The 72,089-nt window shown below is 33.1% G+C and overlaps 6 protein-coding genes across 7 annotated transcripts in view; all 6 read right to left on the bottom strand.

The window, feature by feature from the left end:
* The window catches only part of LOC146913333 (uncharacterized), a 10,015-nt gene extending 5,713 nt beyond the window's left edge, over positions 1-4,302 (bottom strand). The window contains exon 1 of the mRNA XM_085720912.1: positions 4,254-4,302. Within this exon, the coding sequence (XP_085577038.1) occupies positions 4,254-4,302 (49 nt within the window). The remainder of the gene's footprint in view (positions 1-4,253) is intronic.
* A 6,252-nt stretch (positions 4,303-10,554) lies between these two features.
* LOC146913332 (uncharacterized) lies at positions 10,555-12,387 on the bottom strand. Its single transcript, XM_085716525.1, has one exon. It carries the CDS (start codon positions 12,282-12,284, stop codon positions 11,400-11,402), a length of 885 nt encoding a protein of 294 aa, XP_085572651.1. The 5' UTR covers positions 12,285-12,387; the 3' UTR covers positions 10,555-11,399.
* An 18,625-nt stretch (positions 12,388-31,012) lies between these two features.
* LOC146913331 (lysine histidine transporter 1-like) lies at positions 31,013-34,740 on the bottom strand. Of its 2 annotated transcripts, none has more exons than XM_085719296.1 (8): positions 34,513-34,740; positions 33,599-33,756; positions 32,733-33,116; positions 32,167-32,560; positions 31,771-31,879; positions 31,589-31,680; positions 31,431-31,499; positions 31,013-31,320 (listed from the first exon to the last, which is right to left on the bottom strand). In XM_085719296.1, the coding sequence occupies exons 2-8, from the start codon at positions 33,736-33,738 to the stop codon at positions 31,222-31,224; spliced, it is 1,287 nt and encodes a 428-aa protein (XP_085575422.1). In that variant the 5' UTR covers positions 33,739-33,756; positions 34,513-34,740; the 3' UTR covers positions 31,013-31,221. The 2 variants fall into 2 exon arrangements, with proteins under 2 accessions (XP_085575422.1, XP_085575423.1); XM_085719297.1 differs by having other exon boundaries at positions 34,518-34,740.
* Positions 34,741-43,705: 8,965 nt separating this feature from the next.
* On the bottom strand, positions 43,706-47,848 carry LOC146913330 (lysine histidine transporter 1-like). The gene is made up of 8 exons (XM_085719284.1): positions 47,687-47,848; positions 45,976-46,163; positions 45,430-45,813; positions 44,912-45,305; positions 44,577-44,682; positions 44,334-44,425; positions 44,177-44,245; positions 43,706-44,072 (listed from the first exon to the last, which is right to left on the bottom strand). Exons 1-8 carry the CDS (start codon positions 47,744-47,746, stop codon positions 43,974-43,976), a joined length of 1,392 nt encoding a protein of 463 aa, XP_085575410.1. The 5' UTR covers positions 47,747-47,848; the 3' UTR covers positions 43,706-43,973.
* Positions 47,849-56,572: 8,724 nt separating this feature from the next.
* On the bottom strand, positions 56,573-61,585 carry LOC146913329 (lysine histidine transporter 1-like). The gene is made up of 8 exons (XM_085716524.1): positions 61,454-61,585; positions 58,991-59,175; positions 58,260-58,643; positions 57,758-58,151; positions 57,345-57,450; positions 57,130-57,221; positions 56,973-57,041; positions 56,573-56,884 (listed from the first exon to the last, which is right to left on the bottom strand). The coding sequence occupies exons 1-8, from the start codon at positions 61,511-61,513 to the stop codon at positions 56,786-56,788; spliced, it is 1,389 nt and encodes a 462-aa protein (XP_085572650.1). The 5' UTR covers positions 61,514-61,585; the 3' UTR covers positions 56,573-56,785.
* Positions 61,586-64,084: 2,499 nt separating this feature from the next.
* Positions 64,085-68,717, bottom strand: LOC146913328 (lysine histidine transporter 1-like). The gene is made up of 8 exons (XM_085716523.1): positions 68,574-68,717; positions 66,689-66,846; positions 65,791-66,174; positions 65,188-65,581; positions 64,921-65,026; positions 64,671-64,762; positions 64,514-64,582; positions 64,085-64,414 (listed from the first exon to the last, which is right to left on the bottom strand). The coding sequence occupies exons 1-8, from the start codon at positions 68,631-68,633 to the stop codon at positions 64,316-64,318; spliced, it is 1,362 nt and encodes a 453-aa protein (XP_085572649.1). The 5' UTR covers positions 68,634-68,717; the 3' UTR covers positions 64,085-64,315.
* Positions 68,718-72,089: the final 3,372 nt, after the last annotated feature.

The following is a 72,089-nucleotide window of genomic DNA, read 5'->3' as shown; positions in this document are numbered from 1 at the left end:
TTTCCTGCTTTTTGTGGGTAAAACCCGCATTTTTACACCAAACCCAGTTAGAATCTCTCACTATAAATACCAATCTTCCTCATTCAGAATTTCTTATTGAGAACTTGAGCAGTTCAAGAGGAAGGCAATTCTAGAGCTTTGGAGGAGTATCCATCTTCTCCTTGATTTTCTAGTTTCTAGGGTATGTTTTTATCTTTAGTAATTTGTTTTTAGTTACCATGTGTAAGTAATTCTTTTTAGGTTTGAGTTCTAATATGAACCTCTATTTATTTTTGTTTGATATTTATTTAATTTAATGTCGTTTATATTTTATTTATCTTTTGTTCGCTATTAAGTCTTATTAGGAATTTAGTTTATTTCTGTAGTAACGCAACCTTAGATTAGATACTTAGGTTGTGACAAGGCCCAATATTGATATTACTATCATGATGCTTATATCTTGATACTAATATCTATCTGTCTAGGAAGTAATTAGTTATAACTAGCGAAAGATACAGAAAACAAGTTGACCCTAGTAGTAAGTACTTAGGAGGTGGCATTACTAATATTGAGTAAAATCTGCTGATCCTAGGAGGTAACTAGTTAATAATTAAGAAAACAAGTGTCTGCTTGAAGGAAATAAGTCGTAGCCTAGTGGAACCATTCTCTTGAACCCTGGGTAAGGTAGACGCCGATAGGGCTGCCCGTTTGTAAAACTACTAAGTGCGAGAAGAGAGAGAGAGAGAGAGAGAGAGAGAGAGAGAGAGAGAGAGAGAGAGAGAGAGAGAGAGAGAGAGAGAGTGAGAGAGAGAGAGATGAGTGTCCTAATATGCATATGGATTATTATGTAGGCTGATGAACATATTTCACGGGTCATGGATATGAGATATCAAGTCTCCAAATATGAATAAATATTAGGAAGAATATTTACTCATACTGAGCTGACCTACCATGAGAATACTATATAATGAGTTATGTAAATTGTCATATTGTATTCTCATAGCAACAATGGTGTATGCCATCCTTCAACCTGAAGCCACTATGATCCTTAGATGTGGAGTCAAGTGCTTTGTTTATGTTGAAATGTTGTCCGTAACAAGATGATTATAAAATCAATTTATGGACATCTATCAAATCATGTTGAGGGACATGAGTGATATAGATGATATTTATCCATTCCATATAACTAGAGAAATATCTATGAGCCCAATATTGAACTAGCAAAGTGACACATTCTATGACTTGTATTCAATATAGACATGAAGGCAAATGGAAATTATACAGATGACATTCTCGTCACTTGGTTAGCAGTGATGTGTTATTATATATTGCTCATTGTTTAAAAAATTAAATGTATCATTCAATATTATCGCCAATGTTACGAGAACCTACGTGACCACACATATAAGGACATATATATGAGAGGTTAAACAAAAAGGTTGGACTTATTTAAGATTCAATGGTGTGATCTTATGACTCACTAACACTAATTTGAGAAATGCAATATACAATGTTTAAGTGAAAATGAGGTACACCGTTAGATACAATGTACTTCAGTGGTATTGCGTTTCACCATAAGGTAAAGAGCTCGCAATTGATTCTACAAGTAGAAGTTTGTGTTGAAGCAAAAGGTTACTTTCATAAACCATACCCTTTTGATCCACATTCATAATGGTTCGGCTAAGGGAAATTTCATTCCGCTATGTTTATTACTCTCTCCGTTTCAAAATGAGTGTCGCTTTAGTCAAAAAAATTTGTTTCAAAATGAATGTCACTTTCAGTTTCCAATGCAGTAATAACTTTTTCTTTTCAATTGTACCCTACAATTAATACTCAGCACACTACTTCCAAAGTATTACTTTTGAAACTAACCAATAGTTAATAACGATAATTTGGTAAAATAACTATTCTCTTTCTGTTAATCATTGCATTTCTTAATATGTGTGTAAATACCTAAAACGACACTCATTTTAAAATTGAGGGAGTAATTTCTTTTATTCACGATTTCCCTTCATACAATAATATACATGCATCCAAATCATCAAATACTTCACAATGTGGATCCACTTAGCTGCAAATTGAAGAATCTTTGCATGTGACTTAGTATTCAACGATAATGTCACCGAGGTGCCCCTATTTTACAATAGACCAACCTACCAATGTCTCCCCCAAGCTTCATCAACTTTATAATTTAATTCTTTTTTTTTTTTTGGTGAACACTTTATAATTTAATTCTATTATGAAACATCTAAAATATCTTACTTGTATGAATGCATATACATAAATATCAACAAATTATCATAATCTACATCAGAAAATACTGTTTATAGCGAAACATCACCTAGCGAAAGTTTCACGACTAAGAGCAATACAATTTACAATATTATCATCATCAATAATGAATTACTAATAATCAATTTCTTATTATTTACTAACTCTTATCATTAACAATTACATCTAATTATTCATTACATTTCTTTAATTAAAAATCACTACACTTCTCTCACAAAACATCCGTATTTAAATTAAAAACTCATCATAACCATTTCACTAATGACTCAAACACACTTTGTATCTTAAGTTGAAAAAAAACCACAAATTGAATAAAAGGTTAAAATAAAGATATCATTATTGTCCTAAAATATCAAGATTCAAATAATAACAAGGATTTATAAACAAAGTTGTATTTCTAATAAATAGAATTAGAAGCATAATTGAAAATGTGCTGAATGGAATTAAAATTTTACTGCTATCAAATGATTACTATATGATTTCTGTTGTTTTTCGATTTAAAAATTATACCGAACGAAATTATTGGGTGAGTCACGACCAGGTCGCTTTCTTTAAGACGTTTCGCGGCACTACCCTAGTTTGTGCAAGGTAGACTATCAACCACGCCGTCTCCAGGATAAAACAGCCCAGATCACTGTTACGAGTATATACTGCACATTATATAGTCGCTCGAGAATTACACCTCAAAGTATGGTTCAATCGTTTGATCGAAGCCACTCGATACGGTACGTAACCGCTCTATTCGAAACCGATGGGACAGAAAGGAGTAGAAGAAGAAGAACGATTTGTTAAAATCGAAGGGAGAAGAGAGAAAACCGCACAGGAAGCATCAACTGTGAGATTTTGGTGTGAAGAATGAGTGGGACGAGCTCTCCTTTTATAGGCAGAGTTCGTGAGAATTACTTGGGGATTAAGTTTGCTTAATCCTTAAGCAAAGCAAACGCGTTTTCTTAATTGGAAATATCCGGAAGTTTCTTGGATCGGGTCGGAATGTAACACATCAATTTGTTACGTGTAACGCTTTCGTATAATGAAAAATTAATTAATTAATTTAACATTTTCAAGAGACAAAAAAAATATATCAATTTTCTGACCCACGACCCAAGCCCAAGCCCGGCCGGTCGGACGGACAGCGACGTCGTCGTCGCGCGTGATATATATATTTTGTAAGCGTTCACCCGTTCACAAAAATGGGTACCCCAAGGGCACACCCTTGGAGGTCACCCCACCCTTATATAAACACTTACTAGTTGGGGTGACTCTCCAATGTGGGACATTTTTAAGTCACATACCCACACACTAGTTTCTCATAGTGTTTTTCTTTCTTTCCAATTTTCTCACTAGACTTTAACTAGTGTTCCAACAATCCCCCACTTGACTTCAAAATGGTTTCGAGAAATAACGTAAAACGTTTCCATAAGATTTGCTAATATACAAAGGTGTCGCCAACAACTTGAACCTTTGCATAGTGGAAGGTATTCTGATTTAACAAGAGTTGCTTACAGCATTGAACTCTATCTCAGACATAGAATCCACACACAAACCTTTTCATAGGTGTATTCTAAAAGCCCGTGCGTTTTAAGGCCCTGCACGTGTATCCCGGTTTTAACGAATGCTCTAGGAATTCTGCCTCAAAATTCCATAGGACCGGCCTAAGTTCCACATTCGTATAGGTGAGTCTATCAAGGGTACTCCTGTAGCTGTGTACCCCACTCAACATAGAGTATAGATCTCATTAAGAGTTACTATTACCTCATCCTTCTTTCGCTGCAGGATCATGCTTTCTATATTCTTTCTCTCATAGCATGTTCTACCACTTCATGACTTGTTTTTACATTTGCAAATGTTTTTATCATACTTGTAGTAGATACATTTGTCACTTTCATTCACTTTGAACTCATTCGTAATCATTAAGTTGTCAAACTTTTCATGCCATTGCTTAGGGGCTTGTTTTAGACCATACAGAGATTTGTCTAACTTACAGACTTTGCTTTCCTGTCCATGGACTACAAAACCTTCAGGTTGTTCCATATAGATTTCTTCTTCCAACTCACCATTCAAAAAGGCAGTTTTCACATCCATTTGGTGTACTATCAAGTTATAAACAGCAGCCAAAGAAATTAGTACCCTTATGGATGTGATTCGAGTAACTGGTGAGTAGGTATCGAAAAAATCTATATTTTCTCTTTGTCTGAAACCTTTGGCTACAAGGCGTGCTTGTATTTATCAACAGTTCCATCAGGTTTCAGTTTCTTTTTCAAAATCCATTTACAACCTATTGGTTTGCAGCATGGAGGCAGTTCAGTCAAGTGCCAAGTTTCGTTAGACAGTAGAGAATCCATTTCATCATTTATGGCTTCTTGCCATAAGTCTGCATCCAAGGAAGACAAAGCTTCTTTGAGATTTGATGGATCCTCTTCTAATGTATTGACCACATATTCAGGTCCATACTCTTTAGCAGTTCTTGCTCTCTTACTTCTTCGAAGTTCTGTAACATCAATTATGATGTTTTCATCACTATTTCTGATTACTGGATTGTGATCAGGTGTAGTGTTCATGTTTGCGCCCCCACTATTACCCCCACTATCTCTTGATAGAAAGGGAAATTTCGTTTCGTAGAAATCGGTGTCATTTGATTCTATGATCACCTTAGCCTTTAGGTCATAAAACCTATATGCTTTACTGTTCAAGGCATAGCCAATGAATACACATTCATAGGCTCTACTTGCAAGTTTGACTCTCTTGGGATTAGGAATCCTTACATAGGCTAAACAGCCCCATGTTCGAATGTAAGACAAATTTGGTTGTCTTTTCTTCAAAATTTCATAAGGAGAAATTTTGTTCTTAGTTTTAGGTACTCTATTTAGCACGTAGCTAACAGTTAATAAAATTTCCCCCCACCAATGAGGCGCTGCACCAGAATTAAGCATAATGGCAACTATTAATTCGGTAAAGGTTCTATTTTTTCTTTCCGCTTTACCGTTCATCTCAGGAGAGTAAGGTGCAGTTGTTTCATGAATGATTCCGTGCTCTTTATAATACTCATTGGATGTGTGTGATAAATATTCAGTGCCTCTGTCACTACGATAACGCTTGATTCTTTTATTGAATTGAGTTTCAATTTCTTTGACAAAAATTTTAAACATATCAAGCGCATCACTTTTGTTTTTCATTAAATACACATAAGTGTAATCAGAGCAATCATCGATAAAAGTTATAAAGTATCTTTGCCCGTTTCTAGTCAAGTTACCATCAAGTTCGCATATATCAGAATGTACTAATTCAAATGGTTCGATTTCTCTTATTACAGATTTATGAGATCCTTTTGTTATTTTTGCTTGACTACAAAACTGACATTTTTCAAATTCATTCAAAGATAACTTAGGAATTAAACCGAGATTGCTCATATTAGAAATGATTCGTTTATTAACGTGACAGAGTCGTGCATGCCAAATATTAAAATCACACAACATATAAGCAGAAGGAGAAATTTTATTCATAAGATTCAACTTAAACATACCATCAGTAGCATACCCTTTCCCAACAAAAACCCCATCCTTAGTAATAGAGTACATATCACATGCTATGATTTGTTCAAAACCAGCCTTATTCAATAAAAAACCAGAAACTAAATTCTTCCTAATCCTAGGAGTGTGCATCACATCCTTCAATATGAGAGTCTTCCCGGAGGTGAATTTCAGCTCCACATCTCCGGTTCCAGCAACTTCAGTGGTGTGAGAATCTCCCAACAGCACCTTCTGATCTTCAGCAGCAGCGTATGTCTTAAACATAGCACGTTCATAACAGACATGGCGAGATGCACCAGTGTCTATCCACCAACCATCATATCCACCCACCATGTTGATTTCAGTTATCATTGCCATATACGGCTGCTCCTCATTTGTTGTCAAGTGAGCCTGAGCTTGAGCCGGTCTAGTGGATGGGTTTCTACACTTTCGTGCCATATGACCTGGTTGTCCGTAATTGTAGCAATTAAACGGTTGAGCAGGGTCATTCTTCGATGGTTGAGCTCTTGGGACCTTTTGAGGGTTCCCATTCTTATTCCGATTGGAATTCTTATTTGCAGGACGGTTCTGATTCTTAAATTGTTTGCCAGCAGGCTTCAGAACAGCACCCACAGATTTCTTTTTAGTGTTGTAGTTCGAGACAGCAAACACCTCTTCATTCAGTTCTTGTTTTCTTGCCTCTTCTTCAATACGAAGTCGAGTAATCAGACTTTCAAGAGAAAACTCCTTAGTCTTATGCCTAAGGGCATTCTTGAAGTCCTTCCAAGCAGGGGGCAGTTTATCAATTATCACAGCAATCTGAAACTGCTCAGGTAATTGAATCCCTTCAACAAAAATCTCATGAGCTATATTCTGAAGCTCCTGAGATTGTTCTTCGACAGATTTCTCGTCGTTCATCTTATAGTTTAGGTACCGGCTCACAGCAAATTTCTTTGAGCCAGCCTCTTCAGTATTATATTTATTCTGAAGAGCATCCCAAACATCCTTAGCTGTCTTATGAATCAGATGCAGATCATATAGATGATCCGCAAGACAGTTCAATATGTAATTCTTGCACAGGTAATCCTCTTCTTTCCAGAGGAGTATATCCTTTTCAGCCTGTTTCACCTTTTCAGCATGTTCGGCAGTAAGCCTTTCCAACTCAGCATTTGTTGCAGATATAGAAGCATCTGTAGCCACTGTTGTCTTACTGTTACTAGTCGTTTCCATAGGAACCGACATCGATGGTATCACAGGTACGTTGTCCTTCAAGACGTGGGCAACCTTTTTCGTAGTTAGAAAAAACATCATCTTTGTTTGCCAACGCTTAAAGTTACTACCGTGAAACTTAAACGGTTTGTTGAAGTCGACAGCTGTTCCAGAGACAGTAATTTCGTTGTTGGTATTCATGGTTTCAGAAACGTCTTAAATTTGTTGTTTTTCGATTTAAAAATTATACCGAACGAAATTACTGGGTGAGCCACGACCAGGTCGCTTTCTTTAAGACATTTCGCGGCACTACCCTAGTTTGTGCAAGGTAGACTATCAACCACGCCGTCTCCAGGATAAAACAGCCCAGATCACTGTTACGAGTATATACTGCACAGTATATAGTCGCTTGAGAATTACACCTCAAAGTATGGTTCAATCGTTTGATCGAAGCCACTCGATACGGTACGTAACCGCTCTATTCGAAACCGATGGGACAGAAAGGAGTAGAAGAAGAAGAACGATTTGTTAAAATTGAAGGGAGAAGAGAGAAAACCGCACAGGAAGCATAAACTGTGAGATTTTGGTGTGAAGAATGAGTGGGGCGAGCTCTCCTTTTATAGGCAGAGTTCGTGAGAATTACTTGGGGATTAAGTTTGCTTAATCCTTAAGCAAACGCGTTTTACGCGTGACTTGGGGATTAAGTTTGCTTAATCCTTAAGCAAAGCAAACGCGTTTTCTTAATTGGAAATATCCGGAAGTTTCTTGGATCGGGTCGGAATGTAACACATCAATTTGTTACGAGTAACGCTTTCGTATAATGAAAAATTAATTAATTAATTTAACATTTTCAAGTGACAAAAAAAATATATCAATTTTCTGACCCACGACCCAAGCCCGGTCCGGCCGGTCGGACGGCGGCGTCGCGCGTGATATATATATTTTGTAAGCGTTCACCCGTTCACAAAAATGGGTACCCCAAGGGCACACCATTGGAGGTCACCCCACCCTTATATAAACACTTACTAGTTGGGGTGACTCTCCAATGTGGGACATTTTTAAGTCACATACCCACACACTAGTTTCTCATAGTGTTTTTCTTTCTTTCCAATTTTCTCACTAGACTTTAACTAGTGTTCCAACAATTTCCCACGTTTCTAAAATTCCAAAGAAATAAATAGATCAAAATGTGTTATGTTTACAATAAGTTATAGTGGTTTGATTGCTCTCAATGTTTTGTGAAAGAATGATAAGTCTCAATGACATAAAGGTATACTAATGACTCACACACACACACACTAGGTTTGCTAACTTAATTAGATCAAAAAAACATGAAGGTCCAAGTTAACAAGTGTGCACCTTTTTTATTTGGACAAAAATATCCACCTACTACTATTATAAACCATTATTAAGTGAATGATAATTATGTAATTAACGGTTTATGCGCTTTTACTAAACATTGTTGTGCTTGATGAGTATAAATAACATATCAAATTATTTTAGATTTGTGTATAATATTATCCAACATTCAAATTTAAAAAAATATGTATCGAGTAAAATAATATTGAGCGATGTAGTATTAATTAAACATTACATCAGTGTAATTTGTCCCCTTCTTGATTATGCTATATATAGACTATGGTTTTTGAATTCAAATTCAAGCCCAAAATAGTTTTAATTATGATATTATTTTGTTTAACTAAGTAAAGAGATGAGTTAATCAATTAACAAAAGATAAAACAAAATAACTACACATAGACCCACACCATACTATTATTAGAGTAACAATTAATTGATTAGGTATAATTAAATATGAATTAGAGGATTCCCGTGAGCTTAGCTAAGTTGGTAGGGATATTGCATATTATATGCAGGAGTCGGGGTTCGAACTCCGAACACTCCACTTCTCCACAATTAAATTGTGTGAGTTCTATCCACTAGACTACTTGACAAAAAAAATGAATTAGAGGATTTCTAATTAAAATATTAATTTTTTTAGAGCAATTAAATATTAATTATTGTTCCTCTTTGTTCCATCATATAGGCTCTCAACAACTTCTCTAAAGATTGATTAGTTCACTCAGTTGGCTATTGATTTTTGGATGATAAGTTGAATTCATCCCAAATCTTCTCCCAAAAGCACATTGAAAACTTTCCCAACACACATAAGTGAATCTAGGGTCTCTATATGAAACTATACTAGAAGGTATTCCATGTTATCAAACCAAAATAGGTTAAAGATGAATATCCTTAAACATTGATGTTAACAAAGTGTTTGAAAACAATTAGATATTTTGATGTTTGTTCAAGTGCGCAGGAAAATAATTGAAGATCTTATATAGCTTACATTCTAAACTGAAAGGCAACCTTATAGATTATAAAGTCAACACTATATAGACTTAAAATCATCATCTATGGACAAATATGAACACACATTTATAATCAAGGAAAGAGTCAACGCTTTGTGGTCAACCCTATGTGAATCATGCGATCTTATAGACCAAAGTGATGCTCTTCTATACTTCAAACGTTTTTTAGAATTACAAATGTTTTGTTGATATGGACAAAAAAATTGCCAATGCAAAGCAATTAAGGTAACATTATCCGTTGAAGTTGACATTTAGCCATATGACAACAATAGAACAAATTAAAATGTAGCCAAGTAAGGACGACAAAGAGTTGTTGATGCGTGTCAATAAAGCAAGAAGAAAAAAACATAACATGAAGTTATATATATATTTTGTCAAAAAAAAATGAAGCTATACACATAGTGATTAAACAAACACATTTTCAAAACAATTATCTTTGGAATTGACTTTATATAAAACTATGTTGGTGAAATGACATTTACATATATAAATAGCCTTTTAAAAAAATATATAGCCTTTTTAAAAAAATCAATAATAAAAAAATTAATAATATATTTAAATTAATTATAGGAAATAATATTTTTTGGTGGTGGTCGGGGTTTGAACCCCGTACCTTGCATATATTATGCATTGTATTATGCATTGTCCTTACCAACTGTGCTAAACTCACGATGACTAATTATAGACAATATATTGAAAGTAAAAAAGTTCATAAAATATTGGGAAAAAGGTTTCATTTATATTCCCATAACTATACCACTTAAAGTAACGTTACTAATATTTATTTGCTTCTTTTTTTTATAATAAAATATAATAATACAATGATTACCCTTCTAAAAAATTATATAATATAAGAACTCATAAAAGATAAATATATTTTTCATATGCATACTAACCCTTACTTAAAAAAATATATGCATACTAACCTATATCAATGTCTATATTTATCAATGACTAAGGTACCATTCAAAGAGAGAGAGAGAGAGAGAGAGAGAGAGAGAGAGAGAGAGAGAGAGAGAGAGAGAGAGAGAAAATTGGTAAATGTTAAGGTTCCTTTTGTAGCTTTACCTAACTAATGCATATATCCCCATTTAAATAAATAGAAACATAAACAAAGTAAGGCACAAATATTAATGCCTTGCTGCTCTCTACTCTAGCTAGTTCAGCAATTCTTCTCTCTAACTCATGTATTGTATATATTCAGTTATAATACATACATTTATAAGCTAAGTGAGTCCTTATCATGCAATATCATACAATTAACTATTTTGTTATAGTCGCAAAGTCTTAGGGCGACAATTATAGTTACACTTACACACTTTAAACTTAGCCATGGTCACATAGACATATGGCATATAGCAATAGCAATAGAAGTACCTTTTAAGTTTCATCCCTTTGTATGTTATGCTAACTTCCAATCCCATTTGATTACTTTTTCAACCTTCCCATCTTCATGTTTTCAAACCACTCTTCCTTCCTTAATTCATGGTCCCATTTAGTACATGACACATATCCTCTACAAAGATATGAATTTAGATCTTCTGCGATAGTTGTACCAGTGCAGTCAATATAGAGTCACTGAATTTAAGAGAAAAATAAATATTAAATAATTTATATTCTCTAAACTCAAAATCAACAACTCTACAATGTCTGCAATAATATAACTATTAGAGAAGATCTAAACACTTACGTTCGTTGAATCTATCTTTATAAATTCAACGTTGCGTTCAGTTCTAATAACTCTGCAACGACTCTGCATCGTGCACTTTATAATAAAAACACACTCATAACACATTCACATTCTCACACATCTTTTTAGAAATTCTAATAAAGTTTCTTCAAACAATAGTAGAAAACTCTAACTTCAATAATACCTACACCCATGAGTGTTGAGAGAGAGAAAGTGTGGTGGAATTGCTCCTTCCTCAATCCATGGAACACCAACTAGATAATAGCTATCATCTATATATCGATATAGATATAGATATATCTGTTATATATGAGTATTGATATTATTCTTATGTGTCTGTGATCATGTAAATTCTCAAAGTCCCAAACTAAGAGCAGCTTTAACATCTAACCTCCATGCAAACCCACCACCACACTCTAATCTCCAAACATCACAAGGAACCATTTTCAAACACTTCTCATTCCGCCACGTGTACTGTAACCTAACACCACAAGTAAAAGCTGGGTAAGAATAACACCATGCAACACTTTCTTTCACCTTCAACCAAACCATAACTTCAACTTCTTCACTTTCTTCGTTCACCACCATCTTCTTATACGCATCGTTAACCCTCAAAACTTTACCGTTACCGTCCGTAATAAAACATGGACACGTGTCAGTTTCAAGATTTTTCACTTTTTCTACCACCATGCACATGCCTGTCACGCTCTCCACCGTTATCCATGACTCCACCACCGTCTTCTCCGCCGCTGGAATCAGATCTAAAAGTTTCCCGGTGTTCAGAGTTTCGAGATCTGGATTATTCTGACTCCGGTTCAGATTATCCAAGATCTGAATATTTTCAACTGTTAGATTAAGATTAAGATTAAGATTAAGATCAACGTTCGAAGTAGTAGTTGCTGCTTTCTCCGGCATCAACTGTAACGTAACAACTGCAAGATTCCTTTTCATTTCATCATTTGAATGGTGAACAATTTCTTCTTCTTCCGGTGAAGATTTCTTACAACTATTCTTTCTGATATAACCGTTGTTTCTTCGAATTCTAACGTACTTTCTCTTAGTTCTTTTACCTGGAAGTGAAGCTGCGGTGCTCTGGTTCGCCGGAGTTTGTTCTCCGGTGACTGGCTTCGGTGCGATTGGTCGGAAACGGAGCATTATTCCGTTGAAGATATTGTTCTCGTTGTGAAGAGAAGGGTTTCTGTTGCACGCTCCCACGCGCCACACGTGTTCAGATTCCATCACGTTGTTTTTGTTGGAGAAGCTAGAAACGTTTTTTCTGTTTTTCTCTTTCTCTTTTGTTTCTCTCTCTAGATTTGTTTAGTTTGCTATACTGACTGTGGTTGCTAGAGATGGAAGCAGAAACGATAATGATAACGGAAGCACGGTGGCTGGCTCATCAATCACCACGTGTCTAGGGCAACTCTTGATCAACAGTACTATATATATTTTTTTTTTAACTTTGCATGCTTTTTTTCTGCACTACTTTTATTCTTCACGTTGTGAAAAATAACCTCTTTTCATCAGTAAACATCATTATAACATATATACTTACAAATACAAAATGAATGATCTTGGATATAGGATTATGTGTAGATTGGTTTATTTTTTGAGTTTATGATTAGCTTACGTAAATAAATAAATTTTTATATTAATTTAAAGTTTATATAACAAAAGTCGTTCTTTATCGACTGTTTTTTAATAAACTATTTTAACAAACTTATGAATAATATAAAAAATCTTATTTATTTACATAAATTATTTTGCATAAAAGAACTAAGAGAAAGTAGTTTATTTAACTAATCTTATTTATTTAACTAATCAATCTCTAGACAAATGTTAATAAGTAGGTCATGTTAGTTTATATTGTTATTTTGAATTTTAATATATTTCTTTTTAACTCTTTTAATGGGTTTTAATTCATCAAATGACTTAGCTATATGGATCTAAGGAATTTGATAGTGGCTATAATGCTTTAGAATGAGGATTAGTACCAAAGTTGGCTCAAAGAGTCAAAGACATGCCGATTGGTGTCTATTTAAAATCTTTATGTCTAGCTAAATACTATAACTAGTTAACTAACTACTATGATGGGTAACAAAAAAATATTAATGTATTTATGAGGATGAAACATAATTTTATTATTTTGTACATTTCTACCATCAATTTACAAAGTCAATATTCAACGAAATAAATAAATCAATACATAGCTAATAAAATACTACATCAAAACTTTTATATTAAACTCTATTGATATTTATGTGTGTACCATATGATATTATTAGATAGGGTATTGCTAACACATGTCAAAAACATGTAAAAGTCATAGTCATACAATTTTTAATATAAAAGTTACTATTTTAAGATGCTTAAACAATGTTTTAAGGATGTTTGTTAGCATTTTTCTATTAGAAATATATACCATGTGTACTTTTTTCTTTTCGACAATATATATATATATATATATATATATATATATATATTTTGTTTACTTTGTTTTTATATAATTTTATTATACACATCATAGTATGCATACATAACAAAATTAAAAAAGCATAGGATTGAAATTTTCTCAAGAAAAATAATAAAGACTTTTTTTTTGACAGAGAAAAATAATAAAGACTCTTGAGTGCTTGTGTTGTTTAAAAATAGAGGTTGAGAGTGATTGACAAGATTATAAAGGACACGTGTTAGATATAGTGCCTTAGTGCATCCTGAAAAGTTAAGTTTAAAACGTGATTGGTCAAAAATATTTCAATTCGGTTGGTATAGGTCCCATAGGGAAAGTGGCGTATCTGGATTTAGGGCATTGTGATTGGTCCCACGATTGAAGGGTATAACCAATGAAAATGAAGAAGGTGTTAAGCATTTGCTGGAAAGAGAGGGGTACGTGGCTTCTTTGTAGGGAACAGCACTGCCTATAATATTCTCTCTCCCTTCCTTTGATGTGATTGATAATCACTTTTGTATTGCTGCAATTTCGAGAAGGTGTACACGTTCTTGAATTTTATTTGTGACAAAACAACGTTGCATTTAATAATATGATTGATTTTTTTTGAAGAGATGTTTTATTGTGCTTCCCAATTTAAGAGTGTTCCCATGCTCTCTAGTTTGGTTTGCTTGCCTAACTACTTTAGGTATACTCTTTTTTAATTAGTCATGTACACATACTAATAAGAGTTACCGTTGCTAGTCTCATTGACTATTTGTATACAATATTTGTAGAGTACTTTCTATTGGTCTCAAAAAGAAAATGTTAAATTTGTCAACAAAAAAAAAGAAAATGTTAAAGAATGTTTTTAAAATATTATTTATAAACCTTAAAAAAAACATTATTTATAAAGAAATAAATATAAAAATTTGCATAATGTATTTACCTTTTGGGAAATGTTAACCAGTGCCCCGGAGTCACTGGTTAAGAAGCAAATATAGTATGTATTGCATTGGAAATTGTGTTGTTAATTCCTTAAAAGTCAACAAAGTTAATTTTTCAATTTAAAACTTTCTTTTTTTGGTTTCCTTAACCTGTGCCCCGGGGGCACCGGTTAACATGACCCTTAACTTTTTTAAGTTTAAATGTTGTTTTCAATGCAAAATATCTTCTTTGGACACAAATATAAACCTATTTTTTGTCCTTTTTTTATTATAAAATATTAGATATTTTTCATTAATTTAAATTGTTAAAAAGTCATTGAAATTACATAAGGCGTAGGCAGATAACTACTATAAAATATTTGATATTTTTCATTCATTTAAATTGTTAAGAAGTCGCTGCAATTACAGAAGGTGTAGGCAGATAACTACTACTCCCTCCGTCCCATTTTAATTGAGTCCTTGGCTCATTTCACACTTATTAAGAAAAATGTATAAATAAAAGGGAAAGTGGAATATATTGAATTGGGAATGATGAAAGTAGTATTAATTATAGTTATATTGAGTTGGGAATGATGAAAGTTGTATTGAAAATTGAAATAACTCAGTTATTTTGGAACATTTTTTTTAGTAAATGGGTCAGTTAATTCGGGACGGAGGGGGTATAAAATATTTGGTATTTTTCATTCATTTAAATTGTTAAAAAGTTGCTGAATTGTTGGCAGATAACTACTCATTATCGGAGTAAAGTACAAGATAAATGCACAGTAAAAAATGTCAACTATTTTAATCACCAGATCTGCTCTTGATCTATAGAAGATCTATATATCATACTCACATTATGTTTTTATTATCTCTCTTTCTTTTTCTCTCTCTATTATTTTTGACTAATAAGAAGAGAGAACAACAAAGTTGTCTCAAAAGTTATACAAAATGGTTGTTAAAATATCACTACTCTACCAAATAATGGCTCTCACATTATCTTTATATTTTAGGTGTCTATTTGGTTTTGATTTTTTTATTCATTGGTGAAGCGGATGAGCAGAGAAAAAAGCCTATACAAAGGCAACTACAATGGACACATGCATACACCAACATACAACAATGGACACATGCATACACCAACATACACCTAAATTTAAAGATAAAAAATAAATCTAGTATGAGAAATGATATTTGTACAACCACTTTATTATAATTTTTTGACAACTTTCTCTCTCATACTCATATTATATTCTTATTCTCTCTCTTTCTTTTTTTTCTCTTTATTGTTTTGGACCAATGAGAAGAGAAAAAATGAAAGTTGTCATCAAAATTGTCCCAAATGGTTGTACATATATCACTACTCTGTAAAGGTCATGTGAGCCACATCTGAAGGTTGGAAAGCAAGATATATCGATTGCTGGTGGAGGGATGGGTGGTGGTGCACTAGACACAACATATGGCAGATCAGGCACAAACAACATATGTCTGATTTTTTTTTCCTTTATCATTTAAAATGTGTAACAAACTAGACGAGTATAAAAAAAGAATTTAGATTATATTTTTTTTATATTGTTGGTGTTATTGAAATAGATAATCATGTTTAATTTGGTTTGTTATAACTAGAAAGAAATAAACATTTATATTTTTAGTTTTAATCAAAATCAAAATTTCATAAGAAAAACATAGTTCATAATTTTCAAATTTTAGCGCATTAAAAGAGCGGAAATACAGGCACGTGAGTGCCCGTATTTTTGCTAGTCATTGATAAAAAATAGTCATGTTAACCAGCTCCTTTGGTACGCTAGTTAACTGAAAAATCTAACGGTTCTATGCGGATGTCCATTTTCACTCTTTTTTTGTAGCCTGGTTTCGCGCCCGTACGCGGGTTCGCTGGGTTGCGCACGTGATTAGTGGATTTTTGTTAAGATAGTTTAGAGTTGTTCCACTTGGACTCTATTATCATGTTGTATTCCCATTTGGGTTATTCCTGGGTTAGGTCTAATGTCCCCCAGTCTTTGTACTTGTTCCTTTTTATTTATTATATGTTCTATTTTGCCTAAAAAAAAAAAGTTAACTGAAAAATCTTCATTGAAAACAATAAATTATTCACTTTCAAAAAGTTAAATATACAACTTTCTTACATTTTTCTATACGGTATTTATTTCCTTAACTAGTGTCACATAAACCTTAGTTAACATTTTAAATAAGAAAAACACTACAATTTAATACTTTCTCTGGTCACATTTAGAAAAAAAATAATTTAAATACATTGAATAATTAATGTATCTGATCACATTTATAAGTCAGATACATTAATTACTTAATGTATCTAATAATTACTTAATGTATTTAAAAAGTTATTTTTTACTTATATAAATGTGACCAGAGTAAGGACAGATCACTACACATGTCTTTTGAAAAGTAGTAGATGCATCAATTTTGTTTTTGAAAGCGAAAGTAGATGCATCAATTGAATTTCATTGGTTAGCAATTTTTAACTTTGATGTTGTCTGGGGACCCTAGCACTAAAGTGAAGTTACGTTTTCGACACGTGTATGAAATTGAGAAATTTAAAAGTCAAGAAAACAAATATAAATTAAATAAATAAGGGTAAATTTTTTTTTTAATGAATAAATAAGGGTAAAATGTATTTAGTTCTTTTAAATATTTTAACTTTCATTTTCAATCTTTTTATAAAAAAATTCAAACATTTATCTTCAAATTTTTTAGTTATCAATTTTAGTCCTTGCATTTAACAAAAGTCCATGTCACGTGTTCCAATTTACCTTTTCCTTTTATGATATTTCGTTGTTGATAATTAAAAATATCATTAATTTAATAAATTTAACTATTTAATCTTTAATGTCAAATTATAGATAAATTTAAAAAAATTAAAGATTACATAATTAAACTAATAGAATTTTAATGTCTTATTAATGAAATGTCATAAAAGAAAGTCACGTCCAACATGCTAGCTATGTGAATTTATCTTAGAAAGAAAGGAGTGCAATCGATAATAGAAAATTTAAAGAGACCAAAGTTTGAAAAAGTTTAAAAAAAATTAAAATAAAAGTTATTAGATGAAAAGAAAATTATATTAAATAAATACAAAGAGAAGTGGTATAAGAATTGACCGAGTTACAATCCAAACGGAAATACAAAGTGAAAAATCAAACCAGGTAGATCATCCCTAATCTATCCTAACAAACAACACTTCTCACGAGCGCAATGCAACGAATCTGCATATGACCGCAAAACCAGGTTAGAACAAAAAAAGATTAAGAGTGAACATCCGCAAAGAACATTTAGGATTCATAATTGGTTAACACGCAATAAAGGGGTGAACGACGTTGCAGAGGAGGGCCCTCGTTGTACCATCCAACCACGAGTCTACATCGGAGCAAGCGAAGATTGAATTTACGGGGGAGAGGGCACATTGATGCTAGGTTTTTGGAGAGAGGTTGGAGAGTTTTTTAGAGAGAGAACACAATCCATTTTTCCACTGGTCGATAGTTTATATATTTAAAGAAATAAAAAATATATTAAACTTGTTATAAAAAAACATATTTAACTCATATAATAATATTATTTTTTTTTAACGAATCGACAACAATGAGTGGTCATCCTCCTTTAGAAAAAACAACATGGTCATCCTCTAAAAAGGAAACGAATTTGGTGCTGTAACAAATGCACGCAGTAATATCAAAATACTTTTGTTTCACTCTAAAAATGAGAACTAATAATATCAAAATACTTCTGTTTTTCAAACGAAAAGAAAAACACTTCTACCTACAAGAAGCTGCATCAATTGATGTTCGTGTTTTGACCCATTTGTAATTATTTTTTCATCATAGACCATAGGATAAAATACTAATTTTTCACATCAAAATTATCTCAACTTAATTTAAAATAATGATTTTATCGTTTATTATTTTTCACTTTACTTTCTTAGTTTTAATTAATATGCATATGAATTTTCATCATTTAAATCTAAAATTTTATTAAAATATTATTTTTTAAGTATGCCACATGTCATCATTTACTTAAAAATATAACAAAAAGTAATAATCAAAATGTGTCACTTGTCACATTGTAGTTGGTAATGTCACATGATATTGGAATCACAATGTCACACATATGCTATCCGGTTTATCACATAATGTTATATTTCTTGGATCTGCTAAATATTTTTTTATTCGATTTTTGAGCAATGGTGAGAGGGGTTGTGCGAGAGTACCGCGATGGTTACTGGCTCCGCCAAGAACCATCGCGCCGGCACGTTTCGCCGGAAGTGAGGAACTTTGGGGGGGCAAGGGGTCCAGGCAGGGTGCCACAAAGGGGTGGGAATGACGGAGAGTGGATTGACGTGATGTCGCGAGGAAGGAAAGCACTGCGACAGGGTTTCCAAGATCAGGACAGGCTTCAGGTTGGGAAACGGCTTCAGGTAAGGAATGGTTTTCAGCAACAACAATTTAGGGTTAGGGACCCATCACGCGGGGAATGCTACTATGGAGACCTCGACTCAGGATCGGATTTTTCTGCTGATAGGCCAGCAAAGTGGGGGGATCGAGTCTGCGATGAAGAGGATATTGGGGTCAGGTATGGGCGTCAGAGCTGGGATCAGGAAATGCGCCGTCCATCAAGCAGGCAGAATGACGGGTATGCATCAGCACAACCTCGGGCTGCCGCAACAAACATTACTGTCTCAGATTCATCTTTGAAATGGTTCGTCACTTTTTACATTACTAATTTTCCACCACAGGCCTCGGTTTTTTTCTTGCGAAAGGGGTTTGAGGTTTGTGGGATTCTTGAGGATGTTTTTATCGCAAAAAATAGGAATGTCAATGGTGCTGTATATTGTTTTGTTTGTTATTCAAAGGTCCGTGATGTTGATAAGTTGTTGAAAGCGTTGAACAATGTATGCTTTGGACAATATTGTGTTAGGGCTGAGCTTGCTAGGTTTGATAGGAAGGGTAGAAAGAAAGAAATGGTGGAGGGAGAAGGAGGTGAGCGTAGGGTGTTTGGTGAGGGTGAGGGTCCGGTCATGGGGAGGAGGAAGGAGGGTGAGGGAGAAAAAAGAGAGAAGGAGAGGGAGGATGTAGGGACGAAGGGGATGGGAGAGGTAGAGGGAGGTGGAGGAGTGAGGGTGGGGTCGGTGGTGGTGAAGCTGAGAGAGGAGGGGAGGAAGGTGAGGGGGGGAGTTGGCGCGAAGGAGGAGGTGGTGAGGTTTCAGGGGAAGATGGGTAGACTAGCAAGCTCAGTTAAGTCAACAACGCATACTAAGTTGGTTAAGAAATATGTTTCTTGCGAGGAAGACTTGAATTGGGCCTCTCGAGGTTTGATATGTACCGTGATTGATGGGGCAGCCATCCCGCTTATTCAAAACAGAATTGAGGATGCGGGTTTTAAAGATCTAGATATTATCCCCCTCGGTGCAGATACTGTTTGTATTCACTCGTTAGCTGGTAATGATGTATCAAGGATAATGGGGGAGGCGAGACAATTTTTTGATTTGAGTTTTTCTAACATTGTGAGATGGAAGAAGGAGGTGTTACCGTTTCAGAGGGGTGCGTGGATTCGATTATATGGCATACCGCTTCATGCATGGAATGAGACTTTCTTTAAATTATGTGTGCGGGAAAGTGGAAGGTTTTTAAGAACAGACAATGTTTCATTAAATGGAGAACAGTTTGATTATGCCAGAGTCTTGATTTCAACATCTTCGTTGGATGTTGTTAGTATGTCTGAACAAATTCTTATTGATGGTACTTTGGTAGTTATTAAGATTGTCGAAGAGTGGGGATTTAATATTGGAGATGACGTTTGTCTGTATGAAGAGGAGGTTAATTCAGTGTCTGATGATCATGTGAATGTTGACATGCAAAATGATTTTGAAACGAACAAAAATGTGGATATTCTGGCGGACAAAATTGTGCAAGATTATTTAGAATCAGAGGATCGGCAAAGTGTCGATCAAGATGGACAAGAGGAGGTAAACGTTGTGCCTACGGTAACAGTTGTTGTTCCTGAAATGCATTCAGCTGGTGGCACGAAGTTTCATGCATCCGCAACTCAGCAAATAGTTTCCGAAACTCAGCAAACAGTGGGTGTTACGACGGGTGTGGCAACTGGTTCTAAAAACGGCGTGGCTCTTGATAGTGCACAGGATGATTTGTCTAAGTGTTGTGAGGCAGAAGCTACAACCGAGAGTGTTTTTGAATTTGTTGGGCCGGTGCCAGTTCCTTCTCAAGATGTGGGGAAGTCCAGGAAAAGAAGTAATAATCCACCTCTAGTGTCTAACGAGGATGGACGGTCTTATGTTTCAGGGCCATGGAGTGTCGACTGGTTACAAAATGTTCAACAAGGTGACATAGGACTTATTTCTTCTAAAAATAAGCGATTGAAAAAAGTGGTAAAGAAGAAAAGGGGTAATGGGGAAGGGAAGAAACAAGAGGTGTGCAAGAAGAAGGTGGGAGGAGTGTTGAGACATCCAGTTCTTACTTTGAAAAAGGTTGCAAGGTTACCTAGTAAGGATAGGGAAGAGGTGATGAAGGTGTTGCGGGATTCCAAAATCATGAAGGCGCTTAAACAAAAGATACGGAATCGTCGACGTCAAAGGGAGCGTGTTTCAAGGTCGTTAGAAATGGCCAATTTAAATAATCAATCATCTTCTACGGCTTCGGTAAATGATTGGACAAATTGGGTGGTGCTCAATGGAAGTGAGGAAACAAGGGCGGCTGACATACAATTTATTGGTAAGGCTCTTGGTGTCTCTACTATTGCAAATTCTTATAACAAGTTCAGTGCCTTGTCTCGACCTCGTAAAATTGCTGCTGGTCCGATTTTGGAGCTTGTGAATGATGAGGGAAGGACGGAGGAGGAGACTGTGTAGGGGAGCGGTGGTGATGGTGGAGTTGGGTGCGGGGTGTGTGTGTTGGAATGAAGATTGTTTCTTGGAATGTGCGGGGGTTGGGTGGTGTGGAGAAAAGAAAAGAAGTACGGAAGTTGATAGGAGAAAAACGTCCTTTTATTATTTGTTTGCAAGAAACCAAATTAGTTGTTTGTGAGGAGTCTTTGTGTTACTCGATGTGGGATCATTCAAATGTTGCCTTCTCGTATAGGCCATCTGTGGGGGCATCCGGAGGGTTGTTAACGATGTGGGATACTAATGAAGTGGAGGTTTGGTCTTCTGTTAGTAACGAACATATGCTCCAGATCCATGAGAGATTTATCCGGACAAATGAAGTGTTTTATATGTTCAATATTTATGCTCCATGTGACTTGCGAGCCAAACAGGATTTATGGGCTTCCCTGTCTGTAAGATTGCAAATGTTACGTGGTGAAAAGGTTTGTGTTTGCGGCGATTTTAATGCAGTCCGTAGTGTGGAGGAAAGACAGTCTAGTAGAGGAAGTGTCATGTCGATGGATATGCAACATTTTAGTCTTTTTATTGATGAACAACGGCTGATTGACTTACCTTTGTCTGGGCGTCGGTATACGTGGTACAAAGGGGATGGTACTTCTATGAGTAGGATTGACCGTTTTTTGTTATCAGAAAAGTGGGGCCTGCAATGGCCTAATTGTTTTCAGCTAGCCCTTCTTCGAGGTCTTTCAGATCATTGTCCGTTACAGTTATCAGTGGATGAAGAAAATTGGGGACCGCGTCCGCTGAGAATGTTAAAGTGTTGGCAAGATGTGCCGGGTTACAGAGTTTTTGTGCAAGACACATGGAATTCTTTTCAAGTTGCAGGATGGGGAGGTTATGTTCTTCGAGAAAAATTACGAATGATCAAGTTAGCGTTAAAAGATTGGCATTCCGGACATGTTAAAAATATTTCAGGCAGGATTGATGGTTTAAAAATTAGACTTTCTGAGTTGGATGAAAAAGGGGAGGAAGGTGGGTTGTCTATCGAGGAAATTGAGGAGATGAGGGGCTTAACTAATGATATTCATTCTTTGTCTAGAGTTAGTTCTAGTATCAGCTGGCAACAATCTCGGTTACATTGGTTGAAGGAGGGGGATGCTAACACAAAGTACTTTCATTCGGTACTTGCAAGTAGAAGAAGACGTAATGCCATATTCTCTTTGTCGGATGATGGTAACCTGGTTGACGGTGTGCAGCCTATTAGAAGTGCTATTTATACGCATTTCAAAGAACACTTTGCGGCTTCAAATATTCTTCGGCCTGGGGTCGGAAATCTTGTTTTTAAAAATTTGTCGTATGCGGAAGGAAGTAGTCTAATAAAACCTTTTTCGGAGGGTGAAGTAAAAGCTGCTGTTTGGGACTGTGATAGTTACAAAAGTCCGGGCCCGGATGGAGTTAATTTCGGTTTCATCAAGGATTTTTGGAATTTATTAAAAGGTGACATTATGTGCTTCATTTCAGATTTTCACCGGAATGGAAAGCTGACAAAAGGTATCAATTCCACTTTTATATCTCTTATTCCAAAAGTTGATTGCCCGCAGAGACTGAATGACTTTAGACCTATTTCTTTGGTCGGGAGTTTATATAAAATTTTGTCAAAAGTGTTAGCTAATAGATTGAGAATGATTATTGGTGGAGTAATATCTGAGACTCAGTCAGCTTTTGTGAAAGATAGGCAGATTCTGGATGGCATATTAATAGCTAATGAGGTGGTTGATGAAGCGAAAAAATTGAAAAAGGAATTGTTGCTTTTTAAAGTTGATTTTGAGAAAGCGTATGATTCAGTTGATTGGGGGTACTTGGACGCGGTTATGCAAAAAATGGTGTTCCCGGTGTTATGGAGGAAATGGATTAAAGAATGCATTAGTACGGCAACTGCTTCTATCCTTGTAAATGGGAGTCCTACAGAGGAGTTTCATATTCATAGAGGGTTGCGACAAGGGGATCCTTTATCTCCTTTCCTGTTTTTATTGGCAGCCGAAGGTCTGAGTGTTTTGATGAAATCGGCGGTGGATAGTAATTGGTTCAAAGGATATGGGGTTGGAGATTCTGATTCAGTAGTGGTATCTCATCTACAGTTTGCGGATGATACGTTGTTGTTAGGCGAAAAAAGTTGGGCAAATGTGAGAGCCTTAAGGGCGGTGTTGAACTTGTTTGCAGACATGTCTGGCCTAAAAGTGAATTTTATCAAGAGTTTGCTGGTGGGTGTTAATATTGGTGCGTCTTGGGTGACAGAGGCAGCTTCTATTTTGAATTGCAAAGTGGGTAAAATTCCGTTCATGTATCTTGGTCTCCCTATTGGCGGTGATCCTCGTAAGTTAGCTTTTTGGGAACCGGTGGTGTCTACTATTAAAACTAGATTGTTGGGGTGGCAAAGCCGTTTCCTTTCCTTTGGGGGTCGGTTGATTCTTCTCAAGTCTGTCCTGTCATCGATTCCTGTCTATGCTCTTTCCTTCTTCAAAGCTCCGTCAGGTATAATTTCTCTCATTGAATCTCTTTTTAAAATTTTTTTTTGGGTAGGGAGTGAGGATAATAGGAAAATTTCCTGGATTGCTTGGAGCTCTGTTTGTGTTCAAAAGGAGTTTGGAGGTTTGGGGGTGAGGCAGTTGAGGGAATTTAATTTGGCGTTATTAGGTAAATGGTGTTGGCGGTTGTTGGTAGATAGAGGTGGTTTTTGGTATAGGGTGTTGGTGGCGAGATATGGTGAGGAGGCAGGGAGGTTGGAGGTAGCGGGCCGGAGTGTTTCTTCTTGGTGGAGGGAGGTAGCGAAGATAAGAGATGGAGTAGGGGAGGATGATGGGGGCTGGTTTGCGGGTAGGGTGTCGAAGGTGGTAGGTGATGGTTCAGACACTTTGTTCTGGTTAGATAGGTGGTTAGGTGATGCCCCGTTTTGCAAACGATTTGCTAGTCTTTTTGAGTTAACGACAAACAAATTCGGCACGGTGGCTGATATGTGTGGGCGCGGTTGGGGTGATGGTGGGGAGGTGTGGAGTTGGCGTAGAAGATTGTGGGCATGGGAGGAAGAGATGTTAGAGGAGTGTAGGCTTTTACTTGCTAATGTCTCTGTTCAGTCTCATGTTTTTGACAGGTGGCAATGGGACCCAGATAGCCAGGATGGTTATTCAGTCAAGGGTGCTTATAAGTGTTTGACAACTCCGGTTTCTCCAACAATTGTTGCAACAGACGAACTTGTGTGGCATAAGAAGGTCCCCTTGAAGGTGTCTATTGTTGCCTGGCGATTGATGAAGGATAGGTTATCAACAAAGTCTAACTTGCAAAGGCGCGGTTCATTGAATGGTGCACCTAATACTTGCGTTTCGGGTTGTGGAATGGTTGAGACGGCATCTCACTTATTTTTTCATTGTGATGTCTTTAGTTCTTTGTGGCATCATATCAAGTCTTGGATTGGTATATCCGGTGTAGACCCTCAAAATAGTAGTGACCATTTTTATCAGTTTACTCATTATTTAGGTCACTCAAAGGCGCGACGGTCGTTCTTCCAATTGATTTGGTTGCTTTGTGTCTGGCTACTGTGGCACGAACGCAATAATAGGTTATTTAACAACGTTGAGACATCTATTGATCAGCTGTTAGATAAGGCAAAATTTCACTCTTTATGGTGGTTAAAGGCTCATAATACTGTTTTTGTGTATGGTACGCATAGGTGGTGGTCCGATCCTTTATTTTGTTTGGGGATCGACTAATCCACATTCTTGTTATTTCTATGTATGAATACTTGTTTTCCGGGGTGGCTCCTTAAGTACACCTTGTACTAGGAGTGTTTCACCGCCGTTGTTAATATATTCCATTTTGATTTCTTAAAAAAAAAAATGTTATATTTCTTGGAGCGGGAATGTTAAAAAGACTCCCTTTTTAACACTTTATAACACTCACTCATATGAATTTTACTATTTTCCATGGAATCTATTTTCGAGGTATAAGATTTATGTTACTTTCATCTAATAAAAGAGTGAATGTTGGGAAAAATGTTGTAAAAATAGTGTACTTCTCCAACGCTTCTCTCTAGTAGATAAAACTTCAACATGTCTTAATATTGCATGAAGAGGGATCACTCTAAAACCAAACATTTAATTTATGAATTCTATCTGTATATATTTGTTTTTTGAAAAATTGTAACTTTATGCCCTTAAGATATAAGTTAAGAAGTTAAAGATAGGAATATTTTTTTGAAAATTTTGTACACAATGATTTAAAGTTTAATCATTTGTCTTTTGTTGCTAAAAAAAATCATTAATCATTTCAATGCAAATTTTTTTCTTAATTTCGTTTTTTTAGTTCTTTAACTTGTGCAAGGACACAAGTTAGCACGACCTTTGTTTCTTCTTCTTCTTTCAGGGTGTATTAGTGTTGTGCAAAGACATATTTTTGTGTTTTTTTTTTCTAAAAATAAACGATATTCATTTATTTCAATTGTTAAAGTAAATTGATACAATATAAATTCGCTAAAAATAAAACGATAAATCGGAGAAAAAACTCACAACCTTCATGTTAATAGCATAAAACAGAAAATGCATACTTTAAAAATATGACTATATTCAAGTGTTCGAATTACTCATGTCTCCAAATTTATAACATTGACGACACCAAAGTTATTGTTATGATATGCACCGGCTCAAATATGACTTGACAATCTAAACAGAACAAACACCATTGCTAGACATGAAAGCAAAGCAATGTTGAACAAAGACGACGAACAAAACGACATCAAACTAAAATGACAAAATCACGAAAGAAAACTAAATATATGTGACAAACGTTACTCAAATAAAATGGAAAGAGAAAAACGATTTATAGTAAAAAATTGACCTAAATCATCCAACTCTGAATGAAGGGAGGGAGGGAGAGAGAGAGATGTTCATTTACTTTGTAGCTATGAAATTGTCACTTTTAGGACCTGTTTACTTTGTAAAAATATCATTTAATTTCATTTTGTAAAATATGTGTTCGTTTTAAATTGTTAGTAGGAAGATGTAGTATTCAGGAGAGCCGACCCTGATTTTCTCTCTCTAGGTTTTCTCTTCATTTTCTTCTTCGGGGGTGGTTTCGACCCAAAATCATCCTTTTTCATCTTTTTATTTATTCCAATCTAAATAATGATTTTTACATATATCTAGGTTTTTTTTCTTCGTGATTTCGTCGTCTGAGTACAAAATTGTGTTGTTAGCCGTCTTGTGCTGTGTTGTTTGATTTTCCATCTTGTTGCAATGTTCATTTGGTTGAAAAATCATCTATTCAATCGTGGATTTGGGTGAACATGCTGCAGATTCAGAGACATGAGTATTTCGGTCACTTTAATTTTATCATAATATTTGTAGACATTTTGTCGTTGTATGTTATTAACTTGGATGCGTTTGCAGATTCATCATTTACGTTTTTAGTGATTCTGAATGATATATTCTATCAATTTAAATGAATAAATATCGTTTTATTTTTTGTAAAAAAAAATATATTTATGATGAAATGTTATTTAAGGATGATGTATTTATGGAAAAAATAAAACCAAGTTTTTGACATTTCATTTTTTTTTATAAAGAAATATTCACACAATTGTTTACTTCAATTGTTTGTTCTCTTTTTAAATTTGTGCGAAAGGTCTAATGCGACAACATGTGAGACATGAAGAATATAATTTATTAAAATCACACAAGAACTTAATAGACATACACTCTAAAAATGAAAATTGTTTTAATGTCTTTTAAGAATTATCTTTTTGTGTTAACTCTTTGGTTCTTAGGAGAAGGGATACGGTAATTCGAGGTTAGTTAGTAGGTATGTAAAATTGAATCAAGAGTTAGAAAAAAAAAATACCATATCTTTATAAAATTAGAATTTCTACACAAAACTTCTTAAATTGAAATTGTTCTTGATAAGTTCACTCTAATATGGAAAATAATAGTTAACAATTAAAATACTCATAATTTTATGTTTTTTTCCTCCCAAAGCTGTTTGGTTCGTAACTCTCGAATATTTGTTTTATTTACTTAAAGAGCAGATAGGAGGCAAAAGAGAAGCATCAAATACTCAACCTTGCTATACATTTAAAAGAGGAAATGAAAATAGCATAGCCAATCAGATCACACAAACCTTGAAGGTAACGGGGTTGAGGATACTAGGAAAATAAACTGGGTTCAATGGGACAAAGTTTGTCGATCAAAAGAATAGGCGGGGTTAGGAAAAAATCTAAAGGCTTTGAATTTAACGCCGTTAGGAAAATGGGAATGAAAGATGCGCACCGAAAAAAACAGCCATTGGTATAGAGTATTGGAGTTCAATTATGGAGCGACAAACGGAAGACTTGATAGGGAGAGGAAAAATGGTTCGACGTGGTGGAAAGATTTGCAGAATATTGAAAAGGGGATGTGGGGATGCAAACTGAATTGGTTTTCTGAAAATTTAAGAAAAGTCATTGGGAATGGTCAAGAAACTTTGATATGGGATGACCTTTTAGATGGATGTGGTTCCTCTAAGAAATAGGTATCCAAATTTATTCGTGTTGTCTGAGTCTGAAGAAAAAGATGCGTTTGTTAAGGACATTGTACACTACAAAGGGGATGAGAGGGTGTGGAAATTTAGTTGGAGAAGAAGTTTAACTCAAGAGGAAAGAAGTTGGGAAGAGGAGCTGAAGGATAAAATTCAAGGGTTAAATTTGAGATCGATTCAAAAAAAAAGGGTTAAATTTGAGATTTATTGGTGCGGATAGATGGACTTGGTTTAGAAGTCCGTATTCGGTGCAGGAAGCTTACTAGTCAATATTGAAGGGAATGATGATCGAAGATTATTTGATTATGCATTAAAAAATTCAGGGGAAAAATGAAGGAGACATGTCTCGATGTTATTTGATTTTGCATGTGTTAGGATGTTATGGAAAAGTCGCAAGGAGAAGACTTTTAAGAACATAAATGCGACGATGGATGAGATGGTAGAAGAAACAAAGATGGTGCCATGGAAGTGGCCAAAAGCCAAGATGAATGGAGTCATATATTCATTAAGTCAATGAATTCTAAATCCGTTGGAGTGTTTTTGATGCGTTGAAATATGTGAATTCGGACTGGAGAGGGGTTGTTTCAGTTCGTGTTTCTGGACTAGAAATTCGTTGAATGGCTCAGAAAATAAGTGTTGCAGATCTGTAGAGTTGTGGAGGTACTTCGACGTGTGTTGGTGTTGACTCAATTGTGTTGAGGTGCTGTTTTGGCTTATTCTGGTGTTATCAGCAGTACTGGAAAAATGAAAATAGTTGTTGTACTAGTATATGCCAAATGTCAAATTCAATATACATGAGATTTTGAAATGACTCTGCGGCAACGTGATTTTTCAACGCTGAAAGAACAAACGCACCGCTAAACCAAACAAGCACGAAGTCTAAGTTACACACCGTGGTAACAACGTCAATAGACAAACTAAATAACATGCAATATATTACAGCATGATTTAGGAAGATTACAAAACAATGCAAAATTAATGAATAAACTTAAGACAACTTGATAGGAGTCATAAAGCGTGGAGTTACATAACATATACATTAGTGACAAAAACTTCGGAAAGTGTTGTGAGTCCACCATTTTTTCTTCCTAAAATGAAGTAGCTTGTTTACCCTCTACTCACATTAAATCAGCACAAAAACATCAGTTCATACTTCATACCTCTTACCATCATAACCAAAACCCATAAAAGAGCGTAAACATAGCAGAGGCGTCATTATCAAAACCAAAAGAAATCATTCGACAATTGCAAAGCAGACAACAATAAGAAAAAGAAGGAAAAGTAAATAACAAAGATCAAACATGGAAAAGAAAAACAGAAAGAGATACTTCACATTAACCACATGTAACAAAGGAAAGAAAAAAGAACAATAGAAAATTTGAGATAAATAAACAAATAAGACACTGGTTAAAGAAGTATAACATGTTAGAAAAACAATCCTCTCATATTTTTCTTTAGGCATAATATTATCAGAACTTGCAATTTGAAAATCCCTAGAAGCATAATAAACTTTGAAAATCCTTTCATTTTCTGCAATGGTATCTACTCAGCACCATGTACATGTGCATATGCAATTGGCTTTAAAGTTCAAAAGCAAATAAGGATTAGAGAATAGGGTAAAGAGACAAAGAGGAGTTAATGGACCAAGTTGTGCTAACTTACATAAATCAAGACACCAAATTAACCAATTTAGAAGTTAAGCGATCAAACTGATTTTTTAAAATAAGTTAAAGAAACCAAATTGATTGATTCTAAAGTTAAGGGAGCAAATTGAAGTCTCCATGAGCTTAATTCAGTTGGTAGGGACATTGCATAATCTAGGGGCCGGGGTTTCGAGATTCCAGTAAAATACTTCCAAAGGATACATGAACTAGAATTGTGTTCAATTGGGAGGATGTGACTGCACTATAGTCAGTAAGATATGGACCATTAGATCAAGATCGGACGATTCAAATATGATCGACTGCATGCAGTCTATTGCACTCAATCTAAATCCTAGGATATACCCATCAAATATTCTACCTTTTTTTTTCTTCTTCTTTTTCTCTTTCAAAACCTGCCTATTCTTTCTATCCCTAACTTGTTTTCCTCCTAAACTACATACCTAACAACGATTTTACCCTTTTTCCTCTCTTCCGGATCATACCTATTCTCTCTATTAGCAAGCGATCCATGATATTTTGTAGCGGTATTTAGTTATTAGCATGGCACAAGCAAATTTGTAGTGCAAAAGAAACATTTGAAGTTATAGCAGACTATGAAGGTTGCTTGATAATTGATATGTTAATAACCTTATTCTCGGTGCCATAGGCGTTTTTCTAAGAAATTAGAGAAAGAAATATACAAAATTAAAAACATTAAAATACAGACGCTTGTAGAAAAAGCAAAGCAATCGATCAACAAATTTGCCACGGAAGTTTACTTTCATCTTATATCTGATATCTACAACCCTAGATACACTTTCTCAAAGCAACCCATAACAAGTGCCTATTATGACACAACAAAGGAAAAATAAAAAAAAATTATACAACATTAGAGCTGTAGCCAGCTTAAAGCTCTTACTATCATTGTAGTCATCGGTAGCTCAAATTATCGTCAAAATAATAGTGGTGTAGTTGATGCGCAATGCTAATCAATTAGGGCTAAAATCTATTCTATTAGTGCATAACAGAAACACAGATTCGGCCTACTTGATTTGCAGAATATAATTGATTTGCAGAATAATGTTTCGACCTAACACTCTTAGACACATGATTTATTCAGACTTTAAAGTAGAACGAATGATGGCAACGATGCCCTATTTTGGATGTTTCCTTGAAGATCTACACTTTGCTTCCATTTCAAGCAATGAAAGGAATTTTCATATGGCGTCCAATTTATGTTTAGACAGGTACAAAATTATTCAAGCAATTGGCTTACCAATACAATTGATCTGCAACAGAAGTTCCGGGTCTCTAGATACAAGGATTTCAACAAGATTACCAAACCTAGCTCATATAATGTATCTGTAGTTTAATTTTCTCATCCTTTTTTATACTTTCTAAGTTTTCTACTTCAATCAAGCATCTAATATAGATGCTACAACACCAATACCAACCGAAGTCTCACCAAAAAAGCTTCATTTAAAACAGAAAAAAATCATTGAATCTTCCACACACACAAAAAACATCATTGAATAAAAATTGAATAGAAGCAATTTCCTTCATTTTGTTCTTCCATTGAAACTAAAAATATGTACATTGAAATTGGAAAATAGATAGTTCGTTGGCAGAAAATAAATAAATCATAGAGAAAAGCATATAGAAAATAGATATCATCATTGTCAAGGGAAGATGTAACTTCGTTATGATAACAAAGTTATAATTATTTATTTGCATGACACCTCCCATTAGCTGATTAAGAGTAAAACTGGTAGGTCTTGACTTCAAGTATAATACTCCTCAATGCTCCAATGGGTGCTAGAATCATTATACATACCCCAAGAACAATACATATCTGTAATATATGGAGCAAAAAAATGTAGAGTTTAAGCCACCAAGACAAGCTTATAACATTAATAAATTATTTACGAACTGAGAAAAAAATGCATAATTAAAGATTCCTACCCAATTAATCCACCAAGACAAGCTGAATCTCTTTGGATTGTAGAGTTTAAGCCACATGAGACATGGAAGCTGAAAATTTAATAGAATGAAAAGTTAAGCAAGATTATGATTATCCTAAGAAAATTTAGTAATTATATTTACAATTTCTCGTGACTTACAAAATATGATGTTGGAGCAAAAACAAATCCTCCAAAAAATCCCAGAAGGTTACCGAAAAATGGGAAGGTAATGGCAATGAACATTGTTAATGCTGAAAGAAAAAAACACATTAAACCAAAGAAAATTCATCATTCATTCGTTGTCATAACCACAATTGTACATATATTAATATTTCACTTACCGACGTATACATTACGCACAACAAAACGAAGCATTTTACTTGGTTTGAAATTCAGTTTCTCCACCAACCACTTATTTTCAATCATGTCAAACACCGGCATTGCAAAAACCTACACCAACAATCAAAATATGAAATTAAAATTACTTTGTTATCATAAAAAAAAAAATACAAACTACAAATTTTTAAATGATCTATATAATTAACTTCTTCTTTTTACGAAATTAATTATGGAAACATATTTTCAAGACTAAATTGTCGTACCCAAAAGAAATGAGATCGATACTTTTAAATTTTAAGAACTACTTTGAAATTTATGATCCCATTTTAAAAATTTATGGACTCACTAAATGAAAATAATGGTTAACTAAAAAGTTTCATAAAAGAATTAAATTTTACCTGATAGCTTCCAATCACATGCAAAACCACAAAAAAGTTAGCCATTGCAATAAGCCAAGCTGGGTTTTCCAAAGACATGAGGATATTATCCTTAACCTCATTGCCAAACACCCAATAACCAATAATAGAAACAGGGAAGTAGCACAAAGCGACAATAATGTAGGCAACAATAACTCCTTTCCACATTGGACCCTTAGATGGTTTCTCAGGTGTAGACGGAATTGTTGCTTGGATTTCTAGCACCACGTTGTGTCCAGCAAAGGCAAATGCAACAGCGCCAAGTGCATTAAAGAAATTAAAGACAGATCCTGCAATAGTTGTAGCCTTGCTACTATATTGTACATTTTCTAGTACTCCCTTGTGTATACTACCAGCCCAAGCAATTGTAGAGTAACTGAAACAGAAACACAAACATAAAAGATTTAAATTAGCATGTTTCATTCCATAAGTTGGATATAAAGAGTGGTGAAAATAAAATGAGTAAAATAATGGAATATTTGCATAATCCAAAATACATATATTTGAGCTTAAAAAGTGATATAGAGAATAAAAAGATGTCGATATACGTCATGGACATGACTGCTGCCACCAAAGATACACCAGTAATGGAGTTCAAGTTTGGTAGATGAGACAATACAAAGTGAGCAGAGGCAAAGATCATAATGAAAAAGCTCAATTTGATTGGTTTGCAACTTGGACACACTATATTGTGAAATTTTTGCAATGATGCACCTCCGGTGACCATGTAGACAATGTCCGACCCAACCTGTACCACAAGTTGTTGAGGCATCACAATCCACAACCCTAACTTTTCACCAAAAGCATGTTGCCCTAATTCATTATATGTATCAAGACGTTTTCCTGGAACCATCTCATGCATCTCAACCATTTGCCACAATGTATACAGAGTGATGACCCATGATAAGATGAGTACAGCCAAACCTGGACCCCTGAGTAGAGTAAAACAAATTTTGATTCATTAAATCCTTCACAAAATGAAAATAAATTGAAGTCATACATAGAATTTGCAACTTATACCATTCATTTTAGTGAAACCTTTATCAACTACACCAGATTGGTTAAAAAAAAAAATACAGTCAAATTATACTATAGTTAAGTAAAATCTAAAATAAAAATTATATTACATTATGTTTTTTTTAATTAAAAAACAACTACAATATATAAATCCAATATTTGCTTGGTTTTAAGTGATACTATATTTCTTTAAAAAAAAAAAAAATACTATATTTTCCTTAAAAAAAAGTAATATAATATATTTGAAAACATAAGAATCATACAACTAATTATTTTTTGTTTGAAAGAAGGAATCATAAAACTAAGTTTTTGTTTATTTTGTTTTACAGAATATTTCATGGTTTATTTTATTTTACAGAATATTTCATGGTAAGTGTAATTAGGGTTTGAAATATACCATCCAAGAGCTGCCATGGAAAAGGGGAGACCAAGAACACCAGCTCCAACCATTGCAGTGACATTGTGGAAAGTAGAGGACCACCATTTTGCATTCCTTCCAGAGTTACTTGGGAGTTGGTCTTCCTTTTGTTTTTCCATCTCTGAATTTCCTTCAATCTATTTGAAAGAGAACAATAAATTAAGAGTTATTAAATAAGTATAACTAATATGTCCTTTAAAATAAAAAGAAATCGAGGAAAGAGTCACATAATATAAATAATAAATAATTTTTGTTTTCAAGTAGAAGATAAAAGACACCCAACTAGTTAAACCTTTCACCCCATTAGAAAACCTATTCTTAGAAAGTCACTTCCACATGTTTGATCTTTATTATAGCAATATCCTCGTAGTAATATTAAAATAATATTCTCATAGTCTATCTAGAATTTAAATTGTAAATGAAGTAAACCCTAGGTTTCTCTCAATGATTTTAATTATCTATACATGAATTAAACTAAACTACCTTTTATTCACAAATATCCTTTCTATTCATAGAAATCCTTTCTATACCAACAGTGATCAAAACTATTAAACCACGCTATAGAAAATAAAATTGATAGTGTTCCACACAGAACACAACATGTCAAATCATGGTCATGGATTGGACTCTCCTACCTTTATAGTTTGAATTTATAATAAATAGAGATGTACTATGAATTTAATTTGAATTATTCTATTGAAATCCGAAGCTTCTATATACGATATAGACAACTTCATCGAATTCAAAATTTTCTAAACACAAATATGCCCATTTTGATTATTCCTCTCATCGCATAAGATCATCATTCTCTTTTTTGTTTTGAATTGAAATATATGACTACTTACACCTCAACAAAATTGATTAATTATAAGGAGTATGAACAAAATAATAACCTTACGGTTTGATGGTGAGGACCAGAGTTGATTTCCAGGACTGCTGAAACCGAAAAAGAAACAAAGAGAAGTGAAGGATGATGTGGTTATTTGGATAAGTGATGTGGTTACTTAAAGGATTATGAAGTGTGATTTTAGATAGACTCAAGTAACCAAAAAAACTAAGTTTGTTACACAAAATTTGTGACTCAACAATTTTATTTTTTTTGTTTTGTATGTTGAACTAAAAAAAGGAGAGTTTGTTACTCTTTGCATTTGTAACCAAATCGCCTTTAAAGGAGAGAAAAAGAAAAGAAGTGTCGTTTTTTTCGGTGGTGAAAGAAGTGTGTTTGTAACAACTTTTTTTTTTTTTTTTGGGTCAAGGTGTTTGTAACAACTTTATTCAAACATATTAAATTATATAATTTTTTTATAAGTAATTTTTATTATGATAAATCTATATTCTATACTATATTTTTTTTAAGGATCTATATTATATCTATACTTCTATTCTATACTACTAGCAAAAAGATGGCACATTTTTGCTCTTTTTATTACACTAATGCGTGTAGATTATCAACGATTTTTATATAAAATATCGTTTGTAATTTACACGATTTTTTTTTATAAAGTATTGTTGATAATCTACACGCGTTAACGCAATAAAAAGAGCGAAAAGACGAGCACGTAAGTGCCCGTCTTTCCGCTAGTAGATATATAAAGAAAATAACATGTTTCGACTTCCTTAAATAACAATTTCAAGGCAAGTGTTATTGACCTTACACTGAGTTGTGATTGCCAACGGTCGAAAGTTTGGCGTCGGAGCAAGGGATCATGGAGGTGGTTATATTGGCAGTGCGAATCCAGGAGTCATAGTAGAATTCATCGACTCATGAAGTAGTAAAGATGCATGATCCAAATGTCACAGGATTTGCGGATGGTGAGAACCAATGGGGAGGGCGGAGAGGATCCAGAAGAAAGAGAGAGGGTTGTGACTAATGAGAGAAGAAGAGAGAGACATGATGGTCGGATTAGGCAAGTGTACCAAATCACTTACCAAGTAATAAAGTGTAAGTAGAGTATCGTATCCACAGAGATTGTCGTTTCGTCCAAATAATTCGCGTTACATATTTTATTTGACGATAAAATAATAAAAGAGTTAAGGGTTAAAGATTGCAATTTTTATCTGTTTGAAACAGAGCGAGTTACCTATTTGGTTGCAGAAAAGTAAGTAACGGTTCAGATTCTTCAAATCCCACTATTTATTTGTTGGATATTATATAACATTCATGTCACGTTTATTTATCTTAAGTAGACTATACAAGTGATGAGGTCGTTAGGACGTTCTAACCTAATCAACTGTCAAGCTGCACCTGCTGATCGCACGGTGATCCTTAAGTGCAGGATTTATATTATCTCGGTCGATTTAGGTCTATCCCTCCAATGTTGAGTTGCACCTACTGGTCACATGGTGATCCTTCTGTGTGGGGTCTTACTCCCTCAAAGGTAATTGAAACATATACTTTATATTGGCATATCTAAATTTCCAAAGGCATGATGGTCACACTAAGGTTATGCGCGCGCTATGAAATAAGGTTATCAGTCCTATAATATCCGCCACCTTCATAAGGATTATTACTGTGGGGTCTGGCCAATGTTCCGAAAGGGTTTTTCCATCTATGAATCTTTGGTAACTCATAGCACACTCTCCCTCTCTCTTACTAGCTCTACAAACAGGCATCCTTATCAGCGTCTAAATTACCAAGGGTTTAGGAGAATGATTCTATTAGGTTCGGTCTAGATCTTTCAATACTTGTTTTCTCAATTAAGAATTACTAGTTACATCTTAGGTTCATCAAATTTTACTCAATATTAGTAATGTGACTTCCTAAGTACTTACTATTAGGGTTTACACGCTTTAGGTATCTTTCGTCTAGTTACTTAACAAATTACTTCGTAGATATGAAGATATAAATATCAAGATATAAGCATCAATATTAGGTCATGTCACAACCTAAGTACCTAAGCTAGGGTTGCACTACAATACAAATAAACTAAACCTACTAAAACTTTATAGTGAACATAAAATAAATATATAAACGACATTAAATTAAATAACTATCCAACAAAATAAATATAGGTTCATCTTAGAACCATAACCTAAAAAGATTTAGTTACACGTGGTAACTAAAGACAAATTAATAAAAGATAAAAACATACCCTAGAAAAACAAGGAGAAGATAGAAAAACTCCTTTTGAAGCTCCTAGAATCGCCTTCCACTTGAACTGCTCCAGTTCTAAACGATAAATTATGAATGAGGAAGACGGTATTTATAAGGAGAGTTTCCATCTGGGTTTGGGATGAAAACGTGGGTTTTACCCATAAAAAAGCAGGAAAAGACGTTTGTATGCCCTAGGTTAGTGGTTCATGCCCTAGGCGCATGGAATGTGCGCTAGGAGCATATGAGAGCATTCCGACCCCTTTTTCAACCATTTTTTTCTCCGTTTTGGGCGTTTGCTTCCATATAAGTTGTCTTGGAACCTGGGAACATATTTTCTCCCTCTGTAAAGTCTTCTGAGGCCATTGGAATCTTCGTTCTTGATCTTCCCAAGGTATTCACAAATATTTAAGGGTGTTCGTGGGTGGGTTTAGGTTGGGTTTGGCCAAACCCAAAACCAAACCAAATAGGGTACTTTAGTTTGGGTGAGGTAACATAACCACCCGTTATACTATTGGGTGGGTTTGGGCAAACCCACTAATTTTTGGGGTGGGTTGGATTGGGTAATGGGTTACCCAACTTATTTTTCTATTCTTTTAATATTAAATGACTAAATGACAAGTCCTTATAATTTTGTTTTTAAAACAGTACTCTACTTTTTAATTTTCTTAAAAAAAATGTTTAACTTATTTTACTATAATTTTATGCATCATAGAATATCAAATAATAAACTCGATCATAAAATACTTGCAACAAACTAAAGTTACATAACATAAAATTGCATTAGTATCAAAATAACCAAAAAGTGCAACATATTAATTTGCAACTCTAGTATGTTTTGGTTTTCAATATATAGGGTACAATGTGTATGTTTTGGAAATATAATATTCTTCTACCCTATGAAAATAAAGATAAAAAAATATTAACATTATTGGGTAAGTGGGGTTTTTGGGTTTGAGTCTGGTTTTACCCGAAACCCATTTATTTTTATGGGCTTTCCATTTTTAGAAACCATACCCACCCAATTAACCAACCCAACCCATTTTTTTGGGTTTTTGGGTGGGCTTGACCGGATTTTCTGAGTTCACCCAACCCATGAACACCCCTACAAATATTCGGATGTTTTTGCTTTGCCGATTTACATGATTGCAGACTCAAATATAAAATACATTACAAATGTCTTGAAATCATAGGCAGATGCTCTAATACTCCTCCTTATTGCTGGTAAAACTTAGTGAAAAATATTGAAAAACAGACTAAGAATAACGTAAGATGGCCTGTCATCAAGATACTCTTTTTAGAAAGGAAAAAAAAAATAGATGATAGATAGTGGATGTTTTGGTGAGTTCATGTGAAAAAGAGGGGGTTAGGACACTAGCGGAGACAGAAAAATAGTTTGGGTGAGCCATTAAAATAAACTATAAATATGCAAACAAAAAATCGAAGTTGTATTAAGCATTAATAATGAAGTTGAAGTGGCGGAGTTTGAATAAAAAGCTTAGGAGCATACTTTAAAAAAATGAATTACATATCTTACTACTGCTAAAAATTATAAAAATGTTTATTATATAATATTACATTTAATTATAAGAATTATCAATTTGAAAGCCTCCACAAATTAGAAGGTATCTAAACTTCCGCTAACCAGCCAAGCATAACCATGACAAAATCACATATACCACTTTTGAAACCGTAAAAAACTAAAACCATTGACAAAATTGTTTGAAATCTCCCAAAATGGACCTAAAAATTTTAAATTATTAATTTTTTCGGTGGGTCACTACACCACTCTACAGGAACTTGGATGTGCTGTAATCTAAAACCGTCACAAAATTGTTCAAAATCTCGCAACACTTGGTCTCCAGCTCTGGGTTGGGATTCATGAGGGAAGAAGAAAGAGATATGTTTCAATTGCATGAATAACATTTGTCTTGTTGTATCTAATCCTCTTGACACTTGGTTTATTGCATGAGTAACACTTGGTCGCTGCATGTATTTTTCTTGACACTTAGTTTGTTGCATGTATTCTACACGAGTCATAACACTTGGTTTATTGCATGGATAATGATGGACGAAAGATGTAAGGTATAAATATATTTTTGGTCTCTATAAATATGTCAACTTTTAGTCCCCTAAATGTTTTTCATCTTCACTTTTGGTCCCTCTTTTAAAGTAAACCCGTATGTAGAATTCATATTTTTGAATAAAATTTTGCATAAAATTTAAAATATTATAAGAATCTCTCAAAAAAAGAATTAGAATTTTGTAAAAAAACATGAATTAAATATGAATTTTTATATTTATGGCGATTAAAAATTCATATTTAATTTATCTTTTGTTAAAAAATTCTAATTTTTTTAAGAGATTTTTACAATATTCTACATATTTCTACTTTCATTAAAAAATACAAAAAATTATTTAAAAATAGGGACCAAAAGCAGTGATTGAAAATTTTATAGGACTAAAACGAAAAGTTGGTATATTTATAGCGACTAAAAACATATTTAACCCAAGATGTAAATATTGGCAAGTGCACCAAATCGTAAAAAGTAATAAAGTAGTAAGTTTACCGTCTCCACATGGATTGTCATTCAACTCGGTAATTAGCGGAACTTGTTTGAAAGTAAATAAAATTAAAGAGATTAAAAGGGTTGCAGGGTAAGATTACCCTGCCCAATACAAGATTAGGTTGACTTGATTCAAATGCATAACAACGATTAGGGAATCATTAAATCCCCCATTCGTCTTTGTTGGAATCAACTCGATAAATCATGTAATATCCCGTTAAAATATCTTAGACTGCTCTGTCATTTAAAAGTGTCAAAGAAGAGATCATTAAATCATGATTAAGTTATTTTGGAGAAAACTGTCCTAAATGATTAAACATGCTGGAATTGACCTATGAGTGTTTTAGGAGCTGTGTATACATGTTTGGTTTGCTGCTGTAAAATTTGAGTTGAAATTGATTACTTCAATTTTATTACTACTTAACTTAGCTTAAAACTCTTCCAAACTTATCCTTGGAACCAATTGAGTCTCTTAATAGTAAATTAAGTTAGAAACATGATTAATGCTTAATACATCACAAGAGTGTATTATGATATTTGAAATATTATCACCCGGGTAGATTTTTAACCTTTAGAAACAGGGACTTTTCATAGAAGAACTCAACTTCGATAGTCAAGGCCAGTTATAATTAGAAATGAATCAGAGACATTCTCAGATAAGTATGTAAAAGCATAAGTTTTATGTTCATAATACGACATATTAGATATATGTTACAGTTATATACAGATATGTAAACATAAATTCTTAGATAAGTTGTGGCTCAGAAAAGCTCTAGATTATTCTGGATAAAGACCGTATACATCATTAATTGAATTGAATGCAAAATATAAATTTTTGCTTATAATAGTGACCGGATGGTGTAATAGTTAATTAGTTAGTCATAATAGCTACTTAGTAATAGTTAATTAGGAAATAATAGTGATAAGAGTCTAGGAATCATAGTGGATTAGTAGTCAACGAAAACTTCTTTTCAATTAAGCGCAACCTTTTCCAAATTTCACTAGGAATTTTTCTCGAGTTTGTTATTGTTGTGTGAAATAGGTAACGATGAAATCAACCAAGGACACACCAGAACTAATAATCGAGGGAAGGAGTGAAGTGTATAAATGGGAACTCTTGATCGAGATATTCAAGCAAGTCAAGGTAACTACACCCTATGTGGAAATATTGGAAAAATAGCCAAGATACTTCGAGTTTTGGTAGGAAGTCTTTTTCAAGTGACAAGAGTTACAGAAGTCAAGACCAGCTGAAAAAGACGAGCATATCAAGGTATTAGAAGTAAAAAAAGATGTACCTCATAAGGAAGAAGAGCATCGAAAGAAAGAAGGAAAAGGGGGAGATTTTAAGGAGCTGCACACCATTCTAAAGTGATACAGAGTCATGATGCCTGTCAAGGAAATGCTGCATCAAATTTCTCCAAGAACTTCTGAAGACAACAGCTAGACCATCTGAGGAAGAATTCATCGCTATAACCAAAGACTGCCTAGCCGTAATAGAAGTACCGACACTTGCAAAGTCAGATGATCTATGATGCTTCATACTTCTAGTAATTCTTGATGCACTCTTATTATGGGAAGGTAGGATATGCAAATGGCCAAGAAGAACGCTCAACAGAAATAATCTATGATTTACCCATCAATTTATGAATATTGGATTTCTTCATTGGCATTGTGAACTCAAAAACAAGAAAATAGGTGGAGTATCCCTTGATTGTGGGAAGAACATTGTTTGCAACTGCAAATCTACTTTTGAACGGAGAACAAGGAGAAATAATTATCCCCCGATTTTCTTGGCCTGAATTTATTATCCTATATTTTCTTCAATTTGGAGATGTATCAAGCATAAGTGTTTAGTTGTCTTGGACAATGTAACTTGACAAATAGGTAATGGTGATGACGTTGTCATTTGTATGGTGTTTTCACTACAAGAAATTTTACCCATAGTGACAGCTGAAATCCTTCACTATAGGGTTAATTTCTGTAGCTAAATATCCCGAGGCCATTGGCCGTGTATTATTCTCAACAACTGGCAACGGAAATGTGCCTGTATTTCATTGACAAATGGCTGTCACTGCATATTTTCCACCTTTATCTACGGAAAAAAGCGTAGGTAATTCTAAGGATACCATTTTAAGAATTTTTTGAGAACCCTCCAAGAGCACAAAATTGATTTGAATGAGTATATAAGTCGCCATGAAGAACTGTATCGATACCAAGCCAATGGGATATCAGAAGCCACAAATGACCGTAGTGATCACACTTAAAAAACAAATGGTCTCTATCCTCTACAGCCCCACATGAAGCCGCACAAGATACCAATGAAACATCCAGAACATTTCTCTTCCGCAGATTATCCTTTGTAGCAAGTCTATTCAGAAAGAGACGCCAGACAAAAATATTAACCTTTAACGGAACCGCTTTATGCCACAAAAAATGATAAAAATCCTCAGTAATGTTATTGTCAACCGTTGTTAAGTAAGAATACTTAGATTGCACGGCGTATTTGTTGGAAGGGTGAAGTTTCCACACCCACCTATCAGCCATGCTAACCTGCAAAACACGAACAGACAAAAGCTATTATCAACAATAGTGGGTGCACCAAAGCTATTACCAACATCAACATAAGTTGGAAGTCCACCAGTTGTCAAGTCCTGTCAATAAGCTAGTAAAATAATCGTATATGCCAGCGAGAAAGAATTGTTATCCAAACATGTCTATTTTGCTTATATGGACTTATAAGCTATGTTATCCGCTAAAAACTTGAAAACTGACCTCGCCAAACAATGCCTAAATTATGATATCATAAGAATCTTGTGACAAATAAAATTACAAACTTTTGTTTGTTTGGATAAACAACTTATACCATAAGCGCTTATCATAAGCTATTTCCATAAGCTATAAGTTGTTTTCATAAGTTATCCTAGAAAGCTTACGGAAATAAGTTGAAAACAAGTTATGAACATGTCAAAAGTTGTTTTTTTTAAGTTTTCCCAAATAGTCTCACAAGTGCTTATGCTAGTAGATTAACTCAAATAAGCAAATCGAAAAGGACCCTTAATTATATATTGTGATGTGATAACTTGAATATACATACCTTCAAGCGCGCTGCAAACTTGAGGCAGGTGAATCAGCAATAGCTTTGAAAATCCTACTGGAAGACGGTAGTGAAGATGACATGTTATTGAAAACTTCAGTATATAATCAACTTAACTATAACAAAAATCGAAATCAACAACATTTTTCAAGTAGTAATACAAAGATCAGTAACTAACCTTGAAAGAAGGTACTGGGAGCAACAAAATCAAACCTAAAAACATAGCATAACACAGTTAATCAATGGTAAATTGGTAATGGTGGTTACGATCGACGAGTGTTGAGTACCTGAGAGCATCGAGAACGATGATAACGAGACGGTTAATAGATGATCTCTCTATGTTTCTTTGGAAAAACTCTCATGATGGAAATCTCTCTTTTCAAAATGCCTATTCTTCTAAATCTATGTTTCTTTGGAGGACCTTGCAGGATAAGTTACCTATATATGATAACCTATCTAAACGAGGTTACCTACAACTCTTCCTAGAAACAACGCATAACAAATGCCAAAAATGCCTCAATTGGACATTGGTAGCTCAAATTATTGTCAAAATAATATAGTTGTGTAGCTGACTCGCAATGCTAATCAATTTGAGCTATAATATTTTTTTTCGGAAATGCTTAATGTCCCGAGGGAGTTTATCCCGAATTCATCCCGAATGCAATTTTTTGTTGTCCACCATTTACGCATGTATGCCGCATTTTCCGTAACAGCCAAAAAGCCAACATGCTGCTTCACAAAATCACACCTCGGGATGTTTTCGCAAAAAAAAAAAAATTGGGAAGTATAGCACTGCTCATTTTTTTTAGGGGAGAGCTATAATCTATTTGATTAGGGCATAACATAAACATATTTCTTCAAAAAAAAAAAAACATACACATATTTGACCTACTTTATTTGCAAAATTAATCTCATTTAACAGAACTATTTCGACCTAACAATCTTAGAAACATTATTTATTCACAATTTAAAGTAGAATGCATGATGGCAATGATGCCTAATTTTGGAGGTTTAACCAAATCCTCAAATCCTCAATTTTTTTGTATTATTTTTATCAACCAATTAGTTTACCAATAGAATTCATCTGCAACAGAAGTTCTGGGTCTCTAGATACAAGGATTTTACCATCTATATAATGTTTACAAACATCTTCAATCATAACAAAACTACAAAACCTAACTCATATTATGTATCTGTAGTTTAATTTTCTCATCCTTTTTTATACTTTACTATAAGTTTTTGTACTTCAATCAAGTATCTATTATAGATGCTACAGCACTAACCAAAATCTCACAAAGAAAGCTTCACTTAAAACATTTAATCTGGAAAAAAAATCATTGAATTTCCACACACAAAAATGTCATTAAATAAAAATTGAATAAAAGCAATTTCCTACAATTTGTTCTTCCATTGAACCTCAAAGTGTGTTCAATCATGTACAATGAAATTGAAAAATAGATAATGTTATTGGCAACAAATAAAGCATAGAGAAAATAGATATCGTCATTGTCATTTGAAGTTATAACTTTGTTATAATAACAAAGTTATAATTACTTTTGTTGCATGACACCTCCCATTAACTGATTCAAGCAGGCAAGGAGTTTAAGAGTAAAATTTGTAGGTCTTGGCTTCAATTATAATACTCCTCAATGCTCCAATGGGTGCCAAAATCATTATACATAAGCCAATAACAATACTTATCTGTAATAAAATAGAGCAAAGGAATTAAATATGTGCATATAACATTATAAATCATTATAAAGTTTATAGAGAAAAATAAAAAAACAATAATTAAAGATACCTACCCAATTAGTCCACCAAGACAAGCTGAATCTCTTTGGTTTGTAAAGGATTAGCCACATGATACATGGAAGCTGAAATGTAATAAAATGAAAAGTTGAGCAAAATTATGATAATCCTAAGAAAATTTAGATATTATATTTACAATTTTTCATGGCTTACAAAATATGTTGTTGGAGCAAAAGCAAATCCTCCAAAGAATCCTAGTAGGCCACCGAAAAATGGGAATGTAATAGCAATGAACATTGTAAATGCTGAAAAGAAATTTGTAAATACACAAAACCAAAGAAAATATATAATTAGTTGTGAATAACGAATATAACATGTCATAACTACAATTGTACATATACAATATATACTAATATTGATCATTCCAAAAAAAAAATTATATTTTATTTCACTTACCCACGTATAAGTTACGCGCAACAAAACGAAGGATTTTACTTGGTTTGAAATTCAATTTCTTCACCAAAACACCTTCAATCATGTCAAACACCGGCATTGCAAAAATCTACAACAAAAACCAAAATATGAAATTAAAATTATAAGTGCAGGACATTTTTATGCTAAATTATCATACCCAAAAGAAATAAGATCGATACTTTTAGTTACTGTAAGCATAATTTCTTTACTATAAGCATAATTTTAAGGACTAAACTATCATACCAAAATAAAAAATTCATTGTCCTAACAAGCTTGCAAACATAATTTCTATATTGTTAAAATAATTTGTATTTTACCTGATAGCTTCCAATTACATGTAACACTACAAATAGGTTAGATATTGCGATGAGCCAAACTGGTTTTTCTAGAGAGATGAGAACATTATCCTTAACCTCATTGCCAAACACCCAATAACCAATAATAGCAACCGGGAAGTAACACAAAGCAACAACAATGTATGCAACAACGACTCCTCTCCACATTGGACCCTTAGATGGTTTCTCAGGTGTAGACGGAATTGTTGCTTGGATTTCCAGCACCACATTGTGTCCAGCATAGGCAAATGCAATAGAGCCAATTGCATTAAAGAAATTAAAGACTGATTCTGCGGTGTTTGCACCCTTGCTACTATATTGTACATTTTCTTGTACTCCCTTGTGTACACTTGCAGCCCAAGCAATTGTAGAGTAACTGTGTTAAATGCAAACATCAAAAATTTAAATTAGCATGTTTCATTCCTCATTTAAGAAGCATAATCCAAAATACATATTTGAGCCTAAAAAGTAATATAGAGAATAGAAAGATGTCGATATACCAAATGGACATGACTGCTGCAACCAAAGATACACCGGAAATGGAGTTCAAGTTGGGTAGATGACACAATACAAATTGAGCAGAGGCAAAGATCATAATGAAATAGGTCAATTTGATATTTTTGCAACTTGGACACACTGTATTGTGGAACTTCTGCAACGATGCACCTCCGGTGACCATGTAGACAATGTCCCCCCCAACTTCTACTATAAGTTGTTGAGGCACCACAATATAAAGACCTAACTTTTCACCAAACGCGTGTTGGCCTAGTTCATGGTATCTATCGAAACGTTTTCCCGGAATCATTTCATGCATCTCAACCATTTGCCACAATGTATACAGAGTGATGATCCATGATAAGAGAAGTATAGTCAAGCCTGGACCCCTGAGTAATAGAAATGTCAATTGATTATACTACATGCTGTAAATCTAAGTTATTTGCTCTTAAGTTATAAACTTTAAAGCATAAAAGTTATAAATCTATGTTGTTTCTTATTTTATGTTAGAGAATACTTGATGCCAAGTGTAATTAGGGTTTGAAATATACCATCCAAGATATGCCATGGAAAAGGGGAGACCAAGAACACCAGCTCCAACCATGGCAGTGACATTGTGAAAAGAAGAATACCACCATTTTGCATTCCTTTCAGAACTAACTGGAAGCCAGTCTTCAATTTGTTTTTCCCTCTTTGATGATTTTCCTCTTTCTCTTGCACTCTCTGAGTTTCCTTCAACCTATTTGAACGAGAACAATAATTAAATGAGTAAAAAAAAACCCTAGATGCAAATAAGATAAATGCTAGAAAGAAAATGAGCATAAGCCATGACCAAACAAATAAAAAAAATGAGCAATTAATGAATACAAAAAATTAACTATTATAAAAATAATTTGATTTATTAGAAAAACTAAAAAATAATAATTCTAGTAGTAGCATTTAATGAAAATATCAAGATTATCAGATTCAGTAATTAAAGATATTTGACCAGCATTAATTACTTATGGCACTTTGTTTTGTTGAGTCCAAAATTTCAGAAATTCCAAGTATTGGGACATTTTGTCAAACAAAAAATGTATCTAGCCAAAATCTGAGACATAAGAGAAACCGTCTGAAACTTTTTTTTTTTTGGTCAAAGAAACTGTCAGCAATTAAGCCTCGTAAATTTGAGCACATATGGAGTAGTAATTTGCTAATAAAATCCTACAGCTATTTTTTATACAATCAAATTCAATTAAAACGATTGACCTAAAAAAAAAATTCAATTAAAACTCCTAAACAATAGTACTCCATGATACAACCATGATTACACCAACCAGTTGTCTTGAAAAAAAATATATTGCACCAATTACCAAAAAAAAAAAAAGATTACATCTACTTTTTTGAAGAAACTAAGATTACATTCATCAAATTCAAAATTCCTAAGCATTTCACTGTTTTTCTTAATATTGAATTATATTTATAGGTATGTTCTTTTCCAAAGAAACCAAAATGAAATACTCCCTCTGGTCTCAAATGTAAGCAACATTTTTTAGGTTCATTCAATAAGTGATGTATGTGCTCCATAATATGGACCACATACATCATTTATTGAATGAACCTAAAAAGTGAAAGTTTGCTTATATTCGAGACCAGAGGAAGTATACTCCTTCAGTCCTTATTATAAGAAAAAAATTGATTTTTTAAATTCATTGAATAATTAATGTATCTCGTTATAAATTTAGCCTAGATACATCACTTGCACAATAAATCTAAAAAGTCAATTATTTTTTATAATAAGGACTGAAGTATTAAAGAACTAAAGATCAAAAGTCAAGTTATTACTACATATGTCAAACTATGCCACCAGAACTAAAGATCAAAAGTCAAAACTCCGCTCACGCTTTCAACCATAAAAAGGTTAAAAGTTTTACTCTGTCAACAAGATGACACAACAAAATCTGCTTATGAGTACTCCTTTCAGTCTTAAACAATTGACTTTTTAGATTTATTGAATAATTGATGTATTTGGTCTAAAATATAGATCGCATACATTAATTATTCAATGAATCTAAAAAGTCAAATATATCTTGTAAATAGGACCGGAGAGATTATCATCTAAAAAATATGAGTATATTCTCTTCTATGTTTTGAATTGCAAAATCAAAAATATGAGTGCTCAATTTTAAATTGGAATGTAAAAATTTCACAGCAGTATATGATTGATTATAACTTATAAGCAATAGAAATGAACGAAATCATAAAAATAGTTTTGAAACTTACAGTTTGGTTGTGAGGACCAGAGTTGAAAGCATTTGGTTGTTCAGTTCCCAAACTTCCCATGACTGCACAAAAGAATGTTTAACAAATGAAAATAGAAACAAGGAGAAGTGAAGGTCTCTGTTTTTTTTTTTTCTTTTTGTTAGAAGGACTATGTGTATACACAACTATTACTCGACATACACGAGTATTTAAAGGATTAGTGGTGTAGTTTTTGGTATTCAATGCATTAATGAGATACTATAAAAGTAAATAAATATTATTTTCTCCGGTCAATATTATAAAAAAAAATACTCCTTCGGTACTATTTATGAGAGATTTTTGGGTCAACAAAAATGAATGTATTTCGTTCAATTTTTTAACTAGATACATTAACTTTTGTTGACCAAAATTTCTCTTGTAAATAGCACCCTAGGGGGTATTTATTAAGTTCATTGTATAATTAATGTATTTGATCTATATATAGCCCAAATACATCAATTATTTAATGAATATAAAAAGTGATTTCTTGCTTATAATAGTCAACGGGGGGAAGTACTTTCGTTGAGTTGGAGCCACCAAGATGGACACAGGGGCGAGAAAGATTCATTGGGCCCGATAGTCAAATGTTTGTAAGCCTAAGAATGAAGGAGGATTGGGTATCAAAGATCTAAGATTGGTGTTCCAGGTTGATAATAAGAAGTGCGGCTTTGTCAAGGATATATGTACTTGCAGTGAGTACAATATTAGAAACTAGGGTTTAATCTGTTTTTGTGATGCCTTGAGAATGTTCTCAAGATAGGTATTTATAGCCCTTCATGGGCTTCTAATTCAATGACTTAAGCCCCAAGCAGCTTGGGCCCTAAGTCACTCTAGAGCATTCTAGATGTTTCTAGAAGCTTGTTAAGGCTGCGTCCTTAAGGGGACACGCCTAGGGCTTCGCGAGCCCTTCGGGAGGGCATTTGTGCCATTAAGAATAGATTGACGGTCCAGATATGCAATAAGCAAGTCAGAGTCTACTGATTGGTTCTCTAATAGTTTGACACCCTAAACCACAAAATAAATATTTCTACTATTTATACAAAAAAAAGTTTAATCTACAGTGGAAAATTTCATATAATAACTTTTCTAGGAATTTAAAAATTATCTCATAAACATCAAAAAATCTCTCATAAGGTTTAGGACATCACATTGACTCATAACTCAACGTAATTCATTTTTTGTTTTGATTGAAATTATAATAGTAATAACAATAACATCAAATCGTTATTTTCCGAAAAAAATAACTTCTTTGACATCATAGATAATAAGTTTCTTATATAACACAACACAACACGGTTTTCCATACATCACAGTTAAAATACGACTTTCCCATTTATCACAGTTATTTTACACTCATGATTCACCCCGTACCTTAGTGAAGCTTTCATATAGAATAACAAACTCCACAACGATAAGGAATCCAAACGGCTTGACAGTTCACTTCCTCTTTTTGTATAACCTATGAAAGACCAAACAATATAGACATGAACAGAAAACTATAAATTAATGATTTATCACTACAAAATATAATTTATAATAGTCCAAATTAGTAACCTTATTTCTAACGATGTTGTTACAATTTTAGAAATAGGAATTACATCATTAGAATAAGTTCAAATTTAAAAAACAAGAGATTTTGAAGTTCACTCTTCAAGAATTTCTAATTTACGTAAATGACTAATTTAAACTCAACATATTGATCAATATAATTATTAAATAAAACAAAACTAAAATTGAACTTCAAACACTCATTTCAATCAAACTAATATCATCAAATGATGTATCCTAAATTTGTTAATTTGCTAATTCACTAATCATTACAATTATGATTTAATTTATTTTCTCAGGACCTAGAATCCTGAAACAACGTTTTTAACCTAGATGAATTCTATGAGAAAATCATCAATTTAACTAATATGAAGTTTTAGTGAAATATAAAAGTCAGTGTATCTGAAAATGATACTAGTGCAATGAAAGTTTTATAATAAAAATAGTAATAAAGAGATGAATTCTACTCACCTATAAAACAATGGTTGAATGTTGCAATCGCCAAGTATCACTCACGTAAAGCTGCTCCAATTTGTTAAACACACAATAGTGCGGCGCTAATTCATTTCTATTAGGTTTACACAAGCTACTAGTAGATTAATCCCAACCTTTTTTTTTTTTTTGACAAAAAGATTAATCCCAGCCTTATCTCTCATCTCTCATGATTATAATTATACTATTTTATTATTTGAAAAAAAATAATACAATTATCTTCAAATTAGTAGTTTTAATAAAATAAAGATATTTTTTGTCAAAATAAATAAATAAAATTAAGGTATTTAATATTAACAATTCAAATAAATTACTAAGACAAATACACAAAGGCAAACACATAGAAAGTTATCACACCACAAAGATATTTTATAGTTTTTTTTTTAAATCTCTATATTACTAAAATATAATAATAAGAAATTTGGGGAATCCTTCAAAAAAAAAAATTGGGGCCTTACAATTAGTATCTTTAAGAAGGTTAGTGATGGTCGCTCTACAGATTTTTGGAAGGATTCCTAGTTGAGTGTTATTCCATTGAGGATTCGTTTCCCTAGGTTGTTTAGGTTTCCATCGAGGAAGAAGCTAAAGAAATTGATATGAATGTGAGAGAGGATTCATGGTGGCTGTGTGATCTTAAGTGGAGGGGGATTTTTTTTTTGTGGCAACGTGTGATTTTGCGCGAGCTGCTCTAGACTTTAGAGATTTCGACCCTCTCTGAAGGTGTATATTTCTGGGTCTGCAGCAATGATTCATTAAGTGTATATTCGGTGAGGTCACCTTATAGTTTGCTTTATATGAGAGCTAGTGAGGTGAATGTGAAGTTAGAAGAAATGATATGGCTTCTTTCAAGTGTGTGGGAGTCTCGGCCTCCTCCCAAGGTAAAGGTTTTCTCGTGGCAGCTACTTCAAAATAGGATTTCAACTTGCCAGAATCTCTTTTCAAGGAGGATTATATTAGCACTTGTTAGTATTTTGTGTTTTCTATAATGAGCCTATAGAATCAGCTTGTCACATTTTTATTAGGTCATGTGTGGTATCATATGTGTATGTGGTTAGGTTGGGAGTCTCTTTTACCTTCAGATTTTTCCAATATTCTTAGTATATTGTTAGACTTAGGTGGCTGGTGGGGAGAAAGGAGAGGTTAGGTTTCTTATTAGTCTGGTAAAATGTTGTGTAGTCTTTGTGGAGAGTGCATAATGCTCACATTTTTTGGGGTAGGAGATGTTTGTCGGGCATGTTGGTGAATATAGTTAAATTCATATTTTGGTCACACATATTCCTTCTATGAGTGGAATCATGAAACCATTCTATGTTGTCACTGATAGTGTCATGTGGTAGATTTGTGTTGGGGATGGTTGACTATGTGGTTCTGTTGCTAATGTTCCTCTTGTTCAGTTAGGGTTAAGTGATCCTGAAAGGAGGTTAGATGGTTGTTCGGTGGTGTTTTAGATTTCACTCTTGTTTTTTTTGGGAGGGATTTTTATTTGTGTACACACACACACATTTCCTCCATCCCAAAATATAATTAAGAATAGGTCAGCAAAAGGTTATGTATTTGGTACAAATTTTGGACGAAACACATTAACTTTCCCTAATCAACTTCATTAAAAAAACCAAGATGTATAGAAAAATTAAATTGTTTTTAAGGGACAAAAAAAAAATTGGTTATCAAATGGCGTCATATCGTAGACCGCAGCAACGACACCATTTGATAAAGAAGAATTTTTCTATCCTTCTCACAACAGTAATTATGTCAGTTTTAATCAAAAATAAATATCAAATCCACGAAGACTTTTTTTTGGTAGTGAAATCCACAAAGACTTATACGACACTAAAACCTTTCAACAAATATTTTATTTTATTTTATTTTTTGAGTAAATTCAACAAATATTATTATTTTGAGTATGAAAAGACGGAATTTTTATGCATAAATGGGTTTTTGCGGTTTAAGTAATAAAACAATAATAGAAAGACTATATTGTGGCGATTAAGGTTCGTTACCTAATCAACTAAAATTCTTTTATGGATTGATTATAAACTCCTCCTAATTCAATTACGTCTTCATCTGTCCCTCATTGTATGTTGAAATGTTTGCCTAACGACGTGAAATCCATGTTATAAGTCTACTCTGATGTTGAGCAAAATAGTCAATGAATCCAATGACATATGACCATATAGTTTATATGAATGCAAACCTAACCCTATATCTAGCTATTAGTAACACATAATTTAATACATGTCCTTTAGATAAAAATTTGATGTCTTTAAATTTCTAAAATCAAATAATCATTTTTGAATTGCACTCCGGGAAAAACATTAAGTGTGGAATTAAATCAAAGACATGAATAAATTCTTATATATAATCAGTCGGATCAAGTATTTTCCGGAGACTCGTAGTAAACATAATCTTACGATAATTAAGAACAAGAGTTAAAGATTATCTTAATATAAGAACAAGAAGAAAGAAGATTTGACGTCGAAGCTGATTCCTCGTTCTCCTTCGCAGTATCTCTCTCCTTTAGATAAATCTCTCCTCTCTTTTTATTGAACTCATTAAATTTGCAAATACACCAATTGTTTTGGTGTGTAACGTGAAGCCCCCCCCCCCCCAACAAGTAAAGTGCAACCTTTTAGTTATAGATCATTATGCCAAGCACTCCACCAATTAGAGCTGTCAAAACGGGCGGCCCGGCCCGTTTAGGCCCGGCCCGAACGGGTAACGGGCTTTTTAGGGCCGGGCTAAAAAGCCCGGTTTAAATATGGGCTGAAAAAATAGAGCCCGAGCCCGGCCCTATACGGGCTCCCGGGCTAACGGGCCAGCCCGGCCCGCACATGTATATATATATATTTTTTTTTCATTCTTTAAGGACATACAAAAAAACTACTGCAATGGCACTGTCTTTTGTGGATCTGCGATGGGTGCTTTCTTTTATGTTCCTTATGCTGGTGTAGCAGACTTTACATTGCTGTTTGAGTATTTTGGGAGGGATTATGTTCATTTTATTTTCTTGGTGTTTGGCTTGTTGGCTTTGTTGGAATATATGGACAGTCTTTGAGGTGGGAGTTGGGAGTTTGGCTTTTTGGCTTTGTTGGAATATATGGACAGGCTTTACATTACTGCAATGAATATTTGTCTAAGCGTGTTATTTATGGTGCCGTTTGGGTTGTGGATTAGGTTGAGTACTTTGTATGGATCCATGGAGGAGTATGAGTTTACATTAACAAGTAAGAGAAGGAGATGTAAGGAAAGTATAGTAGCAGTAATGTGTAGTGATACTGATACAGACATGGCTAGTGCTGTCTGTGATTAATTAATGGAGAAGAAATAGATCATGTGATAGATCGAAGTCAAAGAAATAGATCCATGGACAGTCTTTGTTGCTTCAGCTCCAGTCAGGGGCGTAATTCATGCAACTCTGGCAAAGGCAAGAGCAGTCAGTTGCCGGTCAAATATGGCTTCAGCATTAAGTAAAAAGCATTAAGTAACACAGAGAAAAAAAAAATTGTAGTTTTTGGCGGGCTGGCGGGCCGCCCGGAGCCCTAACGGGCCGGCCCTAACGGGCTGCGGGCTTTTTCGGGCCGGGCTAAAAAGCCCTGAAAAAATTCGGGCTGCAATTATTCGGCCCAGGCCCTGCATTTTATTCGGGCTTTCGGGCCGGCCCGTACGGCCCGGCCCATTTTGACAGCTCTACCACCAATTGCAGGTATTTCTTCACAATTGGGTTTCCTTTTCAATTCGTAACCTTTTATATATATTCACTACAAGAAACTTGACTTGTAGTGACGGGCAAAAACCATCACTACAGGCTAATTTCCGTGGGTATATGCGGCGAGAACATTGACCAACGGCCACATTGGCCGTGCATTTTACCTTTCGAGTTGCAGCATAAATTTGTGTGTCTGTACATGTTATACCTACGGTTTAATTTTCTGTCTGTAGAAGATTTCCCTAGAGCTGTCAAAAATGGGCCGGGCTAACGGACCGGCCCAAAAGCCCATATTTTGGGACGGGCCGGTCCTTAAAAACTAGCCCAAAAACACACTCGGGCTTTTTTGGCCCAAGCCCATTCGGCCCATACAAAAATTGGGCCGGGCCGGGCTAGCCCATCGGGCTTTGGCTGGCCCATTATTACTATTTAATTTGATTTTTTGTTAAAAAAATAGTATATTTTTGAAATTTTTTATCAACTATTTTAAAATTTATCAATAAAAAAAATATTTAAATAAATAAACTTAATAAAAATGAATGAATTTAGCTTAAAGTTTAAAATTTTTAAAGTTTATAAACTATTAATTTGATTTAATTGAATGAATAATATAGAGTTTCATTAATATTCAATGTTAATGTAAAAATTACTTATACTTTTATGTTCATCCAATCATATTTTAGGAAAAAAATAGTGGTGAGTGACTAATATATAAAAAAATATATTAAAAAAGTGAATAAATTTTAAAAGTAAAAAATAAATGGGCCGGGTCAGGCTGGCCCATGGCCCACATAGGCCGGTCCGGGCTCTAGAATATGCGGCCCAATTATAATTGAGCCGGGCCAGGCCGGGCCATTTATGTAGTCGGGCCTCTTGGGCCCAGGCCGGGCCGGGCCGGGCCAGCCCATTTGACACCTCTAGATTTCCCTACAGACTAGTACTTTTACCTACAGCAACTCTGTCCGTAGGTAAAAAAAAATCCCACGTTTTTTTTTTATGAAACCGCTATTTTTTTTTAAATGTAAAACCCTCCAAATTTATTTATTATTTATTGTTGTTGCACTACCTTATATTTTTCTTCATCATGCAAGTTGGTTAATACCAGAATTTTTGTTCAAACTAAAGACAACACCAAAATATTTAAGATAACAAGAACCATATCATGAAAGTGCTTGCTGCCAATGATCTTGATTGTAACGGTGAAATAGTTTATCAACTAAAAGGACCTATTTGAAACTTTCGAAACTTAAAGGACTAACTTGGGAATTATCTCAAACTAAAAGGACCAAAAGTGGTATTTAACCTATTATTTATTGTCATATAAACGAAAGACAACACCATAATATTTGTTCATTGTTCATGGCTTTAGTACTAATAACATGCAAAAACTAAAAAACACACATAGCTTTTTCTATGGCTCTACCCTATTAAGAACAATCATATGCTTTTATTCATGCAGACTCATTCTTCATATCATGTCCCACCAAGAACAAATCATCTTCATCTTCCTCTCCATCAATGAACCTTAAAAGTTAAAATAGACCAAAAGCAATTAACATTTAGAAAAATGGCTATTAATGATATAACTGGAAAGATCACTTCTTTCCTCTACTTAAAGGGTAATGGACTTATAGTAATTAAAAAAGGGTTAATTAAGTTTAAGGTCCCTACAAATAAGCGAGCTTCCAATATTGGTCCCTATTTAAATTTTATTAAATTTTTCATCTCAAAGTTTTTTTCTGTTTGTAAGTTTGGTCCTTGCCGTCAAACTATGCTGACTAGGCTAACAGAATGCTGACTCAGACATGCCACATGGACATTTCAAGTGACATGGCTGCCATGTGGTAAATGACTTCATATGTTTTTGGTCCCTATAAAATTGGGACCTTTTAAGTTTAGTCCTTACTTAATTTTAATAGTGCTTTTAGCCCATATAAAAAATTATGCACTTAGTTTTAGTCCCTACTATATCTAAATTTGTTTAATTATGTTTAAACTTTTAAGATTTTGGACAATTTTTTGCACAAGTGTTAAGAACATCACGAAAAGTTTATCTGCAAAAAATTATCTCAAAATTTTATTTATGCGTCCGGATTTTTGTTACTTTTATTTTGAACTTTTGTCTTTTAAAAAAATTCATATTTAATTTATTTCATGTTAAAAATACTAAATTTTAGTAAACGAACCTTTTGTAATGTTCTAAACTTGTATCAAAAAAATCATTGAAAAATTTAAGAGTTTTTAGAAGAGCGTCGTCGGCGTGAACGAGGTGGTGAAAATCCAAACTCTTTTCTCCTACTCTTTTCACCACCTCGTTCACGCCGGCGACGCTCTTCTAACCTTCGCTTGCAAATTCATCTAAGACATCAATTTCAACAACTTAATCTCACGTCGACTTCAACATACAAAAACTCAACAATCTTCACTATTGAAAAATCCAGCAACAACCTTTTCGAGAGAGAAGCGGAACCAGTCGATTTTCAAGGTTCGGATAGGGAAACAAAGAGTGGGAGCGTTTACTATTAAATTTTTCAATGATTTTTTTTTATACAAGTTTAGAACATTACAAACGGCTCATTTACTAAATTTAGAATTTTTTAATATGAAATAAATTAAATATGAATTTTTTTTAAAAGACAAAAGTTCAAAATAAAAGTAATTTTTTGCTTGGAAGCTCGCTTATTTGTAGGAACTTGTAAAGGCATTTAAATCAACCCATCTCTCATTTCCTTGCCCTATGTTCAGATCTACTCATCTCTCATTTCTAAGCAACCTTCTAAGAAATTATGCGCATAAAAACATAAGTTGGGACAACACAATTATAAGAAGAAAATCAAAACAAAATAAAATCATGTCCAACATGACAAAACCTTAAAACAGTAGTGAATCAGTGTCATTTGTAGTTTGTTGATCGTTACCAATAGAACCATTTGGAGCACTTTGCAACATCAGGTACCTATGCGAATAAACTGTATTTTATTTTATACATACAATCCTTCAAAAAAATAAGTTTTGTGCTTCAATCAAGCATATATTATAGATGCTACAACACCAACCAAAGTCTAAAAAAAAAAAAAAAAAAGAACTTCACTTACAACATTTAATCTGAAAAAAAAGAATGATTGAATCTTCCACACACAAAAATATCATTCATTTCTTTCTTCCATTGAACCTCAAAGTGTGTTCAATTATGTACATTGAAATTGAAAAATATATAACATTATTGACAACAAATAAAGCATAGATAAAATAGATATCGTCATTATCATAGGAAGTTATAACTATTTTATTTGCATGACGCCTCCCATTATAACCGATTCAAGTAGGAAAGGAGTTTAAGAGTAAAATTCGTAGGTCTTGGCTTCAAGTATAATACTCCTCAATGCTCCAATGGGTGCTAAAATCATTATGCATAAGCCAAGAACAATACATATCTGTAATAAATGGAGCAAAGAAATTGAATAAGCATGTGCTTATAACATTAAAAATTATTATACAAAAACAATATTTAAAAATTCCTACCCAATTAGTCCACCAAGACAAGCTGAATCTCTTTGGTTTCTTAAGTGTTAGCCACATGATACATGGAAGCTGAAATTTAATAAAATAAATAGTTGAGCAAAATTATTATAATCCTAAGAAAATTTAGTATTTATATTTACAATTTTTCATGGCTTACAAAATATGTTGTTGGAGCAAAAGCAAATCCTCCAAAAAATCCTAAGAGGCCACCAAAAAAGGGAATGGTAATAGCAATGAACATTGTGAATGCTGAGAAATTTGAAAATACACAAAATCAAAGAAAATAAATCAGTAGTTGTGAGTACATATACAAATATATAATAGTATTTATAATACCAAAATAAAAGTTATACACTACTTTATTTAACTTACCCACGTATAAGTTACGCACAACAAAACGTAGGATGGTACTTGGTTTGAAATTCATTTTCTTCACCAAAAAACTTTCAATCATGTCAAACACTGGCATTGCAAATATCTACAACAAAAACCAAATTATGAAATTAAAATTAAAAGTGTAGAACCTTTTTATCCTATAAAAACTAACAAACTTTTATAATGATCTATTAAAATAAATTCTTTTTTCATCAAATTAATACAATAAGCACAATTCAAGGACTAAATTATCGTACCCAAAAGAAATAAGATTGATAATTTTTAGTTTTAAGAAATAACTCAAAATTTTGTTAACTTTTATCATACTGTATCATCCAAACTTAAAATTTATGGACGAACTAAAAATAATGATTAATTAAATGTTTTCAATATTAAAAAATGAATTTTACCTGATAGCTTCCAATTACATGCAAAACAACAAATAGGTTAGATATTGCAATGAGCCAAGCAGGTTTTTCCAAAGAGATGAGGACATTATCCTTAACTTCATTGCCAAACATCCAATAACCAATAATAGCAACAGGAAAGTAGCACAAGGCAACAACAATGTAGGCAACAACAACACCTCTCCACATTGGACCCTTAGATGGTTTCTCAGGTGTAGATGGAATTGTTGCTTGGATCTCCAACACCACATTATGTCCGGCATAGGCAAATGCAACAGAGCCAAGTGCATTAAAGAAATTAAAGACTGATTCTGCGGCCGTTGTAGCGTTTCTACTATAATGTACATTTTGTATTACTCCTTTGTGTGCACTAACAGTCCAAGCAATTGTAGAGTAACTGTAGTGAAATGTAAACATAAAAGTTTAAATTAGCAATGTTTCATTTCTCATTTAAAAAGCAAAATCCAAGTTGGTTAATATAGACAATATAAAGAAGTAGATATACCAAATGGACATGATTGCTGCAACCAAAGATACACCGGAAATGGAGTTCAAGTTTGGTAGATGACACAATACAAATTGAGCAGAGGCAAAGATCATAATGAAATAGGTCAATTTGATATTTTTGCAACTTGGACACACTGTATCGTGAAACTTTCGCAATGATGCACCTCCGGTGACCATGTAGACAATGTTCACCCCAACTTCTACTACAAGTTGTTGAGGCACCACAATATAAAGACCTAACTTTTCGCCAAACGCATGTTGGCCCAGTTCATGGTATCTATCAAAACGTTTTCCGGGAACCATTTCATGCATCTCAACCATTTGCCACAATGTATACAGAGTGATGATCCATGATAAGAGAAGTATAGTCAAACCTGGACCCCTGAGTAGTAGAAACATTGATTGATTATTGAGTGAGTTATGATTTCTTTATGAGTTACTTACACCTCCCTCAAGAGTTAATCAAAGTTTATTAAAGATAGTTATTTTATTTTTAAATTTAATATCTCTATTATAGAGCATTGTGATTCTCAAATCAACAGCCAATATATTTCATATATCTCTATAGTAAGGTTAAACTACAAATTATTTTTTTAGCAAAAAAAATTCTTCTAGATTATGTAAATCCAAGTTATTTGGTCTTAAAGTAATATACTTGAAAGCATAAAAGTTTCTTATTTTATTTTAGAGAATATTTCATGCCAAGTGTAATTTAGGTTTGAAATATACCATCCAAGAGCTGCCATGGAAAAAGGGAGACCAAGAACGCCGGCTCCAACCATGGCAGTGACATTGTGGAAAGAAGAATACCACCATTTTGCATTCCTTTGGGAGCTAATTGGAAGCCAGTCTTCAATTTGTTTCTCCCTCCCCGATTTTCCTATTTCCGTTGTGTTTTCGAAGTTTCCTTCAATCTATTTGAACAAGAACAATAAATTAAATGAGTTCCTTTTCACATATAATAAATATACATCTATACACTTACATGAGTCCAGAAAAAAATTATACAATTATATATTAAAATGAAATCCTAGGTGCAAACAAGGTAATGCTAGAAATATGTGCCCTTTTGTCAAAAAAAAAAAGAAGAAATATGTGCCCTAAAAAAAGGTAATGCTAGAAAATGCGCATGCCAATGAATAATAAACCCTTGTTTATTTATGGCCAAAGAACTTTTTATAATCTTTTTTTTAAAAAAAATAGGTCAACGGATTATTTTAATTCATCTACTATAATTCAATGCAAACTGTATCCCATTCGACTATTTGCAAGTTTTTTCTGAAGTTAATTCTTCCATACTCTTACTATAAAGAGCAATTCTTCAGATGGAAGAAAATGCTAATATAAAAAATAAAACAATGTATCGCCAACTGTGCCATGTGAACAATTAATGTATGTATACTATGTTTGGTCTATGACATACGAAATGTAAGTATGATTCCTTGTCTAACTTGGAAAAAAATAAAATAAGAAGACGGTTGTTACAAATAATTATAATGCTCTCTTTATGGTGAAAATATCACAATCATCAGATTCGGAAATATTCCACCAGTATGTAATTATTTATGGCACATTATTATGTTTGAAGAGTCCTAAATTTTAGAAATTCCAAGTATTTGGACATTTTGTCAAACAAAAATATATTTGGAAAAAAAAAACTGAGATAGAAAAGAAACTGGCCAAAACTATTCCAGAAGTAGAAAATATGAGGTTGGTAAGTCTCATGAATTTGAGCACATATGGAGTAATTTGCTAATAAAATGCTCCAGCTAATTTACTCAAAGGAGGATGGTAAAATATTCCGCCAGCAAAATAAAATACTAGATATAGCTATAGCCTAAGAAAAATAAGAATGCAGAAAATTAATTTGTTACATGTGATGCTCTCTTATTATTGTTACATTTTAAACTTTGTGTATTACATAATAATAATAATAATAATAATAATAATAATAATAATAATAATAATAATAATAATAATAATAATAATAATAATAATAATAATAATAATAATAATAATAATAATAAATTTTTATTTGACAAAATAAATAATATCTTGATATATATGCATAAGAAAAATAATTTGATTTTTTAACAAAATTAAAAAATAATAATACTAGTAACATCGCCTAAGTTGTCAAAAAAAAGTAACATCGCCAAAAAAAAAAATTAATGAAAACATCAGGATAATCAGATTTGGTCAAAATATTACATTAAAAATATTTTTTAATGTAATTTTTTATGGTACATTATTTTGTTGAGAGGGAGTGTCCAAATTTTCAGAAATTCAAAGTATTTGGACATTTTGTCAAACAAAAAATGTATCAAGACAAAATCTGAGAAATATTCAAAAAGGTAGAAAATATGATCGGTAATAAAGTCTCATAAATTTGAGCACATAGGGAGTAATTTGCTACTAAAATTCTACAGCTAATTTTTGTTGACAGAATTTGACAGTTATTTTGTTTTGAAAAAAAAAAATTGCATGAAAAAAGATTGCACCAATTACCAAAAAACAAAAAGATTACATTAATCAAATTCAAAATTTCCTAAACATATGACTGTTTTTTTCCATATTGAATTATTTTTATTGGCATGTTCTTTTTGAAGAAACCAAAATGAAACGTATTAAAACTACCTCATAACCGGCACAAGGCATGCTTGAAAAGGAGAATAAAGTATCAAGTTACAACAATCAAAGAACCAAACTGGTAAAATAAACAAAAAGCTAAAACTAAGAAACAAATCTCAAACAATCAATCGAGCCATGCCACCAAAGCTAAAGATCAAAAGACAAAACGCCGTTTTTGCTTTTAACCATAAAAAGGTTGAAAGTTTTACTTTGTCAAGAAGATGATGCAAAAACACCTCCTTATGAGTATCATCTAGAAAATATGACTTTATTCTCTTACTTTTTTTTATGCAAAATGAAAATTAAATGAAAATAAAAAGAAAGATACAAAGACCGGGGGCATGAGACCTGACCCAGGTACAATCCATATGAGAATACTATTCTTACTTTGTTTTGACTTTATTCTCTTAATTTTTATGTAAAAATTGTAAGGAAATATATTTTTTGGTAGAAAATTGTACAGCAGTATATGATTGATTATAAGCAATATAAATGAACGAAATCATAAATAATTTATAATAGTTAAACATAATTAAACATAAAAATAGTTTTGAAACTTACAGCTTGGTTGTGAGGACCAGAGTTGAGAGCATTTGGTTGTTCAGTTCCCAAACTTCCCATGACTGCACAAATGAATGTGTTTAACAAATGAAAATAGAAACAAGGAGAAGTGAAGGTCTATGTGTTTTCTTTTGGGTGTTTGAAGGACTATGTGTATTTAAAGGACTAGTGGTGTAGTTTTTGGTATTCAATTCATTAATGAGATTAATGGCATGCGATACTATTTTTTTTTTTTGGTGTACTTGCATGAGATACTATAAAAGTAAATAAATATTATTTCTTCTGATTATTGTTATAAACAAAATATTTTTTTTTAAGTATATTGTGTAATTGATATATTTATCTACTCTATAATATAATTCAAATACATCAATTATTCGATGAATCTAAAAACTAATTTTTTGTTTATAATAGTGATCGGATGATGGAGGTACTTTTATTGAGTTGGAGCCACCAAGATGTACACAAAGGGGTGATAAAGATTCATTGGGTCTGATGGTCAAATGTTTGTAAGTCTAAGAATGAAGGATGGTTGAGTATCAAAGATTTAAGATTGACTAATCTTACCCTTTTGGAGAATTGGCGTTCGAGGTTGATACCTGGAGGTGAGGCTTTATCGAAGGATATCGTTGGACCCAGATATGCAAAAAGGTCTTAATGGAACAATTGTGATGGGCGTACAGTGGGATTAAGATGTGTTTCCAACTGGTAGAACGAGATCTCCTTATTTTGAAAAGGCAAGTTAGAGTTTCCTGATTAGTTCTTTAATAGTGTGACACCCTGAACCACAAAATAAATATTACTACTACAGTAGAAACTCTTTAAATTAATACTCGGTAAATTAATAAACTCTCTAAAATAATAAATTTGTCCGGTCCCGACTTGGGCCAATGTAAAAAATTGAAAAACTCGATAAAATAATAAGATAATAATTTTTCGGAAGATCCCTTTATAATTTTCGGTCCCAAGAAAATCATAAATTAATAATTCATAGAAACTGAACAAAATATATTACACACTCTATTGAAATATGATTCAATAGTTGTTTGTTTTCCTTTAAAGTTCAAGTCTGTTTGGAGCTCATCTCTAACTTTTCTTATTGCATCCAATAGCTCAGGTGTTGTATTTTTGTATTGTATCATAAAGTTGTGAAGAGTGTTCGACGCCATAAGTGCTTACTTAAAAAATCTTTAAATTAATAATTATTAATTTATCGGTAAATTAATAACTCTCTAAATTAATAAATTTCTCCGGTCCTAACATTATTAATTTATAGAGTTTATACTGTATTTATAAAGAAAAAGTTTCATATGCAGTGGAAATCTTCATATAATAACTCTTATAGGGATTTAAAAATTCCTTCGTATGCTTCAAGACATCACATTGACTCATAACTCAGCATAATTCACTTTTTGTTTTAATTGAAATTATAATAGTAATAACAATAACATCAAACGCTTGTTTTTTGAAAAATAATTTCTTTTACATCATAGATGATAATTTTCTTATACAACAACAAAATCAATAAGTATATCATTTTCCTAGTGTCACTAGCTAAGTAGAGTTTTTCCCCAAACTTGAACACTCAACAACGTGTATTCACTCTGCGATTTTCGAAAACGCAAGGCCAAGCCACACAAACATAGACAATGAAGAGGTGAATTTCAAAAACATATTATAGTATAAAACAAATGAGAAAAACACACAAAAAACCAAATTGGAAATGTATTAGATCACAAACATAATATTCAAAACCCCCAAATTAGAAGATTTGCCTATAGACTAGTACTTTTACCTACAGTGACTGCCGGTAGGTAAACACAAATCCCATAATTTTTTTATGAAACCCCCATTTTTTTAAATGTTAAACCCCCAAATTTATTTATTATTTATTGTTGTTGTTGCACTATATTATATTTTTCTCCATCATACAAATTGGTTAATGTTAGAATTTTTGTTCAAACTAAAGACAACACCAAAATATTTAAGATAACAAGAACCATTGAAAGTGTGCTTGCAGCCAATGATCTTGATTGTCATATAAACTAAAGACAACACCATAATATTTGTTCATTGTTCATGGTTTTAGTACTAATAACATGCATAAACTAAAAAACACACATAGCTTTTTCTATGGTTCTACCCTATCAAGAACAATCATATCCTTTTCTTCATGCTGAGTCTTTCTTCATATCATGTCCCACCAAGAACTTATCTCATAACTGTTTGAAAGATCTTATAAAAAAGCACTTATGATATATATGCTCCTAAGTTGTTTTTAATAAGGTTTTAGGAAATCTTATTATAAGCTCACACTCTTGTTGAGAAAGGGTGCTTCATTGGAATAAAATACCCATGAAGCCTAGAATTTTTCTAGTTGTGCTTTCAACTGTGCTATTCAATAATTCAGTAACAAAAATGACTAGAAATATTGGAACTTGCTCTGCCAGTATTTAATTTTTTTTATTAGACTAGTACAACAATAATTCAAGAAACTGGTTTACCAATACAATTGATCTGCAATCATAACATCTTCAATCAGAACAAAATTACAAAACCTAACTCATATTATGTATCTGTAGTTTAATTTTCTCATCCTTTTTTATACAAAAATTAACAAACATTGAATCTTCAACACACAAAAAAAAAATATCATTCATTTTCTTCTTCCATTGAACCTCAAAGTGTGTTCAATTATGTACATTGAAATTGAAAAATATATAACATTATTGACAACAAATAAAGCATAGTGAAAATAGATATCGTCATTATCATGGGAAGTTATAACTCTTATAATTACAAAGTTATAACTATTTTATTTGCATCACACCTCCCATTAACTGATTCAAGTAGGCAAAGAGTTTAAGAGTAAAATTCGTAGGTCTTGGCTTCAAGTATAATACTCCTCAATGCTCCAATGGGTGCTAAAATCATTATACATACCCCAAGAACAATACATATCTGTAATAAATGGAGCAAAGAAATTAAACATGTGCTTATAATATTAATGAATTATTAAATAATTCAGAGAAAAAAAAAATAACAAGTAAAGATACCTACCCAATTAGTCCACCAAGACAAGCTGAATCTCTTTGGTTTGTAAATTACAAGCCACATGATACATGGAAGCTGAAAATTTAATAAAATGAAAAATTAGCAACAATATGATAATCCTTAGAAAATTTAGTGATTATATTTTGAATTTTTCATGGCTTACAAAATATGTTGTTGGAGCAAAAGCAAATCCTCCAAAAAATCCTAGGAGACCACCAAAAAATGGGAATGTAATAGCAATGAACATTGTGAATGCTGAGAGAAAAAGGTTTACAAATACACAAAAACAAAGAAATACATCATTAGGTGTGATTACCAAATATAAACATGCCATAACTAAAATTGTATATATACAAACATATATTAATATTTGTCATTCCAAAAAATAATTATATATTATGTAGTTCACTTACCGACATATAAGTTACGCACAACAAAACGAAGGATTGCACTTGGTTTGAAATTCAACTTCTTCACCAAAAAACTTTCAATCATGTCAAACACCGGCATTGCGTAAATCTACAACAACGATCAAAATATGAAATTAAAATTATAACCGTAGGACTTTTTATCCTAACTTTGATCATGAGCTCATCATACAATCTTAAAAATTTATGGACTAAATGAAAATAATGATTAACTAAAAAGTTTCCTATTTGTTCAAAAAAATTATATCTTACCTGATAGCTTCCAATTACATGTAAAACCACGAAAAAGTTAGCCATTGCAATAAGCCAAGCTGGGTTTTCCAAAGAGATGAGGATGTTATCCTTAACCTCATTGCCAAACACCCAATAACCAATAATAGCAACAGGGAAGTAGCACAAAGCAACAACAATGTAGGCAACAACAACTCCTCTCCACATTGGACCCTTAGATGGTTTCTCAGGTGTAGATGGAATTGTTGCTTGGATCTCCAACACCACATTGTGTCCAGCATAGGCAAACGCAACAGAGCCAAGTGCATTAAAGAAATTAAAAACCGATCCTGCGGTAGTTGTAGCCTTGCTACTATAATGTACATCTTTTTGTACTCCCTTGTGTGCACTAGCAGTCCAAGAAATTGTAGAGTAACTGTAGTGAAATGTAAACATAAAAAAATTAAATTAGCAATCTTTCATTCCTCATTCAACAAGCAAAATGCAAGTAGGTTAATATTTGTGATGATTATAAATAAATAAATTCTACATAGACTAAAACAAAAAAAGTGGTATATTTGTAGAAATCAAAATAGATATTTAACCCTAAAAAGTAATATAGAGAATAGATAGAAGTAGATATACCAGAAGGACATGACTGCTGCAACCAAAGATACACCAGAAATGGAGTTGAAGTCAGGTAGATGAGACAATACAAATTGAGCAGAGGCAAAGATCATAATGAAAAACGTCAATTTGATATTTTTGCAACTTGGACACACAGTATCGTGGAACTTTCGCAATGATGCACCTCCGGTGACCATGTAAACGATGTTCACCCCAACTTCCACAACAAGTTGTTGAGGCACCACAATATAAAGGCCTAACTTTTCGCCAAACGCGTGTTGGCCCAGTTCATGGTATCTATCAAAACGTTTTCCGGGAACCATTTCATGCATCTCAACCATTTGCCACAATGTATATAGAGTGATGATCCATGATAAGATGAGTATAGCCACACCTGGACCCCTGACCAAATAGCATAGAGCATGTGATTCTCAAATCAACCATTAGTCAGTCACAATCACAACATATCTTTTGTTTATTCAAGTAAAGGAAACTTTTTGGTTATTTGCTTCACTAGTATTTTTCAATTTGATGTAGTTGAAAAAGTTTTTATCAAAATGAGACAAGTCGGATATACCATGTGTCACTTTTTTTTATCATACATTGTAGCGTCGACTTCGCATTTTGAATATTTTTTCAATGTACAATTTTAGAAAGAAAAAAAATTGATGTTGCACATGGTATTTACGACTTGCCCCATTTTGGTAAAATAAAATGTAAATCAGCATATCATTAAGTAGTACAGTCAAACTATACTATAGGAAGGTAAAAAAAAAAATTCTACTAGATTATGTAAATCCAAGTTATTTGGTCCAAAGTTATATACTTGAAAGGATAAAAGTCATGAAACAAAGTTGTATCTTATTTTATTTTGGAGAATATTTCTTGTCAAGTGTAATTAGGGTTTGAAATATACCATCCAAGATCAGCCATGGAAAAGGGGAGACCAAGAACACCAGCTCCAACCATGGCAGTGACATTGTGAAAAGAAGAATACCACCATTTTGCATTCCTTTGAGAGTTAATTGGAAGCCAATTTTCAATTTGTTTTTCCCTCTCTGATTTTCCTTCAATCTATTTGAACAAGAAACAACAAATTAAACGAGTTCCTTTTTACATATAAAATATATATCTATACACTTGCATATACATTATCATAAATAAAAGCCTAGGTGCAAATAAAATAATGCTTGAAAATGAGCAAGCCAAATCACAATGAGTTATGAAAAATAAACTCTGTTTATTTATGGCCAAAAAACTTCTTACAATCTCTTTAAAAAAATTAAGAAATATATGTTTTCATTCAAACTGTATCCCATTCAACTATTTGCATGGTTAGTCGAATTTAATTCAAGATGTTTCTCAAGTCAATACGTCCATACTCTTACTCAATTCTTCACATGGAAGAAAATGCTAATTGAAGAAATAAAGCTAAGTTCTCCAACTATGCCATGTGAACAATTAATGCATGTTCGGATGCATCTTAGGTAGGTATACTAGGTTAGGTCCATAAAATACAAAATGTAACTCAAGATATGAAAAAATAAGAAGACGGTTGTTACAAATGATGCTGTCTTAGTTTAGTTACATTTTAAACTATATTTTTATTACATAATAATAATAATAATAATAATAATAATAATAATAATAATAATAATAATAATAATAATAATAATAATAATAATAATAATAATAATATATTTTTCTCCTAAAAAGTTAATATCTTGATATATATTGGTCTTAAGTTGGATAACGAGTTTTTAAAAAAAAAATGAATGCGGAAAATTACCTATTATAAGTATAATTTGATTTTCTTTCAAAAAAAAAAAGTATAATTTGATTTATTAACAAAATAAAAATAAAAAAATAATACTAGTAATTACATTTAATGAAAATATCAGGATAATCAGATTTGGTAAAGATATTTCATCAGTATTCCATAATTTATGACACATTATTTTGGTGTGAGAAAGAGAGAGAGTCCGAAATTTTAGAAATTCCTAGTATTTGAACATTTTGAGAAATGAGAGAAATTGTCCAAAACTAACTATTGCTTCAAAAAGGTAGAAAATCAAGTCTCGTAAATTTGAGCACATATGGAATTTTTTAAATATGATATGACACATATGAAAATATCTGCTTCAAAACTATTGCTAATTTTTTATTTTTTTTGACAGAATTTGATAACCATTTAGTTTTTAAAAATTTTGCATTAAAATTCCTAATCAGTATTATGATATTACCAAGATTACACCAACCTCTTTCAAAAGAAGATTACACCAACTGCCAAAAAATAAAACTAAGATTACATCTTTATTTTTTTTTTAAAGAACTAAGATTACATCTCTGTTTATTCATTTGAAATGTGAGTCTTCTTCAATATACGAAATAGAGAACTTCATCAAATTCAAAATTTCTTAGACATATATGACTGCTTTTCTCAAATTTGAATATGTTTATTGGTATGCTCTTTTGTAAAGATACCAAAATGAAATATATTAAGACTAAAGTATTAAGTTACAACAACGAACAAACTAGGGAACGAACCCCAAACAATCAATCAGACTATGTCACCAGAACAAAAGATCAAAAGACAAGACAATATTTTTACTTTCAATAATGAAAAGGTAAAAGTTTAATTTATCAACAAGATGATGCATCAAAACCATCTTATTCTGAAAAATACGAGGGCTCAAAAAAATAATTGATTATAAGCAATATAAATGAACGAAATCATAAATAATTTATAACTGTTAAACATAATAAAACATAAAAATAGTCTTGGAACTAGAGAAACTTACAGTTTGGTTGTGAGGACCAGAGTTGAAAGCATTTGGTTGTTCAGTTCCCAAACTTGCCATGACTGCACAAATGAATGTTTAACAAATGAAAAGAGAAACAAGGAGAAGTGAAGGGCTACGTTTTTTTTTTTTTTTGGGGGGGGGGGTGTTAGAAGGGCTATGTCTATACACATAAGTATTTAAAGGATTAGTGGTGTGGTTTTCGGCATTCAATTCATTAATGAGATACCATTTTTATTTTTATTTTTTACTAAATGAGATACCATTAAAAGTAATAAATATTAATTTTGCTGATTTGGAGCCACGTACACAAAGATGTGAGAAAGATTTTTTTGGGTCTAATGGTTAGATGTTTGTAAGTCTAAGAGTGAAGGTTGATAACAGGAGGTCAGATATGCGAACGAGTCATCAATGGGATCGTCATTGTCGGGGGACGGTGGGATTTAGGGTTTTTTATTAATGTTAGAATTAAGAGACATGATATGATAAATTTATCATATCCTGCTTGAATCTCACGTTTGATACACTAAATAAATAAAATAAACCATTTTCTAATCATATATGCTAACTTGCCTTTTGTGATTTTTATCATAAGTACAAGCTGCATTAGAAACTATCTTGATAAGATAGAAATTAATTCCTTATTTATTACATTGATATTCTATGTGTTTTTTTTTGTGGTGGCCGAGGTTCGAACCCCGGACCTTGCATATTTTATGCATTGTCCATCCCAACTGAGCTAAGCTCAAGGACTTATGTTTGTTGTTATAATTAAGCCTCTTCCATTTTTAAAATATTTAATTAATTATGAGAGCAATTTTATCATTTAATTATGATAAAATTATGATGTCATGTTTGCTATCATGTGCGGATCAAGCACATTATAGGATTAATGTTTATCTTATCCATATCATATATTGTCTTTATCCAGTTTCATATCTTATTAGTTTCCCTAGGTTATTTCATATTTATATCCAAAAAGAAACTAAGGTGATTGATATGACTGTGAGAGAGGGTTCTGTGTGGGGTCTTAAGTGGTGGAGGAATTTTTTTTTTTTTGTGGGGGAGCGTGTGATTTTGGGAGAGTTGCTCTAAACTTTAGAGAGTATGATCTTCTCTGAAGGTGTACACTTCTGAGTCTAGAGCAATGATGCATCTAGTACTTAATTATTCTATGAGGTCAGCTTATAGTTTCCTTCTTAGGAGAGCTAGTGAAGTGAATGGGAGATCAGAAGAAATGGTATGGCTTCATTCGAGTGTGTTGGAGTCTTGGCCTCATCTAAAGGTGAAGGTTTTGTCGTGGTGGCTACTTCATGATAGGATTTTGACTCGCCAAAATCTCTTTTCGAGGATTACAGTTAACCCCATGGTAGTTCTTGCGTTTTCTATCATAAGCATGTAGAGTCAACTTGTCATCCTTCATCATATACTCTTCCTAATTTCACTATGTCTCCACCTATCCCTCATCATATGTTGACATGTTTGCCTAAGGACGTGAAATCCTGTGTATCAATCGACTTTCGATGTTAAGCAAAATAGTTGATTGATTCAATGACATATATGACTGGATAGTTATATGAATGCAAACCTAACCACATGTCTAGGCATTAGTATCTACATGATTTAATACATATATTTTAGATAAAAAAAACCTATATCTCACACTTTCTAAATCAAATTATCATTTTCAGATTACACGTCGTAGAAAGCATTAATGCATAATTAAATCAAAGATATAATGAATAACAAAGAAATAAGTCTAGTCAAGATAAGTTATCAGGAATCGAACTCAATTTCTTCTAAAACTATCAAACAGATCAGTTATCCGAGGAAAAACGGATCCTCTATAAGTAAACTTGCTATAGCTATCTGATATTTTTTACATAGTAGAAAGTTATAAGGAGACATACGTATGAAGTTCGTTTGATTCACTTTCCATATTTACCAAGATTCTCCCTTAATATTTATTGATTTAATTCCAAATTAGTACTTTTTCCTTGATTAATTTGATTCTAAATTACCTCTAAAAAAATTGATTCTAAATTACTTTGATACATTATATCAACCAAACACTACATTATATGTTTTGTCCGTATTTCGAAAGAGGAGACCGATCAGTTCTATGAGTTCACTGCTGCAGATTATTACAAACTCTTGGCTACAAAAAGGAAGCTAAAATCGATCCTCAGCGTTGCGTTTGATCAGAAAATGACTCTAAAAACGACTCATCATTGTTATTTAAATGTATTATGCACAGATAAATTCTCGAAGACTCGTAAGCTTGGAGTAGAAGAAATGGTAGCTTGTAGGTCAAGAATAACCAAGTTAATTAGATTTTCATGAATGTTAAAATAAATCGAATCAATATGGGGTGAATATTTGATTTTCTTGAAGATTATTTTGACGAATATCAAAATAAGCCAGATCAATAACGGGTGATTTTATCTTATCATTTGGTTTGATATTGTTTTTCAGACTGTAATCACACATTGGAAGCTTTCTTTCATCCATCAGAATTCAGAAATCATCGAGAGTTTGATCGATCTCCTCAATAAAGTGATTGCACGACAAAAAATTTCATCCTCTTTGAAAGTTGATTTTAACTTAAACGAATCACATGTGCTTTACAATATTCGGTTATATTAATTTAACTCTCTTTCACTAGGTTTGAATGTTGGTCCTTTAAGCTCTTTGATATATACTAACTTAGGTGATAGCAGCCATGATGGCCCTTAACTACAAGAAGAGATGATGTCCTTGAAGGGTTTGGATGTTGATATTGATCAAGGTCATCCGTCTGAGCCATTACAGTCTGTGGCGGTGCTTGCCGAGCTTGCCATACAATCACTTGTCGTTGAAGTACAAAAACTTGCTGAGAAAAAGCTCAACATGAGCTCAAGCAAAGTGGTTGAGAATGTTATAGCACATGAGCTCAACATTAGTTCAGTGATTGATTGATGTAGGTTTAAACCAAAGTGGTTGAGAATGTTAAACCAAAGCTACTTTCACCGAAGCCGTTGAAAGAATCCTTGTGTTTCAATTCCTCACTATAGAATACTATATACATGGTTATCATATGATAGGATATTTAGAATAAGGAGCACTAATATGGTGACTTAGTTAGTTATAGAAGTTATTATGACTCGCATGACTCACCTTAATAAAGAATAGAGTTATGGACCCATAACAAGAGCGCCTATCCTATTCGGGTTAGCTGCCTCTTAGTAGGAACAAAGGGTTTTAAAAAACGGTCGCGGTGAACCTTGCAGCCGTAACGGTGTTTCGTCGCGGCTGTAACGGCATTTTGTCATGATCTTTGTTCACTCTGTAAAAACAGTGAAAAACGGTAACATCGGCTACCTATACCTTTTTGTCGCGGCCTTTTTCTCAGTAACGGACCGTTTTTTAAAACCTTACAACCTTGAATCCGTGTGATTCTTTGTTGGCGCCTAAAACAGTGAAGTACATTTGCGCTAAGCTTATATAGATGCAGGAACGAGGTCGCTGAGGCATCAC

Source organism: Medicago sativa, chromosome 6 (assembly GCF_051527215.1).
Source record: "Medicago sativa cultivar Bolivia chromosome 6, Bolivia_mono, whole genome shotgun sequence".
Classification (NCBI taxonomy): Eukaryota; Viridiplantae; Streptophyta; class Magnoliopsida; order Fabales; family Fabaceae; genus Medicago; species Medicago sativa.
Note: the sequence above shows the minus strand (reverse complement) of the source record. Positions and strands in the feature narration are given on the sequence as shown.

Bases quoted from the DNA above. Each gene is read 5' to 3' on its own strand.
- LOC146913331 (XM_085719296.1), bottom strand. From the start codon at position 33,738: ATGGAAAAACAAAAGGAAGACCAACTCCCAAGTAACTCTGGAAGGAAT. The intron at 33,117-33,598 runs GTATATTTCAAA...TACTCTACTCAG, and splicing joins TCCATGGCAGCTCTTGGATG to GGGTCCAGGTTTGGCTGTAC. The intron at 32,561-32,732 runs GTATATCGACAT...TTTCTGTTTCAG, and splicing joins GCAGCAGTCATGTCCATGAC to TTACTCTACAATTGCTTGGG.
- LOC146913329 (XM_085716524.1), bottom strand. From the start codon at position 61,513: ATGGGAAGTTTGGGAACTGAACAACCAAATGCTCTCAACTCTGGTCCT. The intron at 58,644-58,990 runs GTATATTTCAAA...TCTACTACTCAG, and splicing joins TCCATGGCAGCTCTTGGATG to GGGTCCAGGTTTGACTATAC. The intron at 57,451-57,757 runs GTAAAATTCATT...TTTTTGTTGTAG, and splicing joins ATGTAATTGGAAGCTATCAG to ATATTTGCAATGCCAGTGTT.
- LOC146913332 (XM_085716525.1), bottom strand. From the start codon at position 12,284: ATGGAATCTGAACACGTGTGGCGCGTGGGAGCGTGCAACAGAAACCCT.
- LOC146913330 (XM_085719284.1), bottom strand. From the start codon at position 47,746: ATGGGAAGTTTGGGAACTGAACAACCAAATGCTTTCAACTCTGGTCCT. The intron at 46,164-47,686 runs GTAAGTTTCAAA...TCGTTCAAATAG, and splicing joins CTGGTCCTCACAACCAAACT to GTTGAAGGAAACTCAGAGAG. The intron at 44,426-44,576 runs GTAAGTGAAATA...ATTTCTTTTCAG, and splicing joins TGCGCGTAACTTATACGTGG to CATTTACAATGTTCATTGCT.
- LOC146913328 (XM_085716523.1), bottom strand. From the start codon at position 68,633: ATGGCAAGTTTGGGAACTGAACAACCAAATGCTTTCAACTCTGGTCCT. The intron at 64,583-64,670 runs GTAAGCCATGAA...TTAAATTTTCAG, and splicing joins TTGCTCCAACAACATATTTT to CTTCCATGTATCATGTGGCT. The intron at 64,415-64,513 runs GTAGGTATCTTT...CATTTATTACAG, and splicing joins TGTCTTGGTGGACTAATTGG to ATATGTATTGTTCTTGGGGT.